The following is a 71,179-nucleotide window of genomic DNA, read 5'->3' as shown; positions in this document are numbered from 1 at the left end:
TATTAGACCCAATTAATAAACAGGTTAAACGAGTCAACCTGTTTACGATCCAAACCTGTTTACGCCAAATCCAAACCTATTTATGGCAGGTCGAACACGAATCGAGTTGGCGGGTTGGATTATATTTTGCCACCTCTACTCGGCATACGACCCCCGCCAGTGGGTAATAGTAACTAGGCATTTGACCTTGCCAACAGATGATAGTAGTCGGTAAAAGCCTTGCCATGGGAATAAGAGTGGCCATAGCTGCACTACCATCTGACAATACAGATTTCAAAGCATGGAATAATGACAATTTTATGATGCATAACTATATTTATGAACCTGGATGATTGAACATGTATTACTTTATGACTAGTTTTAAGTATATCATTTATGAAATGCTTTATTTTGCTATAACTGTTGTATTCTTTAAATGATGCATTACCATATAAATTATTGTAATTGATCCAATAAGATAGACATGGCCACTTACTGAGCCGCGTAGCTCATATATCTCCTATTGTTTTTTTTTTCTTTCAGATATATAGAATGTTAGGAGCAGAGAGCCTGAAGATTTTTTAGATGAAAAATTCATTTTGGATCTACAAATTTAGAGCTCCATTTTGAAAAAAAATATATTTTATAAATGAAATGAAACTTTGTTTATAAATATTTTATAAATGAAATGAAACTTTCCTGCTATTCTTCCCTTTTCCAATACAGGCATTAATGTTACACAAGTTAGTAGATGAATCTCCATCTTGAAAAAGAATAGCAGGAAAGACCAAGCAAGCACAGCAAAACTGTGGAGGGACTCAGAAAGATTTTGCTACACAATTTTCTGAGAAACTTCAAATTAAACTGAATGCACAGCAAAACCAAATAGAGAATGGGTGCTGCAACAAAACCAGACGCATTCTTTGAAGCCCTTTGCAGTAATGGCAGTAAGCTTCAGACCTTGGCAATCATTCAAACAAAAGAATATAAGCATTCTAAAAATTAGCAACCACATATGCTCAAGGTAGTTATTCAAATATCTGATCAGGAAGGTATAACTCTATTTTTTGCTGGTGATCACTGATTCAAGGACTACAGATTTCCCTATGACTTTATGATTGTGCGCGCAATCTTTTTTTGAATGACATATAAACACACAATCAAACAACCACCACCAAGTGATAGATTGAAACATGGCAGATTCTAAGAACAAAACAAATGGATCAGGAGCAATCACCACTCCTTAAACTCTGCAGCAGCTCTAAATAACCATGATCATCGGGAGAAATGTACCTGAAGAAAGGAAAGTTAAGAGGTTAAGAGAGGAAATATTAAGCCAAAGGCTGTTGGTTGAATTCTACAATGTGCGTTTACACAAGCTTATCTTGTAATACATGCATTAGTTTTTGTGCTATAGAATCATATTTTACTTCTTTTGGCAACTTGATGTATCATAGCTTGAAAACATGAAATACAAACTGTGGAATCGCTCAGAAATAAGTTAACAAGAGAGAATAGTTTAAGTACCCATGACGAAAGAGAAAATCAATAATTACAATGGAACAATTCGGCTTGAAGAATTCAGCCCTCTGAATAATATTTGCAACATGAGCTGCAGGAACTAATCTGAAGCTATCTACTTCTCCATCTGCAAAAGTAATTTTAAGATAGAGTGATTAAATCTACGTAAGCATGTGCACAGCACTTAATAAGGTAATTAAACAGACCCAGATAACATGTGAACAAACAAAAGCAGAAAGCAGAAGTCATGAATTCTGCTGCTACGGAGTGTGTTGAGGTGGATGCATTGTCAATAAAAGAATCAATGGAGATTGGAAATATAGGATTTTCTTGCTTGGAAATTAATGGATTAGATACCTGTGAAGAGGAGGACGCTAATATGTATTGACAAGATGGTCTGAAAATAAGTTGTACCTGACCTGGTCCTGACTTGATATCAAGTAGTTTAGGAATAAAATTTCTAAATATGAGGGTTAGAAAGATGATAGTTTTATAAGCGTAGACTTTTTAGTTGAGGGCAAAGGTTAGCACAATGTTCAGGTTATTCCATTGTGACCTCAAGATCATGGATTCAAAATATGGAAGTAGCCTCTCCGCATGTGGGTAAGGCTGTGGACATTTGACCCTCCCCAGACCCCACAACGGTAGGAGCCTCATGCACTAAGCCACCCTTTTTCTTAGACTTTTCAGTTAAGAAAACATGCCTCTCTCTCTCTCTCTCTCTCTCTCTAAACCTATCAAAGGGTTAATGTCAGATTAAAGTTTGTCATGAACCACTGATTCCTTCAAGAGTAAAAAGAAATAAAATTTAAGGGAAAAGTTGTCTCCCTTTCCATGATGGTTTCATCATCATTATTAAAATGCATAAGAATCTTGGCACCAACTAAAGTCTTCTTAGCCAATGAGGAGAAAATTAATTAGAGAAATCTTTTTTTCTTTGGCAGTGAAAAGAAAATTGCGACCAAAATAGGTAAAAACATTGGCTAGGTTTTTCTTTCGAAATGCCAAAACTATTTCACTCCTTGTAGAATAACAAAATACAAGCAGAAGAGTACACTCATATCACAACTATTTTCTTACATTATTCTCATTTTTTATTTTTTTGAAAGAAAAGAGGGGAACTCCTACATTATTCTAAATTCAACCAAGGAAGGAGAAAAAATCTCAAGTTTTTATTTTTCATATTTTACAATTAATTGTTTTCCTTTATTTCATCCGCTTGGCAACGAAGAGATTCTTAGGCTGTGTCTGGATGCTGGTTAGCAGGTAAGAGAGAGTTATTTGTTGAACTAGCCAAATACTATCCAAAAAGTGGTAGATAACTTTATTCAGTCAAAGGCTCAAAAAGGTATTTAACTAGATAATTTTATTTCAGGGGAGGGGGAGGATGAAATAAAGTTAACCATCCAGAGTTCTCTCTCCTTATTTCGTAACATTTTCTACAACTTTATCCCACCATCCCACTAAATACGATAGCACCAACAAAATAGCAAATAACTTTATTCGCTGGTTTGCAGCTTAGAGGTTGGGTGCACATGGCTAAATCTATTTACAGGGTGGTTAGCTTTTTGACATTTGAACATGGTCTTAGAGTCATTATATTTCATGAAGTTTTGATCGAAAGACCATGTAAGGAGAACTACCACCCAAGTAAGAATCATTCTATAGGACAACTTGATCATTACAGATTTTAGAATATGCAGCATGCTTAAATGTTGCAGTAAAATATTGGTTCATGAATGTTCATACACAATAAAAGCCAATTCCTTGAGGTTTTTCTAATCTGTAAAACCATTTTCCCACATTCCAGATATATGTGATGATCCCAGGGTTGCAGTCTGATAAATTGAATCCAAACTGAAATTGACATGAAACTTATCTAATTAAACAGTACCGGTCAGGTCATGTTTGAATAAAAATTTAGACCTTCATACTGCTATGACTTAGTTTTGCAATGGAAAACCCAAAAAAAGGCTAAACCTAAATCAAATAAAAACACCTCATCTAATTTGGAAAAAGAAAAATTCACACGAACATTTAAAGAAAGACCAAAGTTTTCAGATGGAGTCGGTCTAGTCCCAAAGTTCTTGATTCTTTATCCTGGTATAGCACATCTAAATCCTGTCTAAACCCAAGTCAACTCATTTGTGATCATAGATACAACAAAGAAATTTATTGAAGAAAAAAAAATTGCAAATCATGGGAGAATAGTCGAGGCTCAATTGATGAATTCTTTCTAAATTTAGTCATGTAGAAAAGCTTTAGAAATTACAAGTTCACTCATCAATCATACAATAATATATTGGTAACTATATCTTTCAGGTGTCCAGTAATTTCCAAGAACTTAATTCATCAATAGGAGTTTAGAAGTTTGTACCAGCTAACACAAAATGGAGGCCACCCTAATATAGGTTTAATCTAAACTACAATAAAAGCTACCAACATCCAATTTTGGGGAATAACTAGGATATGGAAAAAATTTCCATTGGCAAAATTTGTGCATTCAAAAGACTCACCTTCATTCTTGGGAACAAATCCTGCAGGGAGTTTTAGATCATAGCAGAAAAGAACATCCCTTTTGTACTTGTACTCGTCAATGTCAACGTAAGAGATTGCTCCAACTGAGATGGCACTGCACAAGTATTACATTTCTGCATGAGTAGTGTTAAAAATTCAGATATTCCTAACAATGAAAACAAAAACGTACAGCAAAAAAGGCTGAAGTTACTTTGAAGAACAAAAAGGAACTAAGCTTGATATAGTCAATGTCTTTCTCTTAAATGCAAATGGCTAACTAGGCAATGTAAAAATTTTCTGATTCCAGCATTTGAGAAGTATATCATGCATAAGCAATCACACATCAGTAACACGAGAGAAAAACCAGCCAGTAATCTTCTATAATGGATGCATCCACGTGGGCATAAAATGAGAGCAGCTTTGGTAGAACTACTCCTCAGCAGATATCCACATAAAAAGTTTGCAAGTCCAGGTTTAGGCATTAGATTTCAAGTAACCGCCAAGAAATAACCTGATTAAAAGCTTCCCGGCAAACACAGATTTATTTGTCTAGGAGCTTAGTAAGACAAATTTAGTTTGGATTATCAAATGTATGGCAATGACATGACAGAGGACAACATAGATGAACACAGGTGCAAGCCAGAACAATTAGAATGGTTACCATAGTTTTAAGTATAGCAAATTACAGGAGTTATAGATTTATAGTAGCCATTAGTGCACAGCAAAACTGAGAAATAAAAAAAAATGTGCAATGGAACAAACCATTCAAGTAGACACCCCAATTCCTATCAAAGATCATAAATAATTTTTTTATGGAGTTAAATAAAAGAAATATTTAGTTAAAGGACTTGTTAAGAAGTTAGGATAAAGAGTACAGAACAAAAGCGATTAAAGAGGAATGCCCTCAGAAGGCAATTTTTCCTATCAATCAAATAATGAGCTTGTCCAGGTTGCAGAACTAAGGTTAATTAGGCAATTCGATAGTACTCGTACCATCACAACCACAAGGGGCCAGCCCCCACTAGTGGATATACCAAGAGTAGCATGGTTCACATGACTCGGGTTAAGAAAAGGCAGAGAAACATTAGGCCCCTCAAGCAGCGGGGAATGGCAAAAATCAGGAATGACGAAATTGCCAATGGTGGAAGAGGGAGCAGGCAATGATTAAAAACTGTTGCAGCGAAGGTGCTCGGAGAACCATATAAAGCACAAGCAGTCATAGGTAAACAAATTCTATATCCATAAACCTCAACAAGGTATAGGTGAAGTCCAGACAATATACTGGAATAAGTGATGAAAAGAGTTAGATATTGTAACATTCATAATAAAAAGGCTAACTCTTTCACAGGTGCAAAAGCAGTCAAAGTGCTAAAGCAAACATATCTGCACAGCCAAGGTTTTGCTCCATACTAAATGACTAAGTTGACAATTGGGCAATTCATTAAGCCTTGAGTTTCACAGATCAAAAGAGAAGGAATATTTACCAAAGAGATGGATCAAGGAGCACATCTCAATGAAGCAACATCTATCAAAGTCCACAAAAGCAGCCTCTTTATAATAAGAAGAATCAAAATAACTGTGCGGTTACCATCCATAGATTGATGGATAGATGCATGCTCTTAGAAATCGTAAAGGCCCCAAACATGATAGATGGAAAAAAATGTCAAAAGCATTGAAATAGGAAGAAATGGTGCAAAAAACCATCCCAAGTAAATTCTTAACAAACAACTAAGCAGCAAGCTGAGTCATGACAGGCACATAAAGAGTTACATGATGAAATGTGCTTGTATCAAATAGAGGCAGGAAGAAATGGGGAAGATGTAAAGTTTGATGGTGATTGGAAGAATTTGATGAATATAATTGAGAAACTTAGTTTCCAATTATGAATCAAATAAAGGCTAAAGAAGTTTTACGTGCACCAGGACTAAAAAAAATAGTAACAAACCAACATGATTGGATGAGAAACTTCTCTGAGGTGAAATCATCGTTAGATAAGCATGCTGACAATGCTTTTTCTGGTAAGCTATTGCCTCCATTATCAACTGCCTGTGTAAAGACAAAAGTAGTAGATTTGTTCTTGTTCACATAACTAATACTTTGGAACACAAAACATGGTTAACAGGAAGCCTATAGGAGGCATCAGAAAAGAAGCACCTAAGAATGGATAACTTGGAAGAGAGGAAAAGAAAATTGAATCTACTGTCATTGAGCAGATTTACGGCAGCCTCGGTGCAATTAAGAAGGATAAATAAGTGGCAAAAGTAAAGAAAAACTAATATTTCTTCACTTCCAGAAATAAAAGACCCAGTAACACAAAACTATAAACATCATATGTAACAACAAAAAGAAACAATTACTACTAGCCCAGAAAACTTAATAATCTCAAAATTAACTTGTTCAATTCTTTCTCCATTGCACTTAACTTTATTCAACCATTTTAAAACAAAATGTAATATATATTTGAAACTCATGGAAGGTCACCATACTTATTGGAAATGGATCTTGGAATCCCTGCTTCCTCTTCACATTCCTTCATAAGATTCTCTTTACAGGTGATCCCATGTGGCTAAATTTGCAAAAAAGTTGAAAAGGATAACACATGTCAAATCAAATTTATCCATAAGTTACATATGTTCTGCATTAATAAAGAACAAAAGCTCTTGCAAGTAGCTTGATGATAGAAGTTAGACTAGTAATTGAGGCTAACCTACCTTAAGTGGGTGGATAACTACTAATAGATGGTGAGCACTTTCAAAATTTACACTAAAAGATAGATATAAGTACAAACATTTAATTAAAGATAGGGAGTTGAGGATACTTGAACTGAAACTGCCCATGCAAACAATTCTCAGATCATGTTAAAGAAAATCGAAAAATAATACTACAGTAACACCAGAAGCAGAATGAGAATGTGTATAAAGGACAAATGTTAGGATTTCATGGTAATACAGTAAAAAATACAAAGAAGAAAACTAGTCAGCTGCTAATGTGTATATATGCATATAAATTACAAAGTAAACACCAATATGAACGAATAACTGCTAGTCACAATCTAAGAAATAATTAGCACTGGGGTGTATTAGTGAAAATTAGAATCAAGCATTTAAGAAAATGTATTTGAATCATCATAGATAACACATAAGTGGGACTAGTTTTATTTGACAGTCTCTCTTTCTCTTCACTGGCTCATCTCTTAGCATGCATTATCACAACTGTACCCCTACCTCCATTTATCATGATCCGCTAATGAGTTTTACAACAACAATGTCCTGGCAACAAGAGCTTGATGCTCCAAGGTAACACTAGTTGTTTCTTTTTATTCTCCTTACTCCTTTTGAGAATATGTAGTCAAGACCTAAACTTTCTTGACTGTGATACATCCTAATTAAGCTAAAATACAGTCACTTGAGATACAGGCAATTATTGACTACAGACCAGCATTACGATGTTGTGGCACAGAGCACAAAATTTTCATTCCAGAATTTCATATCTTAGTACTATGACTAAATGAACCCATGAACAGACAACCTATACAGGCTAATACAAACTCAGCATAAGTGCATGCATAAAGACAATCTGTATGCATAACTACAATAACTTTCCTGACTCACATATAGACAAAGTTTTGATATGAAAACAGTCCAAGTGATCAAGCATAACGCTCTGCATAAAGCAAGTTACAGATTAAAGCCCATTATCACAATTGCAAATACCAAGCAAAAATTCAACAATACAGAAAGAGATAATACAATGATATCAATAACAAGAACACATAACATCAAGATAGCTATACCAATGATACCCTGTCCAGAACAATAATCAATACAATATAGAAATCATTACAGCCGAAAGTTTTCATTCTATTATATCAACATTCTGATAAGAGTGATGCAGAAATTCTACTACAACTAAAAGTCTTCATTCTATTATATCATAATTCATTCTGATAAGTGTGATGCATAAAAATGGTCTTCAAAAAATCTTGGAGGGTAATCCAAATAATGGCAAGAAGTTGTCATTAGATATTGTAAAATAGTTGTTAGACAGCATATCAACATCTAAGGCCCCAGGACTTCGATATCCAAAAAGCACTTAAAAACAACAAAAACAGAACAAAGCTGAAACTAGATTGTGACAAAAACCCTTACTTTTCCCTCTGGTTGCATGACCTTGACAAACATATTAAAGCCCCAGCAGAAATTGAAAAGGCAGATCTACTGAATGCTTCAAAGAAGTATGTGTGTATGTATATATGTACTTGTGTTTGAGTATTGATTGCATACCAGGCCCCCAGCAACCAGATGATCAAGCATCCCAGGGAAGGTTGGCTTCATATCACTTCTCTTCCCTATCCAGAGAAATTGCTGCCCATCCCTCTCAACATAGCCATTCATATGAACACCATAAGCCTGTTAACCACAGAAATACAAAGACAACAGATAGATGAATTATTTTTTCATTAAAAAGTCTTTTTTAAAATAAAAAAAAGAAGGGTCAGCAAGACAAGCTTAACAGACATGAATAACAAGAACCCCATAGTATAGGAATTTAAAAAGGAAAAAAAAAAGGAAAGAAAAAAGAAAGAAGACCCTACTTATCCATGAAATTAAGTTGTGAAAGCATGAGAAAGGCCAGCAGGCACTGATATCAACAAGAATATTAATAAAGAGCAAATAAATTAACTAATAATGTAAAATGTCTACTCACAGATATGCAGCCTTACAGGAAATTACCTGAACTGCAAAACCAAAAGGACAATCAAAACTTATTAACCTTGTTATGAGAACTTTGACTTTTGAAGTTTGGGATAGTCAGACTCTTGATATGTTTTTATTACTTATGAGACATGAATCCCTCTAAAAATTACAACATATTTCAATCAAATCCCAATTCATAAGGTTCTCTTATGCAGAAATATATCAACATATGCATTTGTTCTTTTGAGGAGCTTTATAAATGCAATGACATGACAATGCATTAGTGTAAATACATACATCAATTAAAATAACTAACCTTTATACCAAAGTAAGGAGCAGCTGCACGTTCAAGAGAGAAGAATACAGGCATCCCAAATGATGATGTCACAGGGTACAGCTGGTTGGGATCAACATATAGAAACATCATTGAAGAAAGGCAACAATACATAAGTGACGTAGTAGATTTAAACATCTTTTGGTATAGAAAGGAATCATCATCATGAAAAGCCAACATATGGTTAAATAAAAAGGCAGAGCAGGCTATTAAATGCATTTGGACATCCATTTAGACTTCATTTTGGCAAACAGATGATGACCACAAGTTTCATTCCCTAGTGGATACAACATCTTACAATATGATTCAACTTGAAAAAAATGAAATTTGCCATGACAAAGGTTATGCCCTTCCTGATCTAGCATGGAAATTTGGAGGTTCATTTAAGGTAGATTATTAAAAAACCAACAGACCAGGTGAATGCATATTTCCTAAAATATAACAAAATATGACATGAAGTAACTGCTTCGAGAATAAAGCAAATTACAAAACGAACTCAGATAACAAATAAGTACCTCATTGCGTATACCTGGAATCAGTTTCCCTAGACAAGTGATGGCATCTCCAACTGCTCTTGTTTTGTCCTCTGGCTTCTTAAGTGATGAATGAAGAGTGACACGGTCACCAATATAACAGCCATTGTTGCCCGACACAATAGTGAAAACATCTTGAAACTTTCTTAGATGCTCAATGAAACTGAACCATGTTAAGAGCCAAGTCAGTAGAAGATAGTTATACTTTTTTGGATGGTAAGGACCTGTTAGGATGCCAGATTATTTTATCCAGCGATAAGATCTGCTCGCAGTCCCTTGAAGAATTCTGGAGTGAAAGATGACCACATGGAGGAGGTTATGATGATCATCAGTGGCCAACAGTGAGTCCCAAATCCGTCATTTTTGGATAATCAATTACCTTGAAAAGGTGCTTTAACTTATCCCTAAATTTTAGTGACAAGGGATTTGGCGGACTACTGGGAATCGTAAAAAGATTATAAACCAATTGTTTCTTCAGCTCCCGCAGGGTATGCGTTATTGCCAGATAGTTGAATCCAGCATCCAAAGAGACCCAAAGTTAATGCAATCTAGAGCGTTTATTATAAAAACTAGTATTATCGACTACCTTCAGGGGAAAAATGAAATACATTATTAGGTCAAACAATCACAATCACCTGGACGGGAACATTGCATGGCGTATATGTTTACATGAAAAACAAGTCGGATGATTCAACTAAAAATAGTGCCCCACCATAAATTTCATTTCAGAGTTCTACCGACCAATAATTTGTTAAGCATTTCCTCAGGATACTCATTTATTTAAACAGTTAGTTATGCCTAGCTGCGATCAGAGTGATTAAAGTTGCACAAGTATGCTTGAAAACCAATATAGTCAGCTTAAATTACAGCATACATGTAGTTGTAGTTAATATGTAGGCAACGGTTCGATCATCAAAAGCTATTCATAGAGATATATCATGCTGGAGTTCTAGAAAATAAGAATCATTCAATATCTTTCATCAAGCAAATATCGTTCTGCACAATTTTACTTATGTCCTTGCATAGAATGCAGTATATAAGAATGCCACTGTATGCAAAGTCAATAATGTCTTAGGGGTCCTTAAAAAAAACAGAACAATTGGTTTGATCCTCTTTTAAAACTAGAGTCATTTTTAAAGTGATACACTAGAGTTACCTGTTTGCTTCAAACAAATTTACATCCATAGTGGTCTGGGGTCGTAGATAAATCAAGAGATGTATCCGCACAAACATTTATTGCACAATGATGCCATCAAATGAGAAAAGCAAAAGCTACAGAAGGCAATTTCTGGGGCACAACAAACATAAATTCTAAAAGCTTCATAATTTAAGGTGTAATAGTTGAGAAGATACAAAAGCTTGCTACAAAATCTTAGAACGCCTCACAAATTATAGACAAGTATCCTAAAATGCCCTCAAGAACTTCTTTGTATGAGCATCCAACAATCCTAAATTATAAACTTCCATCATTTTATGAAAAAAAAAATGAAAGGTAGAAAAAGAAAAGAAGAATCACCAGAATCTTGAATTCTTACCCCCTATGTATGTAAAAATGAAAGGTGGAAAAAGAAAAGAAGAATCACCCAGAATCTTGAACTCTTACCCCCTATGTATGTATCCAACAATCTGATCCTCGACCACGAAGGGGACAAACTCCGATTGCTTTTCCTGCTTAAATTTCCAGCAGGAAAAAAACCCATATCAACGTGATTTTTTTTTCTTGATATGACGTGAATTAAAAATACATTAAATCGGAACTTTTTGAAGCTCAAAAGAAAACCAAATCAAATTTCTTCCAGTCAGTGAACCCTAAACCCTGAATCCCAAGAAACCAATAAGAGATCAACCAATGGAAGAAACAACCCCATGTGTGAGTGATGGAGGACCTACGGATCCACGATTGCATGCCCGAACTTTCTCGAAGTAGCCTCGGAGATCCGAAGGGTCGTCGTCTTCTTGATTGCCCTCGCCGACTCGAAGAACGTCGTCCCAGCCGAATCTTCCGCTCGACACTACCGAGGAGAGTCTCTTCGGGTTGGAGATCGAGGGTTTCTGAGCTCGGATTCGGTGGTGGGCGAAGCGGGGGAGAGGGGAGCTCCGGGGAGCGACGATGGCGGCCGGGAAGAGATAGCACGCCATGAGAGACAAGAGAAAGCACGGAGACCGTCTTCTTGGGAACAGAGGGGATGCGAAAGAAGGAGTCGGAGAGGACTCATAGGAGGGGAAGAGCGACAGCGGGCAGACCGAGGGGAGGCGAAATGTGGCCGTTATATATATAAAAGAATATACATAAAAGAAAACAGACGCATAAGAGGTTATGCGGGCGCCCGACTCTTAACCGTACGAAGACTACAGTACGTACGCAGAGGAACGTTTGCCGGCTTCATGCTCGAGGCTTGCTCCTTTGCAAGAAAACACGCACATACCAGTATTATGCTTCCCCCCCCCCCCCCCCCCCCCCCTTCTTTTTTACTAAACTGATAGCCTATACCCATTTAGTTTGAACACATCCACTCGTATTGGAAGAAAAAATATACCAAAATTTTAAAAAAAATATAGAAGCATAATCCATCTATACAATACTATCAAAGTGACCTGCCACATAATACACTATCTGGTTCACTGCTCTATTCGCCTTTTGGTATACATCTATGATGGAGAAAGAAAGACACTTTTCAGTTAGGGTCCAAATATCCATCAGTAAAAGATAACTCTTTACTATCTAATTTTATCTAGCTATCCATCTAGTCATTGTTGCGAAGTTGTCTTCTAAGAGGATATAATTAGCTTTTAGAATCAATATCACATACCAAAGTCCTTCACAAGCTCCTCTTAATTTAGCCACTAGAACAATGATATTAAACAGATGCATACTACCAACGACCACTAACTCAAAATATGGTTATCTAATAACAAAACCTGCCCCTCCTCTAATGCCACCATCAACCATACTACCAATCGAAATTAACTTTGAGAAAGCTCGAGGATAAGAGCTCCCAAGTGATATACACCATTCAAGAAAACAGCGACTGCTGAGATGGAGTCATAGGTGTCCCTAGTTGTTAAGGATTCTCTAACAATGTACAATTCGATGACTTCATTAGCTTGCACAAGGGTTATTTCTAGCACAAATCATGGAACGTAATACAATTTTCAAATATACGACTATTTCGAGTAAGCCAAATATTATAAGCACTATATGCCACTCGAATGCATAAAGACCTTCTGTTGGCACTGTTTCTATTGACTTTTAGTAGAGCAAGAAAGGCCGGGGATGGATCAATAATAAAAGTGGTAGGCATACTTGTCAAAGTCCACGCTCGCTTGGCTTTTATGAATAGAACATGAGAAGTCATTTCCTCCTCATTGGGGCAACAATCACATTCAGAATATATATTCAACCCACTTCCACACAACACTTCTCGACATGAAAGCCAATCCCACACCAATTTTCACTGGAAGAGTGCCACTCTCGGGTGGACTCTATATTTCCAAACCCATGCACTGCCCATCCTTTTACCCGACGTATCTACCTTATAGAGGTTCCTATAAGGCATATCGTGATGAGGAATAGCAATTGACAGCATTTGCTCGCCAGACAATCACCAAAATGGCGGGACATGAGAGAAGCATTCCAACATTTTTTCTATGGGATGAAAAAGGTTATAAACCTTCATGTTCTATAATGGTTCTTCGTTCACCATCGTCAGCGACAATGCAAATGGGATATCCCACACCAATTTTCATTAGAAGAGTGCCACTCTTGGGTGGACTCTATATTTCCAAACCCATGCACTGTCCATCTTCTTGCCGGCGCATCTTGTACCTTATAGAGGTCCCTATTTGACATATCATGGTGAGGAATAGCAATCGGCAGAATTTGCTCGCCAGAAAATCACCAAAAATGTGGGACATGAGAGAAGCATTCCAACATTTTTTTCTATGGGATGAAAAGGTTATAAACCTTCATATTCTATAATGGTTCTTGGTTCACCATCGTCAACCGGATATCTAACATCCAAGTATCATTCAAAACATTTATTATTTGTTCACCATGGATGACTTCCTATGTTATGTTCCTCAAAAAGGATGACTTCACGTTACTTTGCAAACAACTTTTATGTAGCCGCTTGACCGTTTCAATCATCTAGGTTGGGGAATTCTCAATTCTACACCTTCATCTTACCATCTAATATATATTGCAATCTCGCTTTATATTGCGAATGCAATAGTGATGGCCTAAATCGTTTCCTCGAAGTTGATAGCATCATACTCCCATATCTTCTTCTCTCCTCTTCTCTAACCACAAATACAATATCTCTAACCCCAATATCCACTTCCTCCATGTCCACCAATTTGATCCTACAAACCCTGTGACCAGAGATCTTAGTTGTGTTCTCTAGTTCTCCTTTTTTTTTTTTTTTTTTTTTTTTTTTTTTTTTTTTTGCTAATGAAAAGGGGTAGGGGGGAGGAAGGGACAAGCCCACCCCCGCGTAGCAGCCCCCAACTGGGCCCCCGCCCCGCCAGGAGAATGTTCGATGCGGGCAGAAATGGCCGTGTGTTGGGCACCCGACCGGTTTTACTCATACCCTCCCCACCCGTGGGCCCGGCTCAGCTACTCCTCTGAGCTCTGGCTCGAGTCCCACGTGTGAGTACGTCACACCCGGCACCACCCCGGCTACTAGCGGTTCAAGAGCGGTCCTACACCACAAGTCCAAGCAGTGGCCAAAGTAGTAAGCTCCGGTCCACAATTTAATCGTCGCCACAGCGATTCGAACTTGGGACCTTGTGGTTAGAATTGCTGCCCAGTACCACTAGGCTACCACCTTGGTGGCGTTCTCCTTCTCCTTTCTTAGAATTGCATTAACTACAAAGATGACAAACAGACAAAAGCTAATATCATCCCTTTTTCAGAGTGGTATGCTAGTAACAACCATAGAGGGACCTAGGTGTTAAATCAATATTAGTGATCCCCATATTTATGACCATGGTCAATAAATCTTCATTTTCACGATCCTCTATCCCATTCCCTCAATTATCAATGGATAATAAGCCACACATAGCGAAGCTCAAGGTGGCTCGAGCAGTGTGAAAATTTCTGAATCTATCTTAAGCCAAGTCTAGTTTACTCATATCTTCATCATTTATCCTTCTATTCTAGTTTATTCATGTGCAACCTGATTGCTTCGGATTGGCTTTACATGTGTGCGTATTATTTCTGAAACACCTATGCTATGTTAGAAAATAATATTTTTGAATTTTAATGTATTCTTCCTCGGTAGATTATATCTATTGACATCTCAGGCAAACATAAAGTAGTATCTATTTTTTTCAAGGCTACGGTCTCTTTCTTGTGAGTTCAAAAAAATGGTAATATAGTCCACTAATAAATGCTTTTATTTTCTCAAAAAGAATTTAACATATTATCTCTTTTACTTTATCTGTTACCAATTTTAAATGGACTTGATTTGTATAGGTCTCCAATTATGAACCAATTAAAGCATTCTAAACCAATTAAAGTATTCTAAGTCGATTAACATTTAAATTTTAAATTTTAAAATGATTAAATTATTATTATTATTATTTTGGTACAACGGCGGCTTACATTTTACGAGTGTGAATGTGACCAGCAAAATCAAAACACAAAAGGCTACCCAGGGACTCCGACACCGACTAATGGGCCGACCAAATGAAACCGCCAGAGTGCTGAGCTGCATAAAAGGCAACCTAGTCAGTGACCCCGTTTGCCTCCTTGTAGACGTGTGTGCCCTGGTGGAATATACACTTCTCCTCAACCGCGCTTCTCCGGCTCCTCCTCAACCACGCTTCTCCGACTCCGGATCTACTCAATCAGTGTGGTCGAGTCTCCTTCAAGGAGGATTTTGTCTGCGCTCAGCACCTGCCTCGCATAAACGATATCCTCCCATGCAGCTCTATTGGCGGAGGCCTGAGGGGCCGAGTCAACGTTGGCAGAGGCCTGAGGGGCCGAGTCAACATTGGCGGAGGCCTGAAGGGCCGAGTCAGTCATGCCGCCTGCCAACGTGGATGCACTGGAGGAGTAGGGTGGGTTATACTACTAGGGGGTCCTTGAACCCACTGGCGAGGTACTGTCGGAGTCCGGAGTCGGGTGAGGCTTGGTCGAAGTTGACTCGTGGCACTATGGACCCCGCGCTAGTTTAAGAAAATAAAGTTATGCATTCACTAACACCTGCGGATTTTGGTGTAATGGTAGCGCATGATCCTAACAATTGGTATCAGAACCATAGGTCTCGAGTTCGAAACCCAAGCATCACGTTGGGGGGGGATTGTTAGCGGAGGCCTGAGGGGCCGAGTCAATGTTGGCGGAGGCCTGAGGGGCCGAGTCAACGTTGGCGGAGGCCTGAAGGGCCGAGTCAGTCCTGCCGCCTGCCAACATGGATGCGCTGGAGGAGTAGGATGGGTTATACCACTAAGAGATCCTTGAACCCACTGGCAAGACCCTGTTGGAGTCCGGAGTCGACTCGTGGTATTATGGACCCCTACGCTAGTTTAAGGAAATAAAGTTGCGCCTTCACTAACACCTGCGAATTTTGGTGTAATAGTAGCGCTTGATCCTGACAAGCTCTAAGCTCAGCATCCGTGATAGACGTGTCGAAAATCTGTCATCCTCCTGCCACCACTAGCTTGGCATCATGATATCTAATAATAAAACCTACACCTCCGTGGGTCCCTCCCTCGCCAATACTGCCATCGAAGTTTATCTTGAGGTAGCCAAGGGGTGGGGGCACTCAGGAAACAAGCATAGTCTTGGACGCTGTAATAGCAAAATGAGTGCCTCAGGTTTCTCTAGTTATCTCAGCAGGCGAAGCAGCACTGATGTCAAGAAACTCCGCCACGTGTAGAAGAGCTCTGTCTGCCACCATCCTCGGGTGGGAGCTACCATCCTTGAAGACCCAGGTGTTCCTGTCCAACCAGCTGTGGTAAGCCAAGTAGGTCGCCCGCGTCCCCCTCTCCTCATCTCCCGGACCACGCATTGAGGATTTCAGAAAGTTCAGAAAATTCCCAATTGTCGCCCACATCTGTCGATGGTTGGGGAAGGCGCTTCCCCAAATCTGGCTAGCTCGCGGGCACTCAATAAGGGCATGGTAAATGGTCCCTTCCATATTCGGACACACCGCACATGCTGATGGGATCTAGACGCCCCTCCTCACTAGCACGCTTTTAGGCAAATACCCCCTCACCACCTTCAAATTATTTGTGGAATGATTGAGTATTCCCTTAATTGATTTTGATAAGCTCAAAGCATTTGAGTATGTTTTATATTGTTTTAATAAATTCAATCTAGTGTTTCAGGTGAATCTTTATTAATTTCTGTCTAAGTGCCTTGAGCTTTAGTTCAGAGTCGTTTGGTTAAGTATTAAACTATGTCTGAACCAAAGTCTGCATCATGAGTCGACTCCTGGACTCTGCGAGTCGACTCCGGCATGCTTGCAAGTTTCTAGCACAACCTCGAGTCGACTCCGAGACTCTACGAGTCGACTCTGAGACTCTACGAGTCGACTCTGACTGAGAACAAACAGAAAGACAGAACGATGGAGTTTTGACCCTGAGAGCGAGTCGACTCCAAAAGGTTGCGAGTCGACTCCGGTGCTTGGCGAGTCGACTCCAAGGAGAAGCTGACAAAAAGGTAGAACGTTGGTATTTGAGATCCTGTCAGCGAGCCGACTCGCGAAGACTACGAGTCGTCTCCCATATCAGCCAAGTCGACTCCCAGTTTGTCCAAGTCGACTCCCAGAGGAAAGCAGTCTGAAAGGCAGAGAATCAATTTCTGAGATCCTGTGAACGAGTCAACTTCAGGTGTTCCAGAGTCGTCTCCCAAGTCATCCGAGTCGACTCCTAGTTTGGCCGAGTCGACTCGTGAGAGAAATACAGAAAGTTGGACTTCTGGAACCCTGAGAACGAGCCGACTCCTAAGTGTCCGAATCGTCTTCAGCTGTTGGCGAGTCGACTCCAGGACAAGGCATGCACTTTAATTCAAATTTGGAATAGTGGCCGAGTCGTCTCCAGTATAGCATGAGTCGACTCCAGTAACAGCCGAGTCGACTCCAGATCGTGCGAGTCAACTCCAATCCCAACGGATACATTGTCAGATTGTGCAGATGGGTCAGAATGGCTCTAATCTCCTCTCTAACGGCTATTTTTCAAAGGGGATCACTTAAATAGCTAGGGTGAACAATAGTAGACAAGAAGAGAGTTATTCCACTTGAACATTAAAGGTTTTCAACCACCAAAAGCATCTCAAGAGTGAATCCAAGCAAAAGAAGGGAGAAGTGCATTCAACTCAAATCAAAAAAGGTTTCATTCGCATTCAAAGCTCTACCGACTGTTCCCCATCCTCCGACTCATTCAAGAGGAGACTTAGAAATCGAGAAGCTCCACTTCAACAACTCAAATCTGTTTGAGGGCTTTTAACTCCTCTTTGTTTATATTGCCCTAAATCTGCTTTTTAGAAGTTTTATTGTTGTAAACTTAAAATCTTACTTTACTTCTTGGTTCAATCAAGGGATTGAATCAAGGCAAGTTAGGTTTGTTGGTAAGCCAAGGTTAAAACCAACGGTGTAAGGTTGTGGTTGGTGAACCGAAAAAAATCAACTGGGTTTGATTGTAACCCTGGAAAAACAATCGTTTGGTTCTAGTCGGTAAGCCTGTCAAAACTGACCGAGTTTGTTGTGATCTCGTGAAAACAACAAGTTTGTTTGTGAGCTTGCATAACAACCGATTGTAATATTTGGGATTATAGTGAACTCCCAAGTGCGGCTTGGGGAGTGGACGTATGAGCAAGTGTTGGCTTCGAACCACTATAAACCTCTCTGTGTTTGTATTGATCTTTGTCTCCTTCTCTCTCTTCATTCATTGCATCTAGTGATCTAACTAATCCACTTGCAATAGATTTAGTTAATCACTCACTTTATTTTTAATTGGTCAATAATTAATTAAAACTCAATTCACCCTCTCTCTTGGGTTGTCTTCTTAGGCAACAAGTGGTATCAGAGCAAGTGCTCTTATATCAATTGGTGTTCCAATTCTCAAAAGGAGTAAAAGATTTAGATGGCAACCTCTTTTGGATCTTCCCTTAGTGAGGGGCAATCCACCAATAGGCCTCCATTGTTCAATGGAGCTAACTATACCTATTAGAAGGTTAGAATGAAGATATTCATTCAAGCCCAAGATTATGATGTTTGGAGCATCATAATTAATGGACCACATATTCCTTCTATTTATGTTGATAACATTACTATTCCCAAGCTTGAAAAAGATTGGGATGATAACGATAGAAGGAAGGCATAACTAAATGCCAAAGCAATGAATGTTCTTTATTCTGCCTTGGACCCTAATGAATTCAATAGGATCTCCACCTGTAATTCTGCCAAAGAAATATGGGATAGACTTGAGGTTACCCACGAGGGTACAAATCAAGTCAAAGAGTCTAAAATTAACATGCTAGTTCTTAAATATGAACTATTTAAAATGGAGTCTAATGAAACTATCATTTGCATGTTCACCAGATTTACTGATATTGTCAACGGTCTAAAAAGCCTTGGTAAAAGTTATTCTAATAGTGACCTTGTTAGGAAGGTTCTTCGCTCGTTACCTAGGTTATGGGAAGCCAAAGTCACGGCGATTCAAGAAGCGAAGGACTTGAATACGCTGCCACTCGAGGAGCTTCTTGGATTTTTAATGACACATGAGCTCACGATGAAGCAATACAGCGAAGAAGAATCCTTCCATAAGAAAAAGGTAATTACCCTCAAGTCTACTTCTTCTAACAAAGACCTTTCTTGCAGTAGCAGTAGTGAAAGAGAAAACAATTGAGAAGGATAAAGAAGAGGCACTTCTTATGAGAAAATTCAGAAAGTGTATCAATAGAAAGAAAACCTTCCACAAAAAAAGGTTTCCTTCAAGCCCCTTCCATAAGGACACGGGTAAGAAGAAGGAAGGTGAGGGAATAGCATGCTATGAGTGCAAGAGGCCAGGTCATTTCAGAGCCGACTGCCTCACATTGAAAAAGGGGGTAGATTCAAGAAGAAGAAAGCCCTCTTCACTACTTGGACAGATTCCGACGACCCACCATCAGAAGAAGAACAAGAAGAGAAGGCCAACTTCTGCCTTATGGCCAACGAGGATGAAGTAAGTATCGAAAACTATTTAGATTTTACTTTTAAAGAATTATATGATGCTTTTAATGAGTTAATGGATGAATGTAGAGCACTAACTATTAGAAACAAAGAATTGAAGCTATTTAATCAAACCCACATGCATAAGACAAAAAAGCTAGCTAAGAATAAAGAAAATCTAACTAAGGAAAACTTAGAGCTTGAAACTAACAATAAAATACTAAAACTAAAAACAGAAACCTTAATTAAAGAAAAGGAAGGATTAACAAAGGAAATCTCTATTTTAAAAAATACCAATCAAACTTTAAAGATAACTTTATAAAAGATCTAAACCTACTAAAAACAGAAAAATTGAACTTAACAAAAGAACTTGAAAAATATAAACCTATTGTTGAGAAGTTTACTTATAGTTTTGAAAAACTAGAAATGATTCTTAATAGTCAGAGCTGTGTTTATTAGAGCCGGCTTAGGGTATAAGCCTAAGAACAAATAGAAATTCTTTAAAAACTTCTTTGTAAAAGCCGGTGAAAGTAAAGCTAAAGATGTAACCTGTTTTTGTTGCGGTAGAGTAGAACATAAAGCTAATATATACAACTATAGAAAAACAGAAACTAAAAAGAAGATTAAAAAGGTTTGGGTTCCAAAAAGAACTAACTTAGCTAACTTTGAAGGATCCAAGAAAACTTGGGTACCTAAGACTGTATAATTTTCTTGTGTAGGAGTGTCTTGCAGCCAAGCTCAGTAAACACAGTTGGTATTTGGATAGTGGCTGCTCAAGACACATGACGGGTGACAATGAGCAATTCTTTACTCTAGAACCTAAGAAAGGAGGTGTGGTGACCTTTGGAGACAATAACTAAGGTTACATCATTAGTATCGGTAAAATACAAATCACACCTTCAACCTTTATTGATAATGTTATGTTTGTAGATGGTCTCAAGCATAATTTACTTAGCATTAGTCAATTATGTGATAGAGATTTTGATGTTATGTTTATGTCATCTTTATGCATCATAATCAATCCAATTGACAATAGCATAATTTTCAAAGAACTAAGACGTGACAATATTTATATAGTAGATCTTGATGATCTTGCTAAAAATAGCCACTGCTTAGTAGCTAATGATGCTAAAGTCAATCAGGCAAGTTGGTTATAGCATCGTAGATTAGGTCATGCAAGCATGGATATACTGTCTAAATTAATTAAAAGAGATTCTGTGATTGATTTGCCAAAGCTAAAATTTAAAAAAGATAAAATTTGTAGAACATGTTCATTTGGCAAACAATCTACAAGTTCTTTTAAGTCTATAAACTGTGTTTCTACTACTAAACTTCTTGAGCTACTTCATATGGACCTCTTTGGACCAACTAGGACCACAAGTCTTGGTGGAAAGAAGTATGATCTTGTGATAGTAGATGATTTCTCTTATTCACATGGGTCATGTTTTTAGCTCATAAAGATGAAGCATTTTCATTGTTTAAGAAATTCCATAAGGAAGTAACTAATGTAAAAAATACTTCAGTTATAGCTATTAGGAGTGATCATGGAATAGAATTTGAAAATCTTCTCTTTAAAAAATTTTGTAGTAAAAAGGGCATAACTCATAATTTTTCTGCACGTAGGACTTCACAACAAAATGAAGTGGTAGAAAGAAAGAATAGAACTCTAGAAAAAATGGCTAGGACCATGTTGTGTGAAAGTGATCTTCCAAAGTACTTTTGGGATGAAACTATTAACACATCATGTTATATTCTAAATAGAGTTTTGTTGAGACCAATTATAAAGAAAACACCTTATGAACTTTGGAGAGATAGAAAACCCAAAGTAAACTACTTTTATGTTTTTCGTTGTAGATATTTCATTCATAATAATGGTAAAGATAACTTAGGCAAATTTGATTCCAAATCTGATGAAAGTATCTTCTTGGGATACTCTACATCAAGTAGGGCATATAGAGTCTTCAACAAAAGAACTTTTGTTGTTGAAGAATCTATTCATATTATTTTTAATGAGACTAATGATGTTTTCTCTAGCAAGGAAGTAGCTTTTGATGATGATACAGGGATACTTGAAGAAAAAATGGATGACATGACCTTGCAAGAGGATGAACCGAAGCAAATTGAAGAGACTTCAACAAACCAAGAGGTAATTACTGATCATGAGTTTACAAGGGCTTGAAGGTATGCTTACGGTCATCCTAAAGAGTTAATCTTAGATGATCCATCTCAACCTGTTAGAACTAGAGCTTCTCTTAGAAATTTAAATAATCATCTTGCATTTGTATTACATTTAGAACCTAAAAACATTGAATAAGCTGAAAATGATGTAAATTGGATAAATGCTATGCAAAAGGAACTTAACCAATTTACAAGAAATAATGTATGGAATTTAGTTGAAAGACCGTCTGAATACTCAATAATTGGAACTAAATGGATGTACAAAAATAAGCTTGATGAAAATGGAGTTGTGATTAGGAACAAGGCTAGACTAGTAGCAAAGAGCTATAATCAAGAAGAAGGTATAGACTTTGATGAGACCTTTACTCCTGTGGTTAGACTTGAGGCAATTAGATTGTTACTAGCATTTGCATGTTTTAAAGATTTCAAATTATTTCAAATGGATGTAAAGAGTGCTTTCTTAAATGGGTATATTAATGAAGAGGTTTATATAGAACAACCTTCTGATTTTGAAAATCATCAATACCCTAACCATGTTTACAAATTAAATAAAGCACTTTATAGTTTAAAACAAGCCCTTAGAGTATGGTATGAAAGACTTAGTAAATTTTTATTAGATCATGAATTTTCTAGAGGGAATGTTGATACAACCTTGTTTTTGAAAAAGAAAAGCAAAGATATGTTAATAGTGCAGATTTATGTAGTTGTATTATTTTCGGTGCTACTAACAATTGTCTTTGCAAAGAGTTTGCTGAATTAATGCAAAGTGAATTTGAGATGAGCATGATGGGAGAGCTGAACTACTTTTTCGGACTTCAAATCAAACAATCTAAGGAAAGGATTTTCATCAATCAAACTAAGTACATCAAGGAGATGCTAAAGAAATTTGATATGGATGGAAATAAGACAATCGGCACCCCTATGAGCTCATAATGCAAACTAGACAAAGATAAATCAGGTAAGTTAGTAGATCAAAAGCTGTATAAAGGTATGATCGGTTCATTATTATATCTTACAGCAAGTGGACCTGATATCATATTTAGTGTATGCATGTGTGCTAGGTATCAATCTAATCGTAAGGAATCACACCTAATTGTAGTTAAAAGATTTTTTAAGTATCTAATAGGAACAAAAGAGATAGGGTTATGGTACTCTAAAGAATCAAGCATAAACTTAATAGGGTACACTGATTCTGACTTCGCTGGTTGTAAACTGATAGAAAAAGTACCAGCGGGTCATGTCAATCCTTAGGAAAAAACATAATTTCATGGTTTAGCAAGAAACAAAACTCGGTTGCATTATCTACGGCGGAAGCCGAATATGTTGCCGCCGGAAGTTGTTGTGCACAAATTCTATGGATCAAACAACAATTGGAAGATTATGGCATTAAGCAAACTAATATTCCCATAAACTGTGATAATATAAGTGCCATAAATCTAACTAAAAATCCAATTAAGTACTCAAGAACTGAACACATTGAGATAAGACATCACTTCATAAGAGATCATGTGTTAAATGGTGATGTGATGCTTAAGTTTGTTTGTACTGATGATCATGCTGATATCTTCACAAAAATCTTGAGTGAAGATCGATTTTGTATTCTTAGAAGAGGCTTAGGAGTGATTGATCCATTTCTTTGATTATTTTCTCTCATTCATTGATTTTGATCACTAATTCATGGTTTATATAGTATCCCACGCCTATGATCATCAAATCATCCCTTAAGCTCTAAAGATTACTTTCTCTCTCTCTTTTGGCACGGTTCTGACTGAGACTTTGGTTTGTGCCAGAGCTCGAGTCGACTCGGATGATTTTGCGAGTCGACTTGGATGATTTTGCAAGTCGACTCGTGCACGAGTCTACTCGCCAATTTTCAGGAGTCGACTCGAGGTCGGAAAATCATCTTTTAACCCTAATCGAATCAACATTTCCCCAAATTTCCTCTTTGGCCGTCACTGTCCCAAAACCCCTTGTGTCGTCCCCCACTGTCGTCTCGGCCTCCTTCCTTCGTTTTCTTCCTATTTTCCTCTCGTTTCACGTCTTTCCCTTCTTAGGTAGCTCGAGATGGGTCCTAAGAAGGTCTCGTCGGAAGAGACCTCTCATTGCGAGTGGTGCCGAGAGACAATCCAAGGCGAGGAACGAACTGGTGAGCTCATCTCCTCCGGTTCCCTCTCCGCCTCGATTGATTCCCTCGCGCTCATGCGCCGGGAGAGCCGTCTCAACTGGGAGAAAAGTCGATTTTGACTTCCTCTCAAGAGAAGGGTTTTCTTTATGGCATCGTTTTAGGGGTCAAGGTCTAGATTTCTTTTGTTCTCTTGATCTTCCCACATATCTTGGGTTAGTCCAGAAATTTTATAGCAACTTCACATGGGGTGGCAGTGGCCTTCAAGGGAGGGTAGCCAATGTCTCTGTTTGCATCTCTGAGGACCTCATTGCCCGAGTTCTCAACTTTTCTCAGGAGGGTATCTCTCCTACTCATCCCTCTGATAGATCCGAGGCCCTTACGACCATTCTAGGGAGAGTACCCCAGTCCCCTCTTGAAGAGGTCTTCGCAAATCAGCTCTCCGTTGAGATGCGCCTTCTTCTTAGCATTATTTCTCGCACCCTCTTCCTAAAAACGAGAAGGTTTGATTTTATTTATGAGAGAGACCTTACTATTTTGTTCCACATCCTACATGATATCCCTCTCAATTTTCCTAAACTCATTTACAGTCACTTTTGTGATCCCTTAGAAAAGCCTATATTGAGTCTTCCATATGGTATGCTTTTCACTCTGATCTTTAGGGAGTTTAAGGTCCCTATCCCTGAGGGGGAACCCTCCCATCCACTTCGTTATACTGACTATATGGACGAGGGGACTCTCCACCAAATGGGATTCCTCAAAGTTGAGGGTACATGGGTTAGGAAGCATTCTTCTGATATACCATCTGACCCTATTGCTCCTCACTCTCCCACTTCTGATCATGATCTGAATACCTCCACTGGCCCTTCATCCACTGTGCCACCGTCTGCTCCCTCTAATCATCCCTCCTCCACCTCTGGTCCTTCCGTACCACAGTTGAGTACTGAGTTGATTGATTCCTTGGTAGGGAGGATTGCTGGTGAGGTGACTGCCCGGTGTGAGTCTGCTTTTGAGAGGCTGCACCACCGGATAGACGCTCTTGAGGAGAGTGTCAAGTCAGTTGAGAGGAGCCAGCTCAGTCATCAGGAGAGCATCATTGAGTGGATCGAGAGCATCTTTGCCCGTGTGTCAGGATTGGCGCAGCTTGAGCAACTCGACATCTCCGAGTTTGCAAAGGAGGCCGCAATCCTGAAGGGGAATATGGAGGCTTCCACAGCTGAGATTTGCTCTCAGCTGGTGGATTTTTATGAGCTGCAGCGGTCAAAATTCAGTATTTTGACCACTGCAATGGAGAGGCTCCTACTTGGTTTGGAGGTTCGTTTTGGTGCTGGTGCGTCAGAGCCTCAGCATTCTCCTCCCAGGCCTTCTGCTCCTCCGGCCAGAGCCTCCGCACCTGTTCCATCACAGCCTTCATCTTCGAGGCCGAGCTCGACTTCTTCACTGCCTTCATTTTTCACTCAGGCACGACCATCATCATCTCGACCGTCGTCTTCTACTTAGCCGGAGTTCCCCTATCGGAGTTATCAGCATGGATGACGATCTGCGCAGAGGAGTGCTTGCCCTCGTCCCCCCTCCTCTAGAGGATGATTTTGTATTTGCTGCATTGTATATCTTTTGTTGTTTGTATGCATTTTGTGTTTTTAACACTATGTATCTCTTTACTGTAGATGTACTTTCTGAACATCTTTTATGTATTCAAGTTTACAGTGAATGAAAAAGCATATCCTTTTGTCTCATTTACTATGCTTCTTGTATGTTTTGACTCTTTGATACTTTACCTTTTGTTGTTACGATGACAAAAAGAGAAAAAAAATATGGTATAATGTAAGTAAAGAAAATCACTAAACAAGAAAACATTTAAGCAAAATGTGATTTGTTCTTAGTGGATTCGATACATCGAGGTTTTTATTCCTCCGTTGGGGCTCCTCAAGGAGTAATCTCCAGAGTCTATTTAAGGGGTATTCGAAGTTAGTCGGATCATATTCAAGAACAAATCGTCAGATTTTTTCTTCTATAATTAAAAACTTAAGTTCAAGTTTAAAACACTAAAAGAAAATCCAGAAAACTTGAACAAAGTTCAAACAAAATTAAATGCACATGTTGAGGGGGACAATCTGAAATTCTAAAAAAGCAAACTCATTAAAGACATACAAGTCAAACAATTGATTGAATGATTTGAAGGCTTATATAATTCTAAATGAAAGGGGGAGCTTTAATTTCAGAGTTTACTGACTCATACATTTCAATTTTGGATATACTAAATAACTAAACATTTGAATTCATTTCAAAACTTTACCATGAATCATTCCTTGAATGAGTAATTCACTTTACAAATACTTAATGTTTTGTCATCATCAAAAAGGGGGGGATTGTGGAGTGATTGAGTATTTTCCTAATTGATTTTAATGAGCTCAAAGCACTTGAGTATGTTTTATGTTGTTCTAATGAATTCAATCTAGTGTTTCAGGTGAATCTTTATTAATTTCTGTCTAAGTGCCTTGAGCTTTGGTTCAGAGTCGTTTGGTTAAGTATTGAACTCTGTCTGAACCAAAGTCTGCATCACGAGTCGACTCCTGGACTCTGCGAGTCGACTCCGGCATGCTTGCAAGTTTCTAGCACAAGCTAAAGTCGACTCGACTGAGAACAGACAGAAAGACATAATGATGGAGTTTCGATCCTGAGAGCGAGTCGACTCCAAAAGGTTGCGAGTCGACTCCGGTGCTTGGCGAGTCGACTCCAGATGGTCCCGAGTCGACTCCAAGGAGAAGCTGACAAAAAGGCAGAACGTTAGTTTTTGAGACCCTGTCAGTGAGCCGACTCGCGAAGACTATGAGTCGTCTCCCATATCAGCCGAGTCGACTCCCAGAGGAAAGCAGTCTGAAAGGCAGAGAATCAGTTTCGGAGATCCTGTGAACGAGTCGACTCCAGGTGTTCCAGAATTGTCTCCCAAGTCATCCGAGTCGACTCCTAGTTTGGCCGAGTCAACTCGTAAGAGAAACACAGAAAGTTGGATTTTTGGAACCCTGAGAACGAGCCGACTCCTAAATGCCCGAGTCATCTTCAGCTGTTGGCGAGTCGACTCCAGGAGAAGGCATGCACTTTAATTCAAATTTGGAACAGTAGCCGAGTCGTCTCCAGTATAGCGCGAGTCGACTCCAGTAACAGGCGAGTCGACTCTAGATCGCGCGAGTCGACTTTGATCCCAACGGATACATTATCAGATTATGCAGATGGGTCAGAACGACTCTAATCTTCTCTCTAACGGCTATTTTTCCAAAGGGGATCACTTAAATAGCGAGAGTGAACAGTAGTAGACAGGAAGAGAGTTATTCCACTTGAGCATTAAAGGTTTTCAACTACCAAAAGCATCTCAAGAGTGAATCTAAGCAAAAGAAGGGAGAAGTGCATTCAACTCAAACCAAAAAGGCTTCCTTCGCATTCAAAGCTCTACCGACTGTTCCCCATCCTCCGGCTCATTCAAGAGGAGACTCAGAAATCGAGAAGCCCCACTTCAACAACTCAAATATGTTTGAGGGCTTCTAACTCCTCTTTGTTTATATTGCCCTAAATATGCTTTTTAGAAGCTTTATTGTTGTAAACTTAAAATCTTACTTTACTTCTTAGTTCAATCAAGGGATTGAATCAAGGCTAGTTAGGTTTGTTGGTGAGCCAAGGTTAAAACCAACGGTGTAAGGTTGTGGTTGGTGAACTGGGGAAAACCAACTGGGTTTGATTGTAACTCCGGAAAAACAATCGTTTGGTTCTAGTCGGTGAGCCTGTCAAAACCGACCGAGTTCGTTGTGATCTCGTGAAAACAACAAGTTTGGTTATGAGCTTGCAAAACAACCGGCTGTAATTTTAGAAATTATTGTGAACTCCCAAGTGCTGCTTGGGGAGTGGATGTAGGAGCAAGTGTTGGCTCCGAACCACTATAAATCTCTCTGTGTTTGTATTGGTCTTTGTCTTCTTCTCTCTTCGTTCATTGCATCTAGTAATCTAACTAATTCACTTGCAATAGATTAGTTAATCACTCACTTTATTTTTAATTAATCAATAATTAATTAAAACCCAATTCACCCCCTCTTGGGTTGTCTCCTTGGGCAACATTATTTAATTTAAAATATTATATTTTTTATATAACAATATTTTGTTTTTGATTTAAATACTTCTTTTACAATTTATATATTATAATTTTAAATTTTATGTTTCCCTCGAGTGTGCATTTCTCAATTTATAATTTTTTTCTCAATTATTTTATTTAATAATTCGTTTTCCTGCTTACCGTTTTTGAACGCTGCAAAGCGTGGCCTCCGACGGAACCCGGAACTCAATTCGCCGAAAGCACGCCTCCTTTTTAATGTTCGCCTTTCCAATACGCAACCGCCAAAACAAAGGAAGGATTCGAGAACGAGAGTGAGAGGGATGGCTCCCCTCTTCACACAGAGCCATCATCGCTCCCTCGAGCTCTCCTTCCTCTCCCCACGATCCCCCGGTCGGGCGCCGCCCCCTCGCCCTTTGCCTCGCCGCGTCTCGGGCCGGACGATGGCTTGCGAGCCCGCGGACGCGTTTCGAACGGTGAGGCCGGTCACCATCTCCTACCCCGAGCTGCAGGTCAGTCCGAGTCCATCGCCCTATCAGACTAGGTTTTCTTGAGAGTCGAGTGATGTGATTTTCTTGATGGTATCAGGACAAGAAAACGGATTTGTCGACCAAGATCGAACAAGGGCTAGGACCCAATGGACTTGGAATCCTTGCAGTCTCTGATGTATGTAGTCGGTTCCTTCCACTCTTTTTTTTTTAAATTTTTTTTTCTTCATTTGTCCTTCAAGAATAGATTTTATTGATCGTTGATGTCAGGAAGAAGCAATCAGGAAACGTCTCTAACTGTTTCCAAGATCGAATCTTGTTTTGGATTTGGAGCTGTATCGCATTCTTTTTCTTGTTTTAATGACAAGATGTCTTGATTCTTAAAGAAACATAATACCTACAATGTAACATGACCACAAGAAATGGTTGAAGTGAAACATTTTGCTCATAGATGAGTAGATGAGTTCTTAATATTCTTTGTCGTATTTGGAATGAGCATGAACTTCACGTCAAGGAAAGGAGTTTGAATGTGCAGCATGACAGGGATTGGAAAAACAAAATTTAATAAAGAATGGAGAAAATATTTGAGTGGAAGAATCTTTGCAAGCACGGATGACTCTTTATAGTAATGTTGTAAGGAGGGCATTTAATGATTTTGACAGAAATCATATATGTTATTCTTTATGTGTATATTAGTGATTGTTTGTTGATGCAAAGATTATTTGGTTGTAGATTGATTTGCACTCTGCAGTGTTCATCCTTTCATTGGCTAATATATGCTCCTTAAACTTATTTATGTTACCATAGGTGCCTGGGTTTCCTCTGTTACGTCAAAATCTCCTACATCTTGCACCCAGGCATGCACTTTTAAATTGCGCTACCAAATAGTTCAATTTCCAAATATTTTCTGGTTTATAATTCTTGTGAGAAGAAGACTAAACTGCCTGCTTTATTGTTTTCTTTTGGTAGAGTCGCAAACCTACCTGATGATGTAAAGAAAGAGCTTGAAGACCCAGACAGCAGGTATGGTGTGTTAAATATGGTCTCATCTAGAAACATGCTTTCAATTGTAAAGGTGTATGCATGCTGGGCATATCGAAAGGGACAAGCATTTTGTCACAGTGCAACTGCATTGCTTGGTTGTGATGAATAAGATTACTAAATAAGAAGGAAAGAAAACAAAAGACATGATAGATTGACTTTATTAGTTAATCTACATGAACATAAATGATTTATATCAACCTAAGATGTGCATAGTTTGACAAAGGTGTACTGCCATAACATTTGAGCAATTATTTTCATTAGCTTTCCCCTTCTACACTTTTGTTTTCTTATCAATTTATAGATTGTGTGTTTTTTTTATTGCCAGATTTTATTTTAATTTTAAAGTGCTGCTTGGGATTAATTTTATGCATTATCCGTTTCTTGTCATATAGGTATAATTTTGGATGGAGTCATGGGAAAGAGAAGCTGGAATCTGGTAAATTTGGTAAGTTTTGTTTCTCTTTTAACTTCACCACTTTATGGTGCATTCACTATTAGAAGCAAGGATTATGAGAGTAGTGTAAAAAGAGAATGATTTTATATTCCTAGATCTTCCTAATTTCACTTGCATCTAAATTTTCTTTAGCTTCGTTGTTAAGGAAAGTGTGTGCCATAGCTTGATTTTTTGTTCTAGAAACCTTATGTATAGAGAGATATGCTATTATGCAAGTAAGGAGGAAAGATTTGGAGGCTTTTCTATTACATTTTCATTCTGTCATGTAATATATCTATTTGGATGTTAGCCTGCCTATTAAGAGATCAAGATTTTTTCATGGAACGACAGAATTCCCAATTGATTCTTCTCTACTGCAATCCTTGTAGATACATTTAAAGGCTCATATTATGCCAATCCAATCTTAGACATACCTACGACTGATGTTGCTGTTATACACAGGTATAATAATTGGCAACACATTTCCATCTTAGTTTATTATTTCTTACTACTTCCTAATTGCTGTAAGCAAACTCCATGTTAAAAGAATGATGTTGTACTTTCATTTTAAAGTATGATGATGCACTTTCAGATTTGTGCTTGTGAAAGGACAGGGATAGTTCAGATCTTATCTTTTAATTGTGTGGCTGCCAATGTTTTCCAGCCCAATGGATCACATACTTCTATACTTCTATGCTTCTATGCTTCTATGCTTCTATACTTCTATACTTGTAGGCTGCTGAAAACTATTATGATCATTTCAGACTTAGTGGCTCTATACATACATAAAAGTGTGGGAACTCGGTGGAGCATTATGATAAGAAACAATTTAAGAAATTGATATAAGAAGCAAAGGACCTAAGGTTGTGTGTTATTCGAGTGAGGAGGTGAGTAAGATGTGAATAAGCAAAAAAGGAAAAAATTAGGGTTTGAGAGATGGCACGTGAACTCGCAAGCCGCAATTGCATTTGCCAGAGGACCACTCCGCCACCATTGCCTTCTCCACAAGAGCTGCCATCAAAATCAACCTTTCTCAATGTCTAAAAGTACAAAAAACTCTCTCACCCGAGTAGCAAATACTGAAGATAATTGTGTGTAACTTAATTCATCTTGCAGTATAAACAAATATGCTTGTTTTGGGTGGGAAAAATTGCGATGCAGCCGTAGCCATGCTTAAGAAGAAGGAAAAGACAAAGACTTGTCAACTGTTGATTAGTAGATAACTGCCTTAATTTTATAGTCAAGTAGAAATATCAAGTCTATATTGTGAACATTACAATCAGAATTTGCCAGCAATTCCTGATGAGAGCTGAACATCTACAATGATGTCGTTAGTGTTATCTTGAATAATAGTGCTATAAGCTGTTTTTAGAGTGTTGTTATTTTAGCCAGGGAGAGTATGGTAGGCAATCCTTGATAATATAGTAATACTCTATAGCCAAAATTTTTCAGCTTGTGCTTTGCTTCATATCATCTCCAACATGGCAATCATGATTGTCATGCAGAACAGCTTTACAAGCTGATTCATTACATTCAATGCTACTGTGCCTTTTCCTTGTCTTCTTTTTTTCAAGGAAGTTGCTTCTTAGTACTATGACTTTATCTATAATCATATGTTTACATGTGTTCTCTTATGTTTATTGATCACTTCAATTGGACTCTATCATCTAGGTACCCATCATACTGTCGACCAAATATATGGCCTGCCATTTCTTTGCCTGAGCTTGAACAAGGTACATGGGCATCTCTCCTCTGAATCCATATATGTGAATAATACTGGAGAAGGTTCTTCAGTCTGTTGTGTAAATTGTATATTAGCATCTTCATGAGATTCCTAAGAGGAAGTTATATTCATCACTGTGAAATGTTTGCTTTCTAATAGAGAACTATAATTACATCTTGCATATACTGTTGCCAATGTATTGTAGGGGCATGATCTATCTGCATCTTATAGTTCTAATAATTCAATGTGGTTCTGGATTCATTTTAGTGATTCACGAGGAAATAATTATAAAGTTCTGCCATATAGCTAGAATTTTGGGAGCACCAACAATTTTAGAAGTCCTGATAATATTCTTTAAAAAGGTTAATGTTCTCTCTTTTTTTCTAAACTTTCTCGTCACATCAGAGAGCATTTTTCAAATTGATGGAGAACCCTATAAAATTTCAGCTCTCTTCGCATGAACTCTTATTGGTAACTATAATGCAAACTATTGTGTTACCATTTTCTTCAAAATTATTTATATTTCTAAAAATATCAGAATGAGTTTTTGGTTATGGTAGATTATCTGATATTTGGTTAGGTATATATCTCTTTTCACTTGCTATAGTTGAACTAAAATAAGATGTTAGCTAAAAGCTCTACTGTTCCATCAAAAAAATTTAGAAGCTCTAATCTATATGCTATTTTATGGGTGACATGATACAATTACAAAATGACAAACATTCTGAAGGATATGGGTCTAAAAATCATTTGAAAGATAATGCCAGTAGAATTTTATTTGGATGGAAACAAACCTTATATAAGATTTGTGGACAAGAGGTATAAAAAGTGATCTCTTTTTTGTTATCTCAAGACCTTTCATATTGAAGAAATGCAAGATGCAAGAAATTGAAGTCCCTATGTTGTGGACCTTTGGGGGAAACTTTCGAACAAAAGTTAGTAATTAAAATGCTGTATAGTTCAAAATTTTGGGCAATATCCGAGTGCGAATGTAAAGATGCATATGGCAATATGTAGATTGATGACATAGATATGTAGTATAAAATTTAGACTGACAATGCCTTATGGATCTGAATGTTGAGTGATCCAAGGTCACATTTATACAGGTGCAGCAATCATTGGATTATTAAGGTGGATATATGATAGAACTAGGAAAGAAAATGTTAGATAGAAGTACAATCTTGAAGTCTGTATTTTGCGTAGGGTATTAGGTGACAAATATGCAGCATTTTGTCATTTGCAATCCTGACTGCAGTTTAGGCTAAGGGGAGGGGCTTGGATGGATGTAGGGGCATAAACAAGTGGAACTTGAGCAAGTTGAGGCAAGGTCGAGCTTGCCTCGATTTTCCATCATCCCAGCTCAATCTTGGCTTAAGCTTGTAGCATGCTAAGCAACCTTAGATCAAGCTTCGCTCATTAGAATTCGAGCCAGCTCAAGATCGGTTCGCTCAGTTTGTCCAGTGACAGACAGGGAGATAACAGTGAGGGAGCAGGTAGGCAGGTTGAGTAGCTGAGTGAAACTGTGAGGGTGCAGGCAGGGAGTTTGAGTGGTTGGTGCACTCAGTGGTGGCCAGGCCCATCATAGTGAGGAGAACCTTGAGAAGTAGAAAAAGGTAGAGGTGGTGCAGGCAAAGGTGGTAGCTACGGGACTGAGAGATATGGCTGATATTTAGATCAATAGCTAGAGAGAAGCAAAATGAAGATAATCACCAATCTCTTCTGTGAGGTAGGGAAGAGGAGAATGGAGAGAAGAGAAGAGAATATGTTGAGGAGAAGTGGAATTGTGATGGTAGTGCTGAGGAGTAAAGTAATGGCTGGCAGGTGTTATTTCCCCTCTCCCATTTGTTTGCATGTCCATTTCAGCCATTCAGATCTTAATCTGATGGCTGAATGAATAAAGATAATCTATCTAACAAATATATTTGTAACAATCTACATTTATCTATTATTTAATATATATTAAATAAATATATGTAGTTTCAAGCTGAACACGAGCTGCTCAGAAACATCTCGTTTGTTTGACCTCGTGGATATGTTCCAGAGGAGTGGTGGAAGTGATTTAGGCTTATTTTTAAGACTAATCACATGACCTTGTATGTTTAATGTTATGGATTGAACTTTGATGCTCTTCATATTCCTTTTCATCTTTAATTTGGAAATCTTCTTCCCTTCTCCAAGATACCATGATTAGAGTGCCATAAAGATTTCTAAGATACTAGAATACAAAACAGATTTAATTAATTACTACTTGACTCTTCTATCCTTGTACTAAATGTTACTTCTGTAGATATGGCAAAATGAGCAAGGTGTGGACTTTACAAAGACTAATACATCCTCATTCTCTATTATGTACTCAGCAACATCAAAGTCTTCAATTTACTATGGACTCAAACATTATGGGTGTTAGAGATGTAGATGACACATAACATTGATATTGCTTTTTTTATATGTATGTACCTTTTTAATGTCCTGGATGCATATGCTATAACCAGATTCTAGTTGGCGTATTTGGTTTAGAAGTTTGACAAGGATTCAAAAAATTAGTTCAAATTCTTGTCAGTTGTTTCTTATAAACAAATACGTGTGTGGCAAGGGTGACAATAAATGAAGTATTTAATGTCTAGCCTCTAACTCTGTTTTGTTAACTATGACTAAAAGCCTTTTCTTTGTCTTCTGTTTCCATGGCTTAGCCTAAGCAGCTTACTGCTTCTCAAAAGTTCTTATAGATATGTATATTCTGTAAAGCTCACATCATGTATGGCTACTTTACATCTAAATGCATTCTGAATTATCATCGTTAGATAATTAAGAGATCAGTTGGTATATTTGTATAATTTTTTTGATTACCACGACTATTGAAGATCCTAGGAGGAATAGTAGGTATCTTTTTCCCTTTAATTTTATCATGGTGCATGTACGTCCTGCCTTTAGTTTCCATCTCAATGTTATCTCCTGAACTGACGGGGGTTAATATATATTTCTTATTTAAATCTAAGTTCGAGTTCTTTAGTTAGGTGATTTTGCATATGAGAGAGTAGTTTTTTTCTTCTCAATAAATAAATACTAAATTTTGTAACATGACTCTTGATGTGTTCAATTTTGTAGCATTTAAAAATCTTGGAAAGCTGATGTTGGAAGTTGGGCTCATGTTGGCATATCATTGTGATCAATATGGTATGTTTACCATGTCCAGAATTTGTAGACCTTATAATTTATATTACACCCTTATTGCATTTGCTCTTATAAACCACGTGATATGATAAACAATTTGGCTTGATGTATTATGTCAGCATCTACCCTTTTTCTAAACAAGAAAAAATGAGAAAATTCTCATTTTTCACTCAGTGAAAATTCCTTGCTAAATCTGGACTACATTAATATTCTGTAATCATATGTTTCTCCTGACATGCCAAACCATTGCATCCTTCATAAATTCCCATTCTAGAGGCTATAATCTATCCATAATTTATTATTTTATAATCTTCTAATGTAAACTACTTTTACATTTTTTTTTTAAGTATCTTCTAATGTAACTACTTTTGTTGCGACATCCTTCTGCTTCGTTCTGTGACCTTCATTAAACCCTCCCATTTCTGTTGACATATTACAAGCTTTGCCAAACTTTGTAGTATTTACAATATTCACACATCTACACCTGATGTTTGATATGCGGAGACATCCTAATTTATGCTATCCCTAAGGCTTTTTAAGCAGAGGACTATCGCCTTTATATCAAGCAATATTTGGTTACAGTGTAATTGAATACCAAATCTAACAACATGTACTCCATTTGTTTAGGCTTTACCTTCAAACTTCACTGCAAGAATTTTATCTAAGGTTGTTTTGTTGCCGCAGTGAGTGTTGGGATAGGCTTATTCTATGGCTCAGATAATTGGAAAGGCTTAAATATAGCTTTGATGCTTATTATCAAGGATCTGTTTGTGCATGCATGCATGAATCTCTGTGTGCATGCACATCCGAGTGTGTAATTTTTGTGTTGGTGATAGTATGCTTTCACTTTTCATCTCAATAAAGTAATGGTAACTGGAGTTCTATTCTCCATTTCAGCTGGAAAGATATATATATATATATATATATATATATATATATATATATATATATATATATATATATATATATATAATTTTTAAATCAATAAAAATTAACATAATACTGCCATTAATTTCCTGTTGTATGTTCTTTCCTGTTACAAGGGCTGGCTCAAATGGCTGTTATAACAACCATTATGTTGTTCCCAAACTAAACTGATCCCAGAACAGTTATTTTCCATTATAATGGAAATAAAAGGATGTTTAAAAGGATATACAAACAATTAATCTATAATCTCAGATTTGGGAAGTTCATACAAGGTTCCGATGATTAGTTCCAAACCCTTTTTTTAATTCTTTTTTTATTATTGCAAACTCTGCTTTGTTGCATGCATAAAGCTAATATCTGTTCCTTAATAAGTATACTGATATGTTTCATTCAATGGTTAGTAACAAAGGAGATGACAAAGCATGATGATGGACTTGAGCATATACTTAGGCACTCCAGGTGCCACAAAGGTCGTTTATTATATTACTTTCCTCGGCAACTGAGGTAATTATTACTCTAGTTGAAAGTGCAATTCTATTACATTGAGGATTGCATTTCTATTTCTATTATACTTTTGCATAACATGATTTTAGCTCCCTTTTTTTGTGTGTGTGTTGTGGGGGGGGGGGGGGGGTTGCTATTAGCTTAGTTGGATTTTAGCTAGTTTTTGTTTCTGCTACTATATTTGAACGTGTATGTATCAATTTGATGTTTATCGAACATGTGTTGGCAGCAAGAGCTTTGCCATATATTTGATGTTACTGGACAATGAATTCTTAAGAGTGTATTATCTAGTAAATTTTAGATGCATGTCTTTTGATAGAATAATATAGCTGTCTTTCGATAAATATTTCTTGTTTTGATGGACGTTGCAATTATTGTCTTGCAGTGAATGCACTGGGGATATTCGTTCCACGTCCTCATGGTGTGGGTGGCATACTGACCATGGGTCACTCACAGGTGAAATTTAACTTCTGGGCTACCATTTGTTGTTAAAGTTAAATAAACTTTTGTATCAACAAGTTTTTCTAATGTATCATCATGTAACTCATTTCATTATTATCATAAAGTTTTCTCATTGCTTTGTTGATGAATTCTACTTTTTAAGCCTATAAGTGGTAAATACAATATTAATATCTACTTTCATAGGTCTACCTTGGGACCCATTCCAAACCCATAGACTTGTGGGTCCAGATCAGCTCCAGGTAGGGTATGGGTCTGTGGATATCGGTGACAGCCCTAATATCCAGAATGGAGTCTGTACAGATTTAAATTTTTCTTCTTCTTTTACCTTGAATTTGAATACATCAAGTATTTAGCACATTTTTTACGATTAGTAAGCATAAGAGAGCTTCCAAAACTTGATTCTCTTTGTAGTGTTTCTAAGAATGATGATGCACACATTGACGACACCCAAATGCTGGGTACCATTTATGAGTTGAACTTATCACAAGAAGGATGAACTCTGCATGTGTCAGACATTTTGAACCTAGTGCTCTTGGTTAAGTGGATAGTGAGTTTCCGATTATTCTGGGGAAATCTTTGAAAGAAACTGTTGAAAGAAGATAAATATTAGCTAGCTCTTAATGATGTTAAACTTCAACCAATCATACATGTCTATGGTATAATTCTGTTGCGGCATTATATATAAAGGTACTTTGGCATTATACCTACGTATACAACAAAAAATCATCATTTTAAAAGTGAAGTAGCACTATCAGTTAGTTCACAATCATGTGATCCATGTAAGCCATCTCTCTCTCTCTCTCTCTCTGCGCGCATGCGTGTGTATTTGCACATGCATGCTTTTGTACACGGTAAGATTCATTTTCCAGGTTTAATATGGAAAAGAGTTTCTCGTGATAGAACTTGTTTACTCCTGCTAATATATCTCATCAGTTACCTTTTTTCCCACAAATAATACTAGAAGTTTCTAGATTCTGTTATGGGCTACTGTGCAAGCTCAATATATAGCACATCAATGCATGGTTTTGTTTGCTATAAATTCTTAATATTACAGAAATGAAACTAGTATATCTTTGAGAATGAGAAGCTCTGTACTAAAACACATTGTGTTCATGGCACTAATTATCTGAAATCATATTTGTAGGTCTTACTTGTGGCATGTTCAAGAGAAATGGTATAGAGATCCCATGTCCTGACACGGGTGCTGGCCTTTACATTAAAACGCGAAATGACAAAATTGTCAAAGTAATTTCTGTTTCTTTACTTTTCTCCTTGAGATTGAAGCAAGATAACGTCTTAGTTGTTTCATCCAGCTGATTCCTACTTATCAATCATTGTGAATGCAGTAATTTTTCAACATAAAGAGGTGGATCACTGATGTATCTTATTTGTTTATGTTTTAGTGTTGATCAATGAGACTAGAAATAGCTAGCGAATAGATGAGGTGGATCACTGATGTGTCTTATTTGTTCATGTTATAGTGTTGCTCAATGAGACTAGAAGTGACTGGAGAATAGACCTACTTTAAACCTGTCAATAGGTTTTTGTGCCTGAACTGTACAGATGCAAATTACATGATGGACTATTTAAATTGAGTGTCCACATGTTGGTCATGGTACATGAAATCTTTTTCCTTTTTCTTTTTGTGAGGGAGATCTACCCGCACTATAGTAACCCAGGTTTAAATTTTTGAGGATGCATCGCCCAAGAATTGAAACTAGAATCTTTAGTTGCTATAGCTCTAGTTCACATGGTTCATGATATTTATGATGCTTGAAATTTGAAGAGCGAATGTTATGGATGATCTTGCTTATGCATTTGTCAAGTGGTTATAAACTAGATAAGTTTTAACGACCCATGACTTCATGTGATTTGTGGTTTAGAGAGCAAATCCTATTAAATTTGGTCTACAATTTTATGAATTTGTAAATTTAGGGCACTTTAGATGTTGTATATCATGACTAATTATGTGACTTCAATTGTTATGGCCCATCATGAAGTTTGCCAATGAGATTCAAGCTCAAGTTTCTTGGTAGGATTTTTAGCTCAACTCATGGCTTTAATGTTCCCAAGGCATATGTAGTTATGCCTTGTTTGAATTGCACACTGGGTGACTACGAGTAATGGTCCACAACACTATGTAGACGCTACAGATCTTAAAGCACGTGTGGATCAAAATTCAGGTTATTGTTTCTATGGACATGATAGGGATAAGTCTGTCATCATAACATGACCATTTCATAGTTATTAGCAAGTTTCTATGATCGGCTGTCAACCAAATGTCAACCCTCCAACCTTCTCATCTGGGCTTGGGACTGGCCACATAATTTTTTCATGGTAACATGACTTGAGTGTTGAATATGCCATTGTTAGTCCATGTTGTTGACATTCTAGGATGCTTCCAATACATTGATTAAGTTATAAATGCTATTCCTCTTTGAAGTGATATGACTGAAAAAAGAACATTTATGTAATTTGGATGGTATGTAGACCTCTTCTGTCCGTCCTGTTTATATTGTAACCTGACCCAGATGCATATAGATGCACATATGTATATATGTGCATTCATATGTCTGAATACTTGCAAAATACAGATATTCCCCATCTATTCCTCAAATGAACAAATCCTCGTATATTTTGAAATGTAACTCAAGAAACTATATTTTGATGTCACTGTTTCTCTTCTGCTTTAAAAAACATTCTTATTATGTTGATAATTGCATCTTCATTTGGATGCATTAGGTTGTGTTTGGAGAAGATGAATTAGCATATCAAATTGGTGAAACAACTGAAGTATTATCAAAGGGCCGTCTTTGTGCTACTCCACATTGTGTACAGGTATCTCATCAATGAAACATGCTTTTATTTGTTTCTGAAGAAAAGGAATATACTCATGACATTCTCTATATTACTTGCAGGAATCCAGATTTACTCTTTCTTTTGTTATTTATTCTCTTACCATACATCTAGAATTTGCCTTTTTATATAAGGTACTGTTTAGATTTTTTTCTTTTTAAATAAAAACTTTAACCATTGGAAACCTTGTCCAATCCTAGTATCCTTTTATTCTAAATAATAGAGCTTGGAAAATTCCATTATATTATAAAACTATAGATGTCTGATCTTGGCTTCTGATCTATTTATTTTGTTCAGATTCCTGATGATTTTTTCCATGGAGAGAAAATGCCTATTAGTGTCACTGTTGATGGATTTTTTTTAGTTGCCTATTTGCTAATCAATATTCCATAATCCCAAATGTTTTGCAAGTTCCATTACCTATGCTGCTCTTCTATGTAATTTTTCCCTTTTCCTGTGCATCCACTCAGAAGGAGCTGAACATGAAAAGGATACACTGATTTGACAAGAGAAATGCCATACAAGGAAGGAATCTATGTTCTAAAATTTGTCAATTTGTTTTTTATTTTTTTGTCATTTGTTTTTTTATGCACTGACAATGTTGCGCATGTTTTATTTATGACTGTAAAACAGCTAATCTTTCTATGGGTTCTTTACTAATCTCATCATGCTTCCATTCTTCCCCATAAGAGGGAGTGTCTTATTCAGTTGCTGCTATTGCTCTATTTTGTGAACTATTAGCTGTCGTCAGCTCTCCATCCTTCTACTTATCTTCTTGTCTTTGCCCATATTCTGGTTTTAAGTGGATGATGTTACAAACGTTCTAGTATCTGCAGTTCACTTGGTTTATTGGAATATGTGCAACATCTACAATGTGAGATCTACTGCAACTTATATATATATATATATATATATATATATATATATATATATATATATATATATATATATATATATATAAAATATGAAGGCATTTTTTATCTCTAGTTTTTGCTTACCAAATCCTTATCAAACAGGAAGGGTCTCTCTTTCTTGTGCATTTCTTTGTCATGGATCTTCTGTCTTTCAGTATTCTTAATATATTTTTTTAAATTTGTTGTTGGATAGGCACCTAATGGTGAAAAGGCTTTTGGTGTGGAACGTTCAACTTTTGCTATGTTCATGCAACCTGACTGGTACTTTCAGAAATATCTTAATTATAACCATGTGAAGTTAAAGAAATCTAACTATGTGAACCAACATGTTTCTGTTGTATAATTTTCTAGTATGGATTATCTGTGGTCACTCTAGGCATTGTTTTTTTTATCTCTAGGCAATGTATGTCTGATGCCTAGAAAAAAATGAAAATCTGAATCATTTTGTGTAGTTTGTCTTCCAAGTTCTTCATGTTGTGAAGTAATAGACGAGACAGTCTATGCATATCTTTATTTGCTTCGATCCTGTCTGTTTAAAATATGCTGACTTTTGAACAAAATATGATCCCTATCTGCATGAAACTAAAAAAAAAAGAGAAGATTTTTGTTCATCTCATTGAGGAGTGGTCAGTGGTGTCCTGCCTTGGCTAAACAATTCTCCTAGTTAGAATCTTGCACTGGTGGAATTGCTAACAAAATTGAATGGTTAAGGTCACTGAACTTTTCACGCAACTTTAAGCTAATGCGTGTGGTTGCTGAATCCATGCATCGCAGTTATTCCATGTCTTCTTCTAACTGGTAACTTCTTATTATGTAAGATTTGGACATTTTTCCAGAAATCTTATCATGTTCGGTGATTCCAAATTGTTTTGAAACTAAATTTATATCAATGAAGGGCTCATATATATCTGATTGATACAACCTTGCATGTGCATGCAAGCTGGAATATCATCCATGGTGATACTAGACATGTCCATCTAGTTTTCCATCCTCTTTGGCTTTACAAATTTGGCACCATATAATTAGCAACTCCTGGTTTGCAGCAGTTTTGGATCTCTCGTCCATTTTAAGTTCGTTCAAGTATTAAAATAAATTACTTTGGTTTCGCTGCTTTGCCACCTTAATAGCATGTGAAGTCAAATGTTCAATTGTGGTGGTCCATTATTATAATCCTTTTATTTAAGATCAATTCATTTTTCTTACTTTGTTCAATTCTTGATAGGGATGAGCGTCTTAGATTTCCTGACGAGATTCATCATCATCAAGAGGTATGTTATTGATGCTTCTATGGATTAGTATTGGCTGTTATGCATGCAGTCCTATACTGTGCCATGTTTTTAAGGAGAGCATGGTTGATGATAGACATGGTGCTTCCATGATGACCTCACATACATGATAATTCATGTTGTTCTGCAGTTGATTCCACCAAATGGAACTCTTACTTTTGGGGAGTATTCCGAAATGCTCCTTAACAAGTATTACCATCAAAGGTTGTAAGGCAATATCATAACATTTATATGTATCTTTACATTTCTTGATACATAAGTGAATGTCATAACTTCTACTATATGAATTTTTAATCTTATTTTTGGTTCTAACAGTAGGTTCAATCAAAATTTATATCTTGCTAGTACCTTTCACTTTTACAAAACTAGTGCACGAACAGTGCTCCCTTTTACATGATAATATATAATTTTGATCCTTGTGACTGCATGTGTGCCCACAAGACTTTGTAAATGTGGAAAGTGTTTTCAAGCAGTCATTCATAAATTTTGGCTATCAACCGAATTTCCTCATCTCATAAATTTGAGATTTTTTTTTTTTGGATCTTGATTCTCTTGGTGAACTTAGACACAATGTGATCTGAATGATAATGATTAGATCAATTAATGGATAGTGAAACTGTATGCTTGATATCTGGTGCTACCAGGCTAGAACATTGTTGGATTGTTGAGACGTCACATTGACACTGAGTAGAAGAATTGCAGTTTTTTCTTGATTTTTTTTTCCCCTTAACCCTTCTTTTCCTATACATCATGCTGTAATGCAGCTTGATGTATCATATCAGGTTGATGGTTTGTCTCGTTGATTCATGATGGATTTTAGAGAATGCTTTGTCGAGAGGACAATGTGTAGCAAAATGTAATTGTCCGATCTAGGCATTTTCTTTTTCCTTTTTTCTTTCTTTCTTTCTTTCTGTTTTTGTTTCTTTCGTTCTTATGAAGTTTATGTCTTGCCTGTCAAGAATGATTACCAGTCAGAAAGTAGAGGGGCAGCTGATAATACAATTGCGGGGTATGGATAGTGATGTACCACTAGAGTATGCAGTTTGAAATTAAAGGTTTACTTGATGTAGCTTCGAGAAAGATTTTGTGATGGTTGAAGCTGGTACAGGAGGCATCACTAAATGGAACTGATTTTGTGATAGCCAGCCACTTCATGAGTAATCCAAAGCTCAGAAAGGTGACAGCACCAAACAAGCATTACAGGCCATCATGAGATCTCCCTTCCGCCGTGTTCGGGATAACGCTGGGGGCGCGTCAAGTAGGGGGAAGCTCGGTAAGTTGCTGGGTTCCACGAAGGGCCATCTCTCCTCCGCATGGCCCGGTTGGTGGCCGAGGGTGGACATTATGGGAGACCATGATGCTCATGTCTGCCATTCATTCTGATTGGTCGGCATCATATGGTGGCTGAGGGTGGACTGAATGATAAGCTACTTGAAACACCATCTAAGACTTACTGGATATTGTATGGTATAAGATTTCTCCTCTTGGCTTGTCACAGATATTATATTAGTAGATATATATATATATATATATATATATATATATATATATATATATATATATATAGAGAGAGAGAGAGAGAGAGAGAGAGAGAGAGAGAGAGAGAGAGAGAGATTGACTTGGCTTGACCGGAGTGGATTTTTATTTGATTATAGACGATGGAGATTCTACATCAATGATCAAGCTATTAGAGGATGTAATTTGCTATCTTCAAAATACTTTCACACTAAAATTATGTGAGTTGGAGATTCTTAATCAATGCACTGAATGGTCAAAACAGTAATATAGTATGTATTATTTCATGTTATTTAAACTATCCAATTTTTAACTACTTAATATGCAGATTAGGAGTCTCTATAAAATAATTTAGAAGTAATAGATCATATTCAATAATTTAGATCATCGATATGGGATTTGAGTAGAGATCTACTCAAGTGTCAGCCTATATATATATATATATATATACAAAATATAGGGTGGAGTCATAATATACATGGGGTATGAAGAAATAGTTTTATATCCACTATTAAATTCAGTATCGAAGGTCAAAAATAAAATTATGAACAATAAGCTATTATTAAGAATGTCTGAAGCATCTACATACGAAAGTTGAAAGTTAAATCACAGCTTGCAATTGACATTGGATTTTATAAAGGATTTGTGGTAAGTTTATACTCCTACACCAAAAAAGTCTGAATGTAAATTAAGTTTGAAGGACTTAAGATCCATTTGTTCTATATCATAATGTAAGTTCCTAAGCATGAGTCCAAACTCCAGGGTATATCATCTTGCTATTTCACGTATAATGGTAGTTCCATAATTTTCATTTGATAAAAACTGAAGAAGAAAAAGGTCATTTAGCTTTGGATTCTGAAACTACTTTTGTAAGTGGTTGGACTTCTATTGTCCCCAAACACGGGCTAAGGAGCATGACCGCTGTTACTAAAAAGTAAAATCTTAAGCTCCAGAACCTCTCGAGTGCAAATATCTAAATTCTAAGGTAGTAGGTGGATCGACTTGCGCGCTACTAGGATTCTTAGCCTATCCAACCTTGAACTATTTCTCAACAGTTGGATTTCTCAACTTCTTGGAATTCTCAAATTTCTTATACTATATGATGTCGTTAGCTAATGCCGTTTAAAGAGTAACTAGGATAATGATAGAAGTTAAGATCATCGGTGAGTCTTATATACACAAATAGGGGGAAAAATGCAGTGCTAATAATAAAAATCACACACAGAACTGGGGATAAGGGGGAAAAAAGAACGTCTATGTATACATCGCGGGTAGGTCAGGAGAAGCGACAAAGAGCAGACAATCCTGGGATAAGGTGGGCCCCGTTAGTTATCTTCGCCGGATTCTGTTCCCATGGTTCCATCGGCGGTAGTTCATGATAAATTGGCAACTTACCGCAATTTAGCAACCCCAAAAGTAAGGTAAATAAATGAGGACAAGTTGATAGCGACTTTTGTCTTTTCAACTTTTATTCCTTCATAATAGTTGTGATATCATAGAAGAGACTAATGATTTTTTTTTTTAATTTTAATTTTGAAATTATACATTAATTTTTTAAAGAAAAGTTAAAAACATTGTTTTGATTCGAGAGAATATTTATTTTTTTATGATTTTTTTTTATGAGACTAGGAGTGATTAATCCTTATCTTTTCTATCCTATCTCCAAACTAGAATCAAATAAACTCTCAGCGCAGTAGAACCGTTATTTCCGAATAACGGCGTTTTGCCTTCGCCGGGTGTCCGTTATTGCCGAATAACGGCGTTAGTGGAACCGTGTTTCTCGGGAAGCGAGAAAATTTGTTTGAGATGTTCTTGGAGGCCGGGCGGCACATAAAACGTGGGGAAGAGGATAAGAGAGACACACGTCGCGAGGACAAGGAGAGGGGGAGCGTGCAAGGCTTATTCTATCCGCTGCCCTTCTCTCTCTCTTGTGTCTTGTCTGTGGTTGCCCTTACTAGGACCCCACAATTGCAAGGCCGCCTCTCACAATATCATTGAGCAACCCCTAAATTGCTACGCTTGATAAGTTTGAGAATGTGGTACCAGTGATTGTCTGTTTATTTGTGATCACTACCATTTGAGATTCAGATTACATAATTTTATCCGGCAACTTTCTATATGCTAGCAATTCATGTAAATATTTTGAAGTGCTCTCCAGAGGATTAGGAGAAAATTTAGAAGGTTAGACTAATTGAGCAGAAGATCACTTACTGTTAGGTTGATTGTATTATAGATTTATTAGCTTCCATGGGCTAACATTATTATGCAAAAAGGGTGTAGCATGCATGACTAGCAAATTTCTTAATCAATAGGCTTTCCTACATTGAAGATGAAAAGAACAAATGGAAGAAAAAGATGTAAGATTCTTGTTTATACATCATGATTGGATGAATAAGAAAAAATTGTTCAATTATCTTGATCTAATCATACTTGAGCAAAAGATGGCCTGCATTTCGGCAATCTGAGCTAAAATTTAAGCTATTGATTATTGATTCCTTCATTGGTGGATTTGTAGGATGTACTTGGCACCTCAAGAAAATAAATGATTCAACTATCCATCTACCTTAGGGCGAGACATATCCATCAGAAGATGAATGGAGTGGCAGATTAGATGGCCTTCTTTGTGGCTGATCATTCTCATGGATGCTTTGGACCAATGCGCGTTGGCTTCAAGGAGCTTTTGGAACATGTTGTTTTATAATTATTTTGGATGTATTCATATTAGAGTGGCATGAAATGCACACAACAACAAACAATCAGATAGTAAATTATTATTTTGCCAAAATTAGGTAGACATAGCTGCTGTTATTATTCCGAATCCCATAAAGCCATGTAATCTCTTAGGGCTCATTTGGTTCACAGGAAACATTTTTCCTCATAAGAAGCAGATTTGTGGGAAGTAGATTTCTGAAAAGAGGATACTTGGAAAGTACTTTTGTCATATTTGGTTGACCATGGAAAAGTAACAGATTTACAAAGTGCTTCTAAACGGTTGATCATCTTCTTTATTGGGAATGTTATGGGTAATTCCTATTATACCTTTAATAAAAACTATGTCTTTAATGCTTTGGATCAAATAAACATAGCTGAAGGATCTTTTTGGGAAAAAATAAAAATATTTTGATTTTCGAGTAACGGAAAAGTAATTTTTTCATGTTTCTTATTGGAAAGATTTTTTCATGAAATGTGAGAATTATATTCCCACAGGAATACAACTTTTTCGTCTCTCCTTTGAAAACTTCAACCAAATAAGACACATCTGTTTACTTTTTTGTTGACCATATTTTTTCCCTTCTTTTCTCACAAACCAAATGAGCTCTTAATATATTTTTAATCTCGATTGATTTGTGTGATACATCTTGAAAGCCGGGACAAGGTTGGACAACCCAAAATTCGGTTGCCGTTATCTCACGATCAAGTGGGCCACCGTGCCCAACCAAAATGGCCTATTTAACCACTCGAGACCACCCCCTCCAAGAGCCCATTCGCCGAACCCACCCAATCAATCCCCCTTCTCTCTTGTTCTTGCTTTGCTAGAATTCTTTGCCCCCGTGACTTCTTCTTCCTGCCATCCCTGGGGCACCCAATCTGGACGCATGGTTCACCAGAAATCTGGCTTCCGGAGGAGGTTCCTCCGAATGGCGAAGCAGGAAAAAACCCGTTTCTATATCCTGGGCCGCTGCATCTCCATGCTTCTGTGCTGGCATTTCCATGGCATGACCGATTGATGGCCGGTTAATTACATGTTAATTCCAATGGCCAAAGAATCGAAGAAGGGAGAGGAGAAGAAAACGAAGAAATTAAATGTCATCGATGATGTCCGATGCTTCGGCGAATCCATCCATGCTGATGCCATCAGTGCCAACTCCTACTGTCCCAGTGGTAAGGGGTTCGACAACAAAATTTTGTACAGGGTGTAGAGAAGAAGATGTAGGGTAAAAGAATTCACTAGTGATAGGCTCGTGAAATGTTGCAAATAATGAAATTTTTGACATGACAGCGGCCTTCAACATGCCGTTGGCTTCCTATTATGTGTTTTAATCTTGAGAGAAGAAAGAGTTGAATGGTCGGCCTATGAATTGTTTTTATTTTCTATTTTTTGGTTGGATCGGATGAATCATATAAGTTTAGTATGGATATATCCAATAACATTAGAAAACAAATTATTCCGGGGAGGGCTCCACTGGTCTCTCATCCAATGTTTCTCGTGTGCTCCGCCATGCATGAAGTACCTAATCAGCTAGGTTGTTCGTCTCACGGTAGCCATGATCTTTTCATATGTTTGGGCTCTCAACGCGGCTAATGCTTATACATCCAATATATTTTTTTTGACCAAAATTATATATACATCCAATCAAACTCTCTGCATCAGGAAGAAATTATATATGCGATACTTGTGGAAACATTAGCATGGGCATCCATGCTGCGAGAGAAGACAAATTGGCCTGCTGAGTTGGATGAAACTCACTGGTGGGATTTTAGATTCATGTGTGCGGCATAATACGGACTGTTAGAACAATATCTTAACCATACTCTCATCAATTCACAACTCTTAAAAATTACATTTCTTTGTGTTGGAAAAAAAATACATTTTTTTTTTTTACATTTTCGATTTGCATCTTCCAGAAATTTTACATTTTTTAAATTGAAAAGCATCACATTTGTCAATTTAACTGCAACGATTAATCACATTGAATGCATCCATTCATCAAATACGAATCCCGCCCGCATGTGCTCGACGATCGCAACTTATTGTAGAATCTTCAACTTATTTTGTATCAAGATGGTGTGAAGGCATTTTGAATGCTAGACCAAGTTCGCCATCTGATCCTGGAAGGCTCCTAATTGTTCTTCAACAACACAGCGTGTGATCAACCTCACTCCTTGCTTGGGTGCAGGTGGGTTGAGAAGGATGCAGGAGGCTATGAAGCTGTTATCATCCAATGGGCCGACATGGATGGGCTGTCCCCACCCGTAGTCCACCTCATAGAACCCAACCCGGCTCCAATCCGAGAAACACAGCAGCCCATAGTCCACCGGCACTCTAAATGGGTCCCCCTCGGGGTCTCCCACCAACCACTTTGCAAACCTGCTCCCGAGACTCTCTTTAGCCTCTCTGATCAAATTTATAACCTCAAAAAGCGACGAATCCGTGATCTTCTCACTTGGTGCAGTGATGGTCATCGGGTAGGCACAGTTTCCATAGTAGCCTCCTTTTGGGGGCAGCAATTGGTGCATCAAGTGACGAGCATTGGCGGCGAAGCCAAGCCGGACATCAGCCCCCGGCTTGAGACCTATTGCTCGGGCTCTGGATTGCCATACTTTTGCAGTTAAGATGTCAAATTTGGAGCAGTATTTCCCCGTCTCTTTTGTGAATTTGCTTTTGGTCTCGTTGATCCGGTCGAGGGAGATATCTAACAAGAAAGTCACGAAGGGATGGGCGGTGAGGGATGGAGGAGGAGGACGTAGCGATGGGAGCTTGGGTGGTGGGCTGGGGATGGCTTCCCTGCACCAGATGGGCCTGATCATGGGCTGCGCAAGGCCTTTCGCTATATCTGCAATTGCTCGCACAAATTGGGCTGCTCCAAGCCCATCAAACATTGCATGGCTCGATCTCATCCCGACCACGAATCCCCCGCACGAAAATTGTGTCACCTATATTTCCAAGGAGAAGAAGAAGAAAAAAAAACTCGTAATTTAGACTACGAACAATGAATACACTGCCTTTGCATCATAAATTTTGTGAAACACTAAACATTCCTATAACCAATAATATGCCCTTGAGGCCTGCCTTAGCCCATCTCTAGCTTATGCAGACTCCGGCCGGCCCGGGCCTGCTTTCGCCCACCATGGTAACTCGGAGAAACAGTGTGAATAACTTCGCGCGGGCATGTCTAATGGCCTTTAGCCTGTGGCTGCTTATAGAGCATAACATTCTTGTCTTGATTTATCTGGAAAAGAAGTTTGTGATTCCAAGCAAAAAAGTAGTGTTTGAAGAGGAAGCAGACCTGCATCATCACAATGAGATCCTTCTCAACTTCAGGAGACAGGTATGGAAGGAGCTCCTCCTTAGGGACAGCTAGAGGCAATTCAAGGTGGTTAAGATCTTTGAGGCTGCGGTCGACCGATGCCTCGACGAACCATACGCCATCCCTGGTGCAAGCGACCTCTAGCTCCCCTTGGTCGGACATGGCAAGCCGGCCGGCGACAGGGTAGTAAGGGACCAGGGCTTTGGACAGTGCGGCCTTTATGACCATTCCAGGCTCCTGGCCATGCCCGAACACATGTATTGAGTCGACCAAGAACCTCGAGGCCGGAAGCTGGTCCATGAAGGAGAGGGGGAGATTGCCGGACGGCGTTGGCTCGCTGGGGGCAACCAGTGTTGGAGCCAACTTGGTCACGGAAAAGAAGCTCATGGTTCTTCTGATGCTGGTGGTTTGAATGCAGTGTGCTTATAAAGATGGAAGATGGTGCACCCACTGCCTCTCAAGCAACACCAGAGAGCGGTTGTTTACTTCGTGGAGTGAGACGTAATTCAGGCAGAACTTTGTTTGTAAGCATAGCCTATGTGAAATTTATACAGGAGAATGGCACTGGGGCCATCATAAAGTTTTCCCTTGTTTGAGAAGAGGAGAGCTGACCCATTTCTTTAACGTCACCAACTCCTTATGTCAGGCTGTTGCCATCTAGTTACGGCAAAATCCAGAACGACGTTTCCGTTCACTAGCTTGCAAGGTACTTAAAGTCCATCTCCATGCTTCTGTTCTGGCATTTTCACGACATCTCCGATTGATGGTCGGCTAATTACTTGTTTATTCAAATGGCCAAAGAATCGAAGAAGGAAGAGGAGAAGAAAACGAAGAAATTACATGTCATCGATGAGGTCCGATGCTTGGGTGAATCGATCCATGCTGATGCCATCAGTGCCAACTCCTATTGTCCCAGTGGTAAGGGGTTCGATAACAAAATTTTGTACAGGGTGTAGAGAAGAAGATGTAGTATAAAAGCATTCACAAGTGATAGGCTAGTGAAATATTGCAAAGAATGAAAATTTTAGACATGATAGCGGCCTTCAACATGCCTGTTTGCTTCCTATTATGTGTTTTAATCTTGAGATGAAAGAGTTGAATGGTCGGCCTATGAATTGTTTTTTTTTTCTTCTTTTGGTTGGATTGGACGAATCATACAAGTTTAGCATCGATACATCCAATAACATTAGAAAACAAAATATTCCGAAACTACCGCAGAAGGCTCCACTAGTCTCTCATCCAATGTTCCCCGAGTGCTCCGCCACATACAAAGTACCCAATCAGCTACGTTGTTCATCTTACAGTAGCCATGAATTGATGTTTTCTTGTGTTCAATCTCTTGATGTGGCTAAAGCTTATATACACGCAATATTTTTTTTGACTGAAATTATATATATATATATATATATATATATATATATATATATATATATATATATATATATATATATATATATCCAATAAAACTCAGGTGGCTTCTCGCCTCTCTCTGCATCAGAAAGAAATTATATATGCAATACTTGTGGAAACATTAGGTAGAGTGACGTGGACATCCATGCTGCGAGAGAAGACAAATTGGCCAGCTGAGTTGGATAAAACTCACTGGGATTTTAGATTCATGTGTGCGGCATAATACAAACTGCTAAAACAACATCTTAACCATACTCTTAAAGATTACATTTCTTTGTGTTGGAAAAAAAAAAAAATTTAGATTTTCGATTCGCAGCTCGCTGAAATTTTATATTTTTTAAATTGAAAAGCATTACATTTATCAATCTAACTGCAATGATTAATCAGATTGAATACATCCATTTATCAAATACGAATTCCGCCCTCATGTGCTCGAGGATTGCAACTTATTATAGAATCTTCAACTTATTTTGTATCAAGACAGTGTGAAGGCATGGAGAAGGGGATGGCATATTTCAAGAACGCAGATGATATACGAAAGATTGACATATCAGAATGTCGACTAATTTATTGAAATGGAGATAAACTATAGCTTCAGACACTGATTTTCCTTTTTTTTATAAAAAAAATGTAATGCTGCACGGTAATTAACACTTAGTTTATCATGAATTTGCATATAGCACTCGTCTATTATTTTCTTTTGTAGCTTGTCGGCATTCTTTATAAAATTTTCTTACTACAGATTAATGCTGAACTTTTACGCTCACACGATTGTCCAATATTTTTTAAACTTAAATGAACCAACCAAGTTTCATCAGGAACATATTTGTAATAACGGTTTTTAATAGGCATTTTTTGTTATACATAATTTGTGTCTTACCTTGAAATAGTCATGGCGTTTCAATTATGATTTAAAAGGAACTTTATGTAGTTTTGTCCCTCCATAGCTGCCTATTTACTACAATAGTTGTGCTTAAGCATGACCTAATCCTAGCAAGCGGGGTGATAGGACCATTTGAGCAAAATGAAATGGGTCTATCCCAAGAAATCTTTCTAGGGCTCGTTTGGTTTGCGGTAAAAGAAGGGAGGAAAGTGTGGTCAACGGGAAAGTAATGAGATGCCTCTTGTTTGGTTGGAGTTTTCAAAGGAGAGAGATGGGAAAGTTGGATTCCCATGGGAATAGGATTCCCACATTTCGGGCTCGTTTGGTTCGCGGGAAGCATTTTCCCTCTTAGAAATATGATTCCTGAGAAGCAGATTCGTAGGAAGAGGATGCCTGGAAAAGTACTTTTGTCATATTTGGTTAACCATGGAAAAGTAATAGATTTCCAGAGTGCTTATGTTTGGTTGACCATCCATTTTTCTGAGAAAGTTATGTACAATTCCTATTATACCCTTAATAAAAATTAGGCCTTTAATGCCTCTTTAATACTGAAGGATTTTTTAGAAAAAAATAAATATGGAGTGATCCCACCTCATAGGAAAGTAACTTTCTCATGTTTCTCATGGGAAAGACTTTGTAGATTTGTTTCAAAATAGTTAGAACACGAGGCTTCATGGCTTTGGCTAAAGATACGGCTCTGGCATCAATATTTAAAAGCAAATAACCAAGAAATATCTATTCGTCAACTTCACAGTCATAACAAAAAGTCACGATCGAGCAGTACAAGCTCTCCAATTTTTTTTTTTCTCGAAGGAAGGTTCAAACGCATAGGATTCTCAATTGTCGATTCTTTTTTGAAGGAAAATCTCAATCGTTGGGTCGAGATACACTGCTAGACCAAGCTCATGATTTGATCATGGAATGCTTCCGAGTGTTCCTTGAGGACGCATCGCAGCAGCAATCGCACGCCTTGCATGGGCGCAGGGGACTCGAGCAAGATGCACCAAGGGACGAGGTCGTCCTCAGTCAATGGAGCAACTCGGATCGGTCCACCCCATCCAAAGTCCACCTCGTAGAACCCCACCCGACTCCAATTCGTCACGCAAAGCGAGCCGTATTCCAGCGGCACCATGCACGGCCCCTCCTTGGGGTCTCCCTTCACCCATTTCGAGAACTTCGCCGGCACGCTCTCTTTAGCCTCTCTGACCAAGCTCACGATCTCAACCATGGACGCGTTCTTTATCTTCTCGCCGGGCGCTGTAATTGCCATCGGATACACGCAGTTGCCGTAGTAACCTTCCTCCTCGGGCAGCACCTCCTGCAACAAGCGACGGGTGCTCACCGGAAACGCTAGGTGGACGTCGGCCTGGGGCTCCAAATCGATCGCTCGGGTTCGGCAACGCCATACCAACGCACTCACGACGTCGAACTTGGAGCATTTCTGGCCCGTCTCGCTCGTGAATTGGTCCTTGATCTGGTCGATACGGTGCAGGGATACATCTAATATGCTCTGCTCCAAGGCTAAAGGTTTGAAGACCGGCGGAGGTCCCTGGGGCAGGAGCTTGGGTGGGTTGGGAATGGCCTCCCTGCACCAGATTGGCTCGACGGTGGGCTGTGCAAGACCTCTGGCCAATTCCGCAATGGCTTTCAGGAATTGAGCTACTCCGACTCCATCAAAAATTGCGTGATTGAATCTGATGCCGACCACATATCCTCCGCACGCGAATTCTGTGACCTGAGATGCGTGCATGAAACTCCAAGTCAGTCTTTAACAGCAATAGCTTCGATCATTTCCTGTTACCGAGCTTGGCCAATATTAAAAAGCAGAGGAAGTCTTATCGTGTCAGGCTGGATCCAGCTTTCTTTGTAGGAACGAAATCTTTCAACATTCACCATTTTATATAAAGAGAAAAAAAAAATAGAAACATGATGCGAGAAAGAGGGGAAAGAAAAGAGAGAGAGAGAGAGAGTATGTATACGGGCCTGCAGCATGAAGAACACATCCTCTTGCTTGACTTGAGGTGGAGGACAGGGGATGAGCTGTTCCTTTGGGATCATGAAAGGGCGATCGAGATTGTTAACATCTTGAAGGCTGCAATTTGCCGATGCCTCGACGAACCATACGCCGTCGCCGGTGCAAGCCACGCTGAGCTCGCCATTGTCGGACACGACGAACCGGCCGGCGACGGGGTAGTAGGAGACCAAGGCCCTGGACAAAGCTTTCCTCGCGACCTTTGCCGGGTGCTGACCGGGCCCAAACACGAGGAACAAGTCGATCAGGCGCCTCATGCCAGGGGCCCGATCGATCGGGGAGAGGGGGAGGTTGGCGGAAGAAGGTGTGGGCTCGCAGGGGCCAACCAGGGCCGGAGCCAGCTTGGTCACGGAGAAGCTCATGGTCTTCTTCTGTTTGGCCGATGGTGTGGATGATTGAAGAGTTTCCGGTGGTTCTTTACTTACAAAGATGAGAGACTGGTTCGGGGTTGTGTATTATATTAATTGCTTCGTTCGAAGGTTAGCTGAGCTGCGGTTGTCGCGTCGCTCGCACCTATTGGAGATCCAGCGGGGAGGACAGCTCATACCCCAAACACCGCGCACGGAGGTGATTGGTTAATGGAGAAAATAGCACGGTTTAAGGGAATAATATATGGTTTTAAAGGCTACTCGAGATGCCAAACTAGCGTTTGGCACGTGAGAGGCGCACGATTGGATGCAGGCCTCGGCAAAGTCAAGATTCCTTTTTGTTTTTTTTTCTATGGAAATTCATGGAACCGAGCCCATTTCCACGATTAACTTTTAAGATTCTTTCAGCTTCGACCTTATGATGCTGTCACGATTGACTTTAAGAGTTGTGCAAGGCAAACCTTGACCTCTATCCCGTAGGGCTTGTCCGAGGTGTCATGCCTGTCCATTTAGCAGCCAAATTTGACTGTTTCACACCACATTTTTAAACTTTAGATTTAAATAATTATAGTGCATGCATTACAAAATAGAAAGCCCAATTTAACCATACATAATTGATGTATCACCATCATCGTCACCATCACCATCATTATTGTTGGGGGGAAAATGGATTGCCCTAAACACGTGAACGGTTCGCCGGCACGTGACGACGGATGCAACGGTAGCAACCCTCGAGGCGCCCGACTTTAAGGCGCCCGACCTCAAGGCGCCCGACTCCAAGGCGCTCGATCTCAAGGCGTCCGACCTCAAAGGCCCTCGACCCCGAGGCGCCGAGGCGCCCGACCTCGGCATCTCCGACATCAGAGCTCGCAGCCCTGCAGCCTTGATCTCGGCCAAGCCGAGCCCGCTCGACCTCAACTCCGAAGAAAACTCGGTCAAAGGATGAAGCAAGCTGCTCCACTCTACCGAAAATCAAGCCCCTCTCCTCTTCATCCGGGATCCAATCCCATGATCTTCGTCTGACCGACTGTCAACCATTAAATGCGCACGATCTCCACGGACTTTCAGCTTACTCAAAATCTCAAGCCGTCCACGGCAACTCATCAACTCACTCAACCCCATCTAGTCACTTACGGCAACGCATTAATTCGCACGATCACGCCCAATTATGACAGTAACGCCATTAATTCGTCCAGTTATATTACAAGTAACCCTGGCATCCCTCCTATAAAAAGGGGAACAACCGGGGACTTCTAACTTGGACTTTAATATACAAATTCTCTCATTGTCCACTGAAGCCCCCCTCTAACTTAAGCATCGGAGGACCGGCGCTGGGAACCCCGACCATCGGTTTTTCTTGCAGGTCCTCCGGAGGACGCAGCCCGCCAATGCGCCACCCGCCGGAGCTCCTCCTCCTCGGCCAGTGGTCACCCCCGGGTCCAGTTTCCAGCAACAATTATCATGCAGTAGAATTTCTTATTGGGCTGTAACCTCGTTGCAGGCGTTTTAATCAGCAATTTATAGTTGAACAGGGGAAGAAACAAAGATTGAGATGACTGAGTTGCACCACTTAAACTTTATGTTTCATAAATATATAAGGAACTGATAAATTGAAGAAATTGGTGTCGATAAGTGTTCTCAGACATCACGTTCCATCAAATACGGAAGGACTTGTGCAAGTTACTTCAAATAATATTTCAAGAAATTGGTATCAAAACTGGTATATTCTCTAATGTAGGCACATGTATAGTTTTCAAGGACATTATCCAATGGTTACTCTAATCATGGGGATGATTGGAAGTTTACCACCAAGGGGCTTCAATATATTCTTTTGCTTTTCTTCTCTATGATGAGGTGAACTTGTTGGGGATTTGCTTGAGGTTTGTATACTTTTTTACCCTATTAACATTTTATTTCAAGTAGTAAGCTCAATGATTGAAAACTGACATTCAAAGTCTTAGTCATACTGTTCAAGACAAACATGGTATAGATGTTAGTATATAAATTGCTTCATGAATCAATCTAACTGTTGGGGGGAAAACCCCAAGTCATACTGCCACGGAGGCGCTCGGCCAAAAAGCGCCGACCGGAAAGGCGCTCGGCCAAAGAGGCGCTCGGCCAAAGAGTGCCGACTAGAAAAGCGCTCGATTAGAGGGCGCTGACCAGAGGAGAGCGCGAAATAAAGGCGCTCGGCTAGAAGGCGCTCGACCAAAGGGCGCCGACCAGAAGCATTAGAAGCGACCCCACCACAGGGCGCCCCATTGGGCGACCAGCTCGGCTCGGCACTCCTGCCGAGCCGATTGCCTTGACCAAACGTTCAACTCCTGCCTAACCCCCTGAGGGACTTGACAATCCACTACAACCTGCCTCTATCTCCAAGCCGTCAAGGCATAAGATCTCCGCAGGTATTTGGCACTACCTGCCATTAATGCATGAGACCCCCTCAAGTCTCCGATGCGCTCAGTCATTTAATGAACACGGCTCAAGACGATCTCCGGATCACTGAACCATCAAAGCGTATGGCTCTCTCTGACCGCCGGTTCACTCGGTAATAAATGCACTTACCATCCATGGACCCCGGGCCTATCACGGCCGGCGGTTCAACCACTCCAACAGGTCCGATCGACCGTGACAACTCCCTGGTTCCGGTCTGATTCGGCCTTATTTTCCACTACGCCATTAATGGGCCAAATCGTGCCCAATTATTACAAAAGAGAACAAACTCCCTGTCACCTCCCGGGCGACATAAAATCCCTCTATAAAAGGGAGCCTGGGAGGAAAGAGGGGAGGCCCCGGACTAGGACCGGAACACAAGTAAACAGCACAGACACAATTGAGCACAATATTCTCTTCATCTTCTCCACATATCCCTTCTTTACTCTCTCCACATATTGGCCCCCTCTGACTTAAGCATCGGAGGGCCGGCGCCGGGGAGCCCGGCCACCGGCTTTTTTGCAGGACGGGACAGGACAGGACGCACTCTCCTCTCCGCTCTCTCACACCCCTCAGGAGGGCACAGGAGGACACAGCCGGCCGGCGCACCGCCGTCCGCCCTCCCTGCGGCGGAGCTCCTCCTCCCCTGGCTCCGTGGCGGCCCCCGGGTCCAATTTCCAGCAACAGTTGGCGCTAGAGGAAGGGCCCGAGTCGCTGCCATGAAGCTAAGAAGCAAAGGGGCTTCCAACGCCTCCCGACGCCCTCCACCCAGCCCTGAGCATTCCGTCCGAAACTCACCACCTCCGGCTGAGTCAGCACCTCAAGTTCGGCCGGAGCAGTTTGATGCCCTGGTGCAACAGGTGCAGGCCCTGGCTACCGCTGTCCAAAGCCTGCAGCCCAGGGGCATCCCAACGGCACCGCCTCCTCCGGCTCCAGTTCAACCGGAGCCCCCTACAAGTGGACTTCCCCTTCGAGGTCAGGACTCCCAAGTCCAGGCCTCCCTCTGGAGAGAGCACCCAGCCAGGGGCCACGGAGGCTGGCCACAACCTTCAGAAGCTGAGTCGGTTCCGGGGCAACCTGCACCCGAACGAACCGCTGCAGCGATCCTCCAGAATGACGAACTCGACAAGAAGGTCGAGAAGCTGGAGCGCCAGATCCAGGCACTCCACGGGAGAAAATCAGGACGTGACGGCGACTTCGAGTTTACTACGAAGTCACCCTTCTCCCCGGAGATCGAAGATGAACCGGTTCCGCTACGGTTCAAGATGCCCCAGGTGGAGCCTTACAACGGCAAGGCTGATCCCCTTGACCACCTGGAAAGCTACCGGGTCTTAATGGCCCTACAAGGATCCTCGGAGGCCATGATGTGCAAGGCTTTTCCGGCGACACTTCGAGGACCAGCCCGACTGTGGTTTACCGGGCTGAAGCCGAATACTGTCTCCTCCTTTGAGCAGCTCGGCAGACAGTTTGCTGGCAATTTTGCCGCCAGCCAGCCCCAGCGGCGGACATCCGACTCCCTCCTTGATGTCAAACAAAAGGAGGGAGAATCCTTCAAGGAGTATTTGGATCGGTTCACCGCCGCGACATGGGAGGTCCGGGAGCTTGACCAGTCAATCGCAATGTCAGCACTGAAGACTGGAGCCCGGTCCTACAAGTTCCTCTTCTCAATCGAAAAGAATTTCCCTGCGGACCTCCCTGAAATGCTCGCCCGGGCGCAGAAGTACGCCAAGGCTGAGGAAGCCGTGGCCGTTAGGCGGGGCGGGACCGAGCAGAACCCTAGGAAGAGATGCCGCGAGGAGCGCAGCCAGCCCAGAAGCCCGTCTCCGCGACGAGCCAAGAATCCGCCCCGCCCGAAGAGTCCACCCCGGTTGAGGGGACCGCCACAGCAGAGGCCACCACTCCACCCGAAGTTCCAACTGCGGGCCCATGCACCCGAGGAGAGGTATGAAAAATACACTCCCCTCAATGCTCCTCGGGCTGAAATCCTCATGGAGATCGAGGGTCGGGATCGTATCCGGCTCCCACCTCCGAAACAAGATACCAGAATCCGTCGTGATTCCCGGAAGTATTGCCGTTTCCACCGGGATCACGGCCATGATACTGAGGATTGTTATCAGCTCCGAAACGAGATCGAAGCACTCATCCGCCGAGGGGTGCTCGATCGGTTTGTGCAAGGCCGGCGTGAAGAGAAGAAGCCGGCCGAAGGAGCTACACGGCCTGAAGGTTCAAATGCCAACAGGCCCATCGCCGGCGTCATTAACACCATCCAAGGCGGGGCCTCGGTGGGAGAAACTTCAGGGGAAGGAATCTCCTCAAAGCGCCTGCGCGCCTCTGAAGCCATCTCCTTTTCAAACGATGATCTAGAGGGAGTTGAAACTCCCCATGATGACGCCATGGTCATCTCCATGATCATAAACAAATTTGATGTAAAGCGCATCTTGGTCGATAATGGAAGTTCGGCAAATGTTTTGTATTATGGTGCCTATTGTAAAATGGGGATGACCAAAGAACAGCTACGGAGGATGAATGCTCCGTTAGTTGGATTTACTGGGGATTCAGTCCCAGTAGAGGGCGAGATTGACCTTCTGGTCACAGCTGGGCTCGCCCCCCGTGAAAGTACCGTGGGGATGAGCTTCCTCGTGATACGCCTTCCCTCAGTCTGCAACGCCATCCTCGGAAGGCCAGGCCTCAACGCCCTCCGAGCAGTGGTCTCAACTCACCACTTGCTCATGCGGTTCCCCACCGGCCAGGGAGTCGGCGAAGTTCGAGGAGATCAAATGGTGGCAAGGCGATGCTACCTGGCGACCCACGAGGCAAAGCGACCAGCCGAGGTGCCTATCCCAGCGACCGACCAGCCCTCGACTAAGATTCTGGAGGCACGGGTTAACCCTCGGAAAGAGCGGGTAGAGCCTGGTGAGTTATTAATTCAAGTTCCTTTACGAGAGCTCTCTCCCGGGCTAACCGTGCAGATCGGCTCTGGCCTCAACTAGCATGAGAGGGGTCGCCTTGTCAATTTTCTACAAGACAACATGGATGTCTTCGCATGGTCGCCTGCAGACATGCCGGGGATAGACCCGGGGATCATGGTCCACCGGCTCCAAGTGAAGCCAACCAGCAAGCCTGTGCGACAAAAGAAACGAGGCGCTGCCCCTGAACGACAGCGAGCAGCAGCCGAGGAGGTCGACAAGCTCCTTGAAGCTGGCTTCATCCGGGAGATATCCTACCCGGAATGGCTTGCCAACGTGGTCCTCGTCAAGAAAGCCAGCGGAAAGTGGCGCATGTGCGTGGACTACACCGGCCTGAACAAAGCCTGCCCAAAGGACAGCTTCCCGCTCCCCAGCATCGACCAGCTCGTGGACTCCACCTCAGGTCACGAGCTGCTGGCATTTATGGACGCCTTTTCCGGATATAACCAGATCCGCATGGCACCAGAAGATGAGAAAAAGACCGCCTTCATCACCGATGGGGGAACTTACTGCTACAAAGTGATGCCGTTCGATTTAAAAAATGCCGGGGCAACTTATCAAAGGCTGGTCAGCCAGATCTTCAAAGACCAGATAGGGCGGAACATGGAGGTCTATGTTGATGATATGCTGGTGAAAAGCAAGGTGGCACAAGACCATATAGCCGACCTCAATGAAGCCTTCTCCACACTCCGAAAGTACCAGATGAAGCTCAATCCAGCCAAATGTGCATTCGGAGTCACCTCCGGCAAATTCCTCGGCTTCATTATTACACAACGGGGAATCGAGGCCAACCCCGAAAAGATCCGAGCCCTCCAAGAGATGACACCTCCTAGGACGGTCAAGGAGGTACAACGGCTCACAGGCCGAGTGGCAGCCCTTGGGAGATTCATCTCCCGCTCGGCCGAGCGCTGCCTTCCATTCTTTACAGCCCTCAAGAAGCCGAAGAACTTTTTGTGGTCGGACAAGTGCCAGCAATCTTTTGAGGAGCTCAAGCATCTACTGGCTTCCCCTCCCCTGCTCACAAAGCCTCAACAGGGAGAGCTTCTTTATCTATATCTAGCTGTCTCCCCTGTAGCAGTAAGCTCGGTCTTGGTCCGAGAGGAGGGTAAACTCCAAAAGCCAGTATATTACACCAGCCGGGTCTTGAGGGACGTCGAGACCCGATACTCCAAGCTGGAGAAGACTGTCTATGCTCTGGTCATCTCAGCTCGAAGGCTTCGACCCTACTTCCAAGCCCACACAGTGGCCGTACTGACCGATCAGCCGGTCAAGCAGATCTTGCAGAGATCAGACCGTGCGGGCCGAATCACTAAATGGGCCATCGAGCTCGGAGAATTCGACCTCGAGTACCGACCCAGACCAGCGATCAAAGCACAAGCGCTCGCAGACTTTATAGTCGAGTGCACCATACCGGACGAGGCCGAGCCCGAACCTGAGCCACTAACGGTTCTGACCCCGAGTTTGACATGGACTCTGCATGTCGATGGCTCTTCAAACTCGGGGGGTAGCGGAGCGGGACTTATCCTTACCAGCCCGGAGGGGGTGGTCGCTGAGCAAGCCTTGCGCCTCGAGTTTCCTGCTTCCAATAACATGGCGGAGTATGAAGCGCTCGTCGTCGGGCTCAAGCTAGCCAAGGAGCTAGGAGTGAAGGACTTGAAGGCCTTCAGTGATTCTCAGCTCGTCGTCAACCAAATTGTGCGCGACTTCGAAGCCAGAGACCCGATCATGCAGAAGTATCTTCAGAAGGTACGGGATCTCGCCTCGACCTTTGACTCTTTTCACATTCAACATGTTATCAGGTCGGAGAATCTTAGGGCCGACCAGCTATCAAAGCTGGCGTCCTCTCGCATGAGCGAGCTTCCCAAGGAGGCAGTACTGGAGTACCTCCAAAAGCCCAGCACGGACGGGCCAGAGCAGACCCTCTGCACTGAGTTCGAGCCGAGCTGGAGGGACGAGCTCATCAGCTATCTGCAAGATGAAGTCCTTCCCACTGATGAACAAGAAGCTCGCCGAATAAAGCGCTCCGCCACCCGATACATACTATACGAGGGAAAGCTCTATCGGAGATCTTTCACATCTCCCCTCCTCAGATGCCTTCGCCCAACGGAGGCTGATTACGCCATGCGCGAGGTCCATGAAGGAATTTGTGGAAATCATCTGGGAGGGCGAGCATTGGCCCATAAAATTCTGCGCCAAGGATATTATTGGCCGACACTCCAGAAGGATGCTATGGATTTTGTCCAAAGATGTGACCGGTGCCAGAGGAACGCCAATGTCCAACGCCGGTCCTCGGCTTCCTTAACTTCAATTAGCTCCCCTTGGCCTTTTGCCCAATGGGGAATTGACATCCTAGGGCCATTTCCACTGGCCACTGGGCAAAGGAAGTTCCTGGTCGTCTCCATCGACTATTTCACGAAATGGGTGGAAGCCGAGCCTCTTGCCCAGATCACCGAGCAGAAGATGCGGGATTTTGTTTGGAAGTCCATAATCTGCAGATTTGGGCTTCCCCGCATCCTCATCTCTGACAACGGTCGCCAGTTTGACAACATTCACTTCAGAGAATTCTGCTCCGAGCTTGGCATTAACCACCGCTTCACCTCGGTCGCGCACCCTCAGACAAATGGAGAAACCGAGGTAACTAACCGTACTATCTTGCAGGGTCTCAAAGCCAGGCTCGACAAATCCAAAGGACAATGGGTCGAAGACCTATACAATGTCCTGTGGGCCTACCGGACCACGTTCCGCGTCCCCACCGGCGAGACTCCCTTCAACCTGACATACGGGACGGAGGCTGTCATCCCACTGGAGATTGGGATTCCTTCTTCGAGAGTCGAGCATCATGACGCCAGCTCCAACTCTTTGCAGCTCAGAAGCAACCTTGACCTAGTCGAGGAAACGAGGGAGGCCGCCCGAGTTCGTATGGCGAGGTACCAGCAAAGGACAGCTCAGTACTACAACGCCAGGGTCAAAGTCAAATCTTTCAGACCGGGGGACCTTGTCCTCAGAAGAGCTGAAGCCTCCCGACCAACTGAGCAAGGGAAGCTGGCCCCGAACTGGGAAGGACCATACCGAGTCACGCGCATCCGCCGACCCGAAACTTATCAATTGGAGTCTCTAGATGGGACTCCCATTCCGCGGAGCTGGAACTCTGAAAATCTCCGCGTGTACCACCAATAAAACCCCAAGGGGTCCCCCATTATTCAACCATTGAATCTCATTCTATGAATTTCATTTCATAATGAACTTACAGTCTGCATACTCATTTCAAGCTCACCGATTTTCCTGGTTATCTCATGATCCCAGGTTTATTTCTCCTCCCCTGACCACGGTTGGGATGCCCCGATGTCTCGGGATGATGGGGGACTTGCGAGGACTCTCTGAAGATATTCGTGAGTTCGTGATACGCTCTCCATCGGCCAACGAGCTCGGCTCGTTCTCCTACCCTGACCACGATCAGGATGCCCCGAGATGTCGGGATGCCCCGATCCATCGGGATGGCTCGAGACGTCGAGATACGGTCTTAAGTGACCGACGAGCTCGGCTCGTCCTCCATCGACTTCCACCGACGAGCTCGGCTCGTGCTCCATCGGCCAACGAGCTCGGCTCGTTCTCCTACCCTGACCACGGTCAGGATGCCCCGAGACGTCGGGATGCCCCGATTCGTCGGGATGCCCTGAGACGTCAGGATGCCCCAATATATTGGGATGCCCTGCCACAACGGGACGCCCCGATCCGTCGGGATGGCTCGAGACGTCGAGATACGGTCTTAAGTGACCGACGAGCTCGGCTCGTGCTCCATCGACTTCCACCGACGAGCTCGGCTCGTGCTCCATCGACTTCCACAGACGAGCTCGGCTCGTTCTCCTACCCTGACCACGATCAGGACGCCTCGAGACGTCGAGATGCCCCGATCCGTCGGGATGCCCCAAGACGTCGGAATGCCCCGGCTATAGGGAAGCTCGAGACGTCGAGATATGAGTTGCGGTCCTCTCTGACCAGACGAGCTCGGCTCGTTTTCCATCGACTTCCACCGACGAGCTCGGCTCGTGCTCCATCGGCCAACGAGCTCGGCTCGTTCTCCTACCCTGACCACGGTCAGGATGCCCCGAGACGTCGGGATGCCCCGATCCATTGGGATGGCTCGAGACGTCGAGATACGGTCTTAAGTGACCGACGAGCTCGGCTCGTCCTCCATCGACTTCCACCGACGAGCTCGGCTCGTGCTCCATCGGCCAACGAGCTCGGCTCGTTCTCCTACCCTGACCACGGTCAGGATGCCCCGAGACGTCGGGATGCCCCGATCCATCGGGATGGCTCGAGACGTCGAGATACGGTCTTAAGTGACCGACGAGCTCGGCTCGTCCTCCATCGACTTCCACCGACGAGCTCGGCTCGTGCTCCATCGGCCAACGAGCTCGGCTCGTTCTCCTACCCCGACCTCGGCCGGGATGCCTCGAGACGTCGAGATGCCCCGATTCTTCGGGATGCCCTGATACGTTGGGATGCGGTCTTCACTGACCGAGACAAGCTCGATTCGTTCTCCACCTGCTTCAACCAACAAGCTCGGCTCGTTCTCCATCACCGGATTTCTCTGCCGACGTCCTCAAAGAACGGACCCCGAGCAGAGGGGCGTCTTCAGTCGCCTCGGCGCAAGGACGCACACGGTACAAGGTACCCATTTATTTAATGTTGTTATATTATCTTATCTATTTTTGGATCTCTGCCGACGTCCTCAAAGAACGGACCCCGAGCAGAGGAGCGTCTTCAGTCGCCTCGGCGCAAGGACGCACACGGTACAAGGTACCCATTTATTTAATGTTTTTATATTATCTTATCTATTTTTGGATCTCTGCCGACGTCCTCAAAGAACGGACCCCGAGCAGAGGAGCGTCTTCAGTCGCCTCGGCGCAAGGACGCACACGGTACAAGGTACCCATTTATTTAATATTTTTACATTATCTTATCTATTTTTGGTTCTCTGCCGACGTCCTCAAAGAGTGGACTCCGAGCAGAATGTTTTAGTCACCTCGGCGTGAAACACACGATACCAACAAACTTGGTATAACACTGTTGAATCCCCGTCACGAGCTGACATAGTATTCAACCCATTCATTGGAAAAGAATCCGACCCGCCCCGGCAATGTGGGGCTCGGACCCAAAGTTTACTAACTTCGCTAAAAAGTTTAAGTCCCAGTGACTGCTTTAGGGCTTGGTCGAAATCTGGGCTAGGCTCGGAAAGACTCTCCGAGCCCAAATCCCTTAAGCACAAGCGTTGCTATACCACTGGTCGAAGGGCCGAGTAATGGAGCTCGGCAAGCCGAACCTAAAACCAAACCCTGTGGCGGGTAAAGCTGAGGCCCTAGAGCCCATATCCTCGGAACCTAAAATAGATCCGAGCAGAGAAACTTAGCAGACGAGTTTCCAAAGTATATTCATTTCAAAAAAGGCCCGTAGGCGAAGTACAAAAATTCGGGTTTTTCCAAGAAAGTATATTCATTTCAAAAAGCCCGTAGGCTGAGTACAAAAATTCGGGTTCGGCCCTTACAAGTATGGGGGGCCATCCCGACTTTACAAAATAACAAAAATTACATCAAGTCTCGAGCTCGACTACTTCGGTTACCGCAGCACCAGGAATAGCTGGCTCACCAGTCGGGGCCTCTTCGGCGGCCTCGGCAGCAGCTGGGGCGACCTCGGCGGCGACCTCGGTGACTTCGGGGATCGCCTCGGCCGCATCACCCCTCTCGACCCCTGCTCCCGGTTGGAGCAGGTTCACGTCAAAATCCGGGAGGAGCCGCCGCAATTGATTGCGGAAATTCCGGAAGCCTTGGATTAGCCCATTCACGCCCTCCTCTGCTAGGAGGTCGTGAAACTCCTCCGACTCGCGGAAGAGCCTCACCGCGTTCTGAGCTTGCTCCCGGGCCTCGAGCTCCCGAGCCTCATGATATGCGGCCTTCCGCTCAAGGTTATTCAATCCCCGCTCGAGCTCTAAGTAACGAAGGCGGGCGTTCTCCACCTCCTGCTCGCGGGAGGCCAACGCCAGCTCGGCGGCAGCCAGACGAGCTTCCGCGGCGCGCAGTTCGGACCTTGCCAACGTACGCGCGCCCTTTTCTTCCTCGAGCTCGGCGGTGAGAGCTCGAACCCTTTCCTCGGATGCTCCTACTTTTTCCTGGAGCACCTGACGTTCGGCCTCGGAGGCCTGGTACCTCGCCTCGGCGGCCAGGTACCTCGCCTCGGTGGCCAGGTACCTCGCCTCGGCGGCCAGGTACCTCGCCTGGACCTCGACATACCCACGCTGATACCTCCGGGCCCGCTCCCGGTAGTCGTGGGTGATGTGCATCAGCATCTCCATCTCGTGCAAATGCTGTAAAAGAGACGAAAAGAAAAACATAAGGCGCTGCGAGTAAAATTTTTTTACAAATTACACAGATGAAAAATTTTACATACCCGGACGGCGCTGCAGCGGGTAGAGTCCATGAAAGCATTGTAGCTCATGGACTGTATCAGGGCCCGGTCGGCCGGGAGCAGCGCGACCCGAAAAACTTCGCGTGCCACTCGAGGGTTTTCGAGGGCTGAATCGCCCTCGAACACCGACCAGTTGAGTGCCAGAGGCACTCGCTCCCCCGAGCCCGATGGGCCCGGAAGGCCAGCATCGGCTGGCCTAGGCAGAGCCGACCCCGAGGCTCCCTGACTGCTCCCCGGCTCGGAGCTAGGGGGCTGGGGTCGGACAAGCGGCCGATCTGACTGCCGCACGACTGAGGCGGGGCGCGCAGGCGCGGGACCCGCAGGACTCCTCCCCTGGTCGGCAACTGGAGCGTCCTACCGACCAGGAACTTGTGCCAGGGGCACCGGGCATGGGAGCACTGCTGAAGCTCCCCGGGAGCCCGAGCCCCTGGAATCCGTGCCCTCCCTCTGACCAGCACCGGGGTGCGCGGGGCGAGAAGGCCCCGCCTCGGAGTGCGCGGGGCGAGAAGGACCCGCCTCGGTCACTGCTGGCGCCGGGGGCGCTGGGGTCGCCGAGACCTTCTATTTCTTTCTCGGCTCAGTGGGCTCACCCGAGAGCTCGGCTGCCCTCTTCTGGAAGCGGGCGTAGAGGACTTCGCTTTTCGTCACCATATTTGCGATATCTGCAAAAGCAAAAAGGATTAGAACATTAGAACAGTAAGGAAATAAATACACCTTGTAATTACTCTTACCGTGGGGACGTGCCGAGCTCAAGCCCACGTTCACCAAAGCGTCCTCACAGATGAGGCCGTTCAGTAAGATGCCGTCCCCGAGGCTGCGGATGGCGTCGAGGATCCCCTGCTCACGTGGAGAAAGTCTGGGGGGTTTGTTGATGGACTTGAGCTGAGCCGGTCCCCACCTGGGGTCAAACCCCCAGGACTGTGCAGAACCAAGGAAGAAGAATTTCTCCTTCCAGCCATGAATGGATGAGGGGGCACCATGAAAAAGTGGCCGACCCGCCCGAAGGGCGATATACAGCCACTCTCCGTCTCCCGGATTCGACTTAAAGATAAAAAGTCGCCGGAAAACGTTGACAGAGGTCGGAATCCCCTGCAGTAAGCACAGCGATAGGAAACCGACCACTGTCCTCCAGGCATTCGGAGTGAGTTGCACCGGAACCAACTGGCACACCGTCAGCAACTCATTCACGAAGCCGTGAAGCGGAAATCGGAGGCCGGCCCAGAGCGATTCCAGATGCACTCCGACCCGGCCTACCGGAGGATCGGTTATCCGATCCCTTCGCCTGGCGGGCTCCAAGCGGAACCCGTGAAGAGGGAAAAACCACTCTTCGGTCATTTCGACCTCCAGGACGCTGATGGTAGACTCGACCTCACTGGGGAGAGAACCCATTGTAAAGGAAGAAAGGGATTAAGAAAGAAAAAAGGACGACCTGGGGAAGACGCCGGAGAAAAGAACTTCGGACTGTGAAAAGCTGGGGGAAGAAAAGTTGGAAGCAGAAGGCAATAGGAAGGGGACGAAGGGCCAGGGGAGAGTTTATATAAACCTCCCCAACGGCCCCGATCGGCAAAAAGAAAAGCCGTACCCCGTTAAGATGACCACACGTGTCGGTCCAAAAGATAGAACGACGCATTTAATTAGGGCTAACGCTTCGAATGCCGAAGCGCCCCATCGGATCGTGCGGCCCCATCATGAGCCCACGGTGCGAGAACGCCTCGCAAGAGGTGTCCCAATAATGAGGATTTTCGGGAAAGAAGAGACGCCGCCTATTAAAGGCATCTCGAGGCGTTCGATAATTCAAAATGCGCAATAAATTAAAATTTTCGGAATTCGTACGGCCCAACTGAAGCTACTTCCCGCACTCCAGCTGGTAGCCAACTGGAACTCGGAAGTCGGGGGGTAGTGTTGGGGGGAAAACCCCAAGTCATACCGCCACGGAGGTGCTCGGCCAAAAAGCGCCGACCGGAAAGGCGCTCGGCCAAAGAGGCGCTCGGCCAAAGAGTGCCGACCAGAGGACGCCGACCAGAAAAGCGCTCGATTAGAGGGCGCTGACCAGAGGAGAGCGCGAAATAAAGGCGCTCGGCTAGAAGGCGCTCGACCAAAGGGCGCCGACCAGAAGCATTAGAAGCGACCCCGCCACAAGGCGCCCCATTGGGCGACCAGCTCGGCTCGGCACTCCTGCCGAGCCGATTGCCTTGACCAAACGTTCAACTCCTGCCTAACCCCCTGAGGGACTTGACAATCCACTACAACCTGCCTCTATCTCCAAGCAGTCAAGGCATAAGATCTCCGCAGGTATTTGGTACTACCTGCCATTAATGCATGAGACCCCCTCAAGTCTCCGATGCGCTCAGTCATTTAATGAACACGGCTCAAGACGATCTCCGGATCACTGAACCATCAAAGCGTATGGCTCTCCCTGACCGCCGGTTTACTCGGTAATAAATGCACTTACCATCCATGGACCCCGGGCCTATCACGGCCGGCGGTTCGACCACTCCAACAGGTCCGATCGACCGTGACAACTCCCTGGTTCCGGTCTGATTCGGCCTTATTTTCCACTACGCCATTAATGGGCCAAATCGTGCCCAATTATTATAAAAGAGAACAAACTCCCTGTCACCTCCTGGGCGACATAAAATCCCTCTATAAAAGGGAGCCTGGGAGGAAAGAGGGGAGGCCCCGGACTAGGACCGGAACACAAGTAAACAGCACAGACACAATTGAGCACAATATTCTCTTCATCTTCTCCACATATCCCTTCCTTACTCTCTCCACATATTGGCCCCCTCTGACTTAAGCATCGGAGGGCCGGCGCCGGGGAGCCCGGCCACCGGCTTTTTTGCAGGACGGGACAGGACAGGACGCACTCTCCTCTCCGCTCTCTCACACCCCTCAGGAGGGCACAGGAGGACACAGCCGGCCGGCGCACCGCCGTCCGCCCTCCCTGCGGCGGAGCTCCTCCTCCCCTGGCTCCGTGGCGGCCCCCGGGTCTAATTTCCAGCAACACTAACAATAGTAAAAATTTAGTTATAGAAATGTTAGTTTAGCAAGTAAGTAAAGTTTTTGATAATTACATCAAATAGCTTGGGATCCAATTCATTTTCATAAAAAATTAAGATTTATATGTGTGTGTGCGCGTGCGTGCGTCCGCGCGCATGCGCATGTGCGCCCTTTCTAGTTGCCGATTATCTAACTTGCACATAATCTTTAAAAGTTTTACTTAATTAGATCAATTAAGTAGGTAAATTTTGCTGCCTCTATAAATCTTATGATTTAGGACTTACAAATAAAAAACATTTTTTTAAACTTAAAGGTACATATAATTTTTCCTCAGGTTTTTTTTCTGGCGGCAGTTGTTAGTTGTTACCGGGCTTATTTTACATTAACACCCTCCTCGATATCATTTTTTACATAAATACTCTCCTAAAATTAATATTTACATATATATCCTGATAAAATACTTATTTTGCTAGTTTACATTTTTTTATTTTTATTTTTACGTATGTACCCATACAATCTAACGCCGTTAAAAAATTAATAGTTTTAAATTATAAATAACTAAAATATTCTAAATTGGTATATGTGCAAAAAAAATATTTATAAAACAATAGTGACGAGGGACAAACAAGTAATTCCAAAATTTTATTTTATTTTTTATTAAAATAAATATGGTTTTATTAACAGTGTTAGAATAACTGTTATGTTAGGAATATTTGTGCAAAAACAGTATTTTATGAGGGTATAGAAATAAATATAAATTTAAGAGGGTGTTCAAATAAATTTGATTTTTTTAAGAAGCATATTCATTAGGAGAATTTTTAAGAGGGATGTATATGTAATTTACCGTTTGACGAGGGCATTATAAAAATTTCCTCGGTACTAAACTTGTGATATTTGGTTTTTTGAAAATATTGAAGCCTAAGGTCACTGGGAGTCAAGAACCCTAGGAGAGGAACCATCGGAACGGTCGTTCGAGCCAAAACGGCAAAACCCTAGTTGGCGTCCGCTCCCGTTCTCCACCACCGCCATTGCTGCCGGCGGTTGCTATCTCCTCTCCGTTTCGGCTGGGCCACCTCCAGATCTCGCCCTCTCATCCGCGTCACCTTTAGCCTCATCTCCTCGCACGAAGCCACCAGAATAAGGTCTCTTTCTCTCTCTTTTCCTTTCTTTTTTGGTAATTCTTGTGTGTTCGATTGATCCAAGGGTTCTTGGGCACGATTCTTTGATGATCGTCACTACTGGAAAAGGATTGCCTTCTTTGTAACTTTAGATGCTTGGGTTTTAATGTAATACCTGGGCCCAAAAATTAACTGGGCCCAATACCTTTTTGGGCCCGTACTCGAGCATTGGGCCAGGATACCTAATGGACCTAACTGGGGCCCATTGTTGATGGCTGCCACCTCATGCTTTATGCATGGATGTGACTAGAGACAGGTGGGGATCAGAGGAGGACCCAGCTGTTCAAGCTCCTCACCAAGAAGAAGCTGGGCGTGACACTCGTCCCCCCCCCCACCTTCTTCTTAAGAGTATCTATTAAACCCTACTGGCTCTCTCTCCAAAAATCTGAGGAACCCCTAAATCGGCAAAGGCGATGGAGTGGAGGCACTGGAGCACGGGGCACTGCAATCCCCTTCGGAAGCCAGGTAAACCCCCTGCCTTCTCTCCCCCTGTTTTGTGCAAGACAACAAAGAAACAAAGAAAGAAGGGAGGAAGGGGATTGTTGGCAGGCCGAGAGCCACCGGCGACGGCCATCGGCTTCAGCCGTGATCCCGTCGGCGCGGGCGTCGGCTGCTGGCAGACCAAGGGAGCGGCCGCGGGCATCCCGCAGTGCCGCCGGCTTCTTCCGGCCTCTCTTCCCCGTGGGAGAAGAGAAGGCCGCCGCAGGCGCGGCCGTGGGCTCAGCCGCAGGCCCGGCCGTGGCACCGCCGACTGTGGCTCGGCCCTCCCAAACCCCCCTTCTTTCTTCACAGGGGAAGAATGAAGAGAGGAAGAGAGAGGGTTTGGGTGTGAGAGAGAGAGAATATGGGGTTGGTGAAGGGAGGTTGAAGAAAAGAAGAAGAATGAAAGAAAGAAAGGAAGAGGGAAAAGAAGAGAGGAAGAGGGGACTCATCCTCCTCGTCGTGTGCGGCGGCCGCCGGC

The 71,179-nt window shown here is 41.9% G+C and overlaps 4 protein-coding genes across 13 annotated transcripts; 1 reads left to right on the top strand and 3 right to left on the bottom strand.

The window, feature by feature from the left end:
- Positions 1-950: 950 nt before the first annotated feature.
- Positions 951-11,839, bottom strand: LOC103709428 (nudix hydrolase 20, chloroplastic-like). 3 transcript variants are annotated; one of them, XM_008794749.2, is made up of 9 exons: positions 11,472-11,839; positions 11,185-11,249; positions 9,564-9,744; positions 9,031-9,111; positions 8,301-8,426; positions 6,504-6,583; positions 4,017-4,132; positions 1,507-1,627; positions 951-1,272 (listed from the first exon to the last, which is right to left on the bottom strand). In XM_008794749.2, the coding sequence occupies exons 1-9, from the start codon at positions 11,718-11,720 to the stop codon at positions 1,203-1,205; spliced, it is 1,089 nt and encodes a 362-aa protein (XP_008792971.1). In that variant the 5' UTR covers positions 11,721-11,839; the 3' UTR covers positions 951-1,202. The 3 variants fall into 3 exon arrangements, with proteins under 3 accessions (XP_008792971.1, XP_008792972.1, XP_008792973.1); XM_008794750.3 differs by having other exon boundaries at positions 1,536-1,627; XM_008794751.3 differs by lacking the exon at positions 1,507-1,627.
- Positions 11,840-28,351: 16,512 nt separating this feature from the next.
- LOC103697875 lies at positions 28,352-46,162 on the top strand. Of its 8 annotated transcripts, XM_039118721.1 has the most exons (18): positions 28,352-28,646; positions 28,723-28,800; positions 29,430-29,479; positions 29,592-29,645; positions 30,059-30,111; positions 30,489-30,561; positions 31,771-31,832; positions 34,928-34,996; positions 36,322-36,424; positions 36,810-36,880; positions 38,031-38,131; positions 39,629-39,724; positions 39,805-39,876; positions 40,850-40,917; positions 41,879-41,924; positions 42,073-42,146; positions 42,707-42,798; positions 42,902-42,994. In XM_039118721.1, the coding sequence occupies exons 1-17, from the start codon at positions 28,458-28,460 to the stop codon at positions 42,750-42,752; spliced, it is 1,305 nt and encodes a 434-aa protein (XP_038974649.1). In that variant the 5' UTR covers positions 28,352-28,457; the 3' UTR covers positions 42,753-42,798; positions 42,902-42,994. The 8 variants fall into 8 exon arrangements, 7 of the variants coding, with proteins under 7 accessions (XP_038974649.1, XP_038974650.1, XP_038974648.1 ...); XR_005508180.1 differs by lacking the exon at positions 42,073-42,146; XM_039118722.1 differs by lacking the exons at positions 42,707-42,798; positions 42,902-42,994 and adding an exon at positions 45,973-46,162.
- A 1,885-nt stretch (positions 46,163-48,047) lies between these two features.
- Positions 48,048-49,909, bottom strand: LOC103697873 (myricetin 3-O-glucosyl 1,2-rhamnoside 6'-O-caffeoyltransferase AT2-like). The gene is made up of 2 exons (XM_008779814.3): positions 49,466-49,909; positions 48,048-49,112 (listed from the first exon to the last, which is right to left on the bottom strand). Exons 1-2 carry the CDS (start codon positions 49,871-49,873, stop codon positions 48,264-48,266), a joined length of 1,257 nt encoding a protein of 418 aa, XP_008778036.3. The 5' UTR covers positions 49,874-49,909; the 3' UTR covers positions 48,048-48,263.
- Positions 49,910-52,488: 2,579 nt separating this feature from the next.
- LOC103697872 (myricetin 3-O-glucosyl 1,2-rhamnoside 6'-O-caffeoyltransferase AT2-like) lies at positions 52,489-54,363 on the bottom strand. Its single transcript, XM_008779813.4, has 2 exons — positions 53,763-54,363; positions 52,489-53,514 (listed from the first exon to the last, which is right to left on the bottom strand). The coding sequence occupies exons 1-2, from the start codon at positions 54,171-54,173 to the stop codon at positions 52,672-52,674; spliced, it is 1,254 nt and encodes a 417-aa protein (XP_008778035.1). The 5' UTR covers positions 54,174-54,363; the 3' UTR covers positions 52,489-52,671.
- Between the last annotated feature and the right edge of the window lie 16,816 nt (positions 54,364-71,179).

Source organism: Phoenix dactylifera, unplaced genomic scaffold, assembly GCF_009389715.1.
Source record: "Phoenix dactylifera cultivar Barhee BC4 unplaced genomic scaffold, palm_55x_up_171113_PBpolish2nd_filt_p 000402F, whole genome shotgun sequence".
In the NCBI taxonomy this organism is placed as follows: domain Eukaryota; kingdom Viridiplantae; phylum Streptophyta; class Magnoliopsida; order Arecales; family Arecaceae; genus Phoenix; species Phoenix dactylifera.
The sequence above is the reverse complement of the archived record's forward strand: the minus strand, read 5'-3'. Positions and strand labels throughout refer to the sequence as shown.

Excerpts from the sequence above, each read along its gene's own strand:
- LOC103709428 (XM_008794749.2), bottom strand. The coding sequence starts at position 11,720 with ATGGCGTGCTATCTCTTCCCGGCCGCCATCGTCGCTCCCCGGAGCTCC. Across the intron at positions 8,427-9,030 it reads CTCCTTACTTTGGTATAAAG|GCTTATGGTGTTCATATGAA; the intron begins GTTAGTTATTTT and ends TGTGGTTAACAG. Across the intron at positions 1,273-1,506 it reads GATTTTCTCTTTCGTCATGG|GTACATTTCTCCCGATGATC; the intron begins GTACTTAAACTA and ends TCCTTTCTTCAG.
- LOC103697875 (XM_039118720.1), top strand. The coding sequence starts at position 28,458 with ATGGCTCCCCTCTTCACACAGAGCCATCATCGCTCCCTCGAGCTCTCC. Across the intron at positions 30,112-30,488 it reads GCTGGAATCTGGTAAATTTG|ATACATTTAAAGGCTCATAT; the intron begins GTAAGTTTTGTT and ends CAATCCTTGTAG. Across the intron at positions 30,562-31,770 it reads GATGTTGCTGTTATACACAG|GTACCCATCATACTGTCGAC; the intron begins GTATAATAATTG and ends TCTATCATCTAG.
- LOC103697873 (XM_008779814.3), bottom strand. The coding sequence starts at position 49,873 with ATGAGCTTCTTTTCCGTGACCAAGTTGGCTCCAACACTGGTTGCCCCC. Across the intron at positions 49,113-49,465 it reads ATCTCATTGTGATGATGCAG|GTGACACAATTTTCGTGCGG; the intron begins GTCTGCTTCCTC and ends TTGGAAATATAG.
- LOC103697872 (XM_008779813.4), bottom strand. The coding sequence starts at position 54,173 with ATGAGCTTCTCCGTGACCAAGCTGGCTCCGGCCCTGGTTGGCCCCTGC. Across the intron at positions 53,515-53,762 it reads ATGTGTTCTTCATGCTGCAG|GTCACAGAATTCGCGTGCGG; the intron begins GCCCGTATACAT and ends CACGCATCTCAG.